This window comes from Artemia sp. Qi Xiang Cuo, chromosome 18 (assembly GCF_049724085.1).
Source record: "Artemia sp. Qi Xiang Cuo chromosome 18, ASM4972408v1, whole genome shotgun sequence".
In the NCBI taxonomy this organism is placed as follows: Eukaryota; Metazoa; Arthropoda; class Branchiopoda; order Anostraca; family Artemiidae; genus Artemia; species Artemia sp. Qi Xiang Cuo.
The window spans coordinates 32400668-32472756 of NC_142811.1; the positions used below are offsets into that span (position 1 = coordinate 32400668).

The 72089-nt window shown below is 35.3% G+C and overlaps 2 protein-coding genes across 2 annotated transcripts in view; both read left to right on the forward strand.

Moving 5' to 3' along the window:
* The window catches only part of LOC148941414 (uncharacterized), a 46726-nt gene extending 44134 nt beyond the window's left edge, over positions 1-2592 (forward strand). The window contains exon 4 of the mRNA XM_089104164.1: positions 1436-2592. Within this exon, the coding sequence (XP_088960290.1) occupies positions 1436-2047 (612 nt within the window). The 3' untranslated portion in view covers positions 2048-2592. The remainder of the gene's footprint in view (positions 1-1435) is intronic.
* Positions 2593-15016: 12424 nt separating this feature from the next.
* On the forward strand, positions 15017-40386 carry LOC148941415 (uncharacterized). Its single transcript, XM_089103819.1, has 2 exons — positions 15017-15092; positions 36404-40386. Exons 1-2 carry the CDS (start codon positions 15026-15028, stop codon positions 39148-39150), a joined length of 2814 nt encoding a protein of 937 aa, XP_088959945.1. The 5' UTR covers positions 15017-15025; the 3' UTR covers positions 39151-40386.
* The last annotated feature ends 31703 nt before the right edge of the window (positions 40387-72089 follow it).

Here is a 72089-nt window from a genome sequence, read left to right on the forward strand (position 1 = left end):
AATCCAAAATTTAGTTTATTATATCAGTAGCACTACAAAATATCGAGAATGTAAGACCAGTTTTAAATAGATATGTCTAAATATGTTAACGATTGATCATTTTCTTAAGAAAATACACTAAATTAGGAAAGAAAACCAAATGTTCCTTTATTATCTAAGTAGCACGACAAAAAATCAAGAGTTTATGTGCTGTTTTAACTAGCTAAGGCTAAATTTGTTAACAATTGATCATTTTCTTAAGAAAACACACTAAATTAGGAAAGAAAACGAAATGGTCGTTTATTATCTAAGTAACAAGACAAAACATCTATAATTTATGCTCAGTTTTAACTAGCTAATGCTAAATTTGTTAACAATGGATCATTTTCTTAAGAAAAAAAACTAAATTAGTACAGAAAACCAAATGTTAGTTTATTATATCATTAACACGACAAAAAATCAAGACAATATGCACAGTTTTAACTAGATAAGGCTAAATTTGTTAACGATAGATCATTTTCTTAAGAAAACACACTAAATTAGGAAAGAAAACCGAATGTTCCTTTATTATATAAGTAACACGACAAAAAATCAAGAGTTTATGTGCAGTTTTAACTAGCTAAGGCTAAATTTGTTAAAGATGGATCATTTTCTTAAGAAAACACACTAAATTAGGAAAGAAAAACCATATGTTCCTTTATTATCTAATTAACAAGACAAAAAATCACTATTTTAACACTAAATTAGGAAAGAAAACCAAATGTTCCTTTATTATCTAAGTAACATGACAAAAAATCAAGAGTTTATGTACAGTTTTAACTAGCTAAGGCTAAATTTGTTAACGATGGATCATTTTCCTAAGAAAACACACTAAATTAGGAAAGAAAACCAAATGTTCCTTTATTATCTAAGTAGCACGACAAGAAATCAAGAATTTACGCAAATGGAATACCTTTTTTGCAAATTGAGTTAGTTTTATGCGAATGATAAAAGTTTTGGCGAATCGAGATAGCTTTACGCAAATGAAATACCATTGATACCACTAATAATACATGCGATACTGAACGAGTTATCAGATATCTATAACTTACAGGTTGTTAACACGTTTGACCAGTTTTGATTGGAATTTGTATTTTTTTTGTCAGAAGAAAGATCATGGATACGTGTTTATTTATTTTTTTTTAAATGGTATTTTTTCAAGGAATCCCATAACACTTTGCAGAAACCCGTCTAGTACAGTTTCAATCTCTGAATCTCTTTGAAAAGGTGTAGAGCTTCTATAGAAGTATTACCTAGATGCGAGGGGCTACTCACACTCTTTGAAAAGGTGTAGAGCTTCTATAGAAGTATTACCTAGATGCGAGGGGCTACTCACACTCTTTGAAAAGGTGTAGAGCTTCTATAGAAATGTTTTCCTATAGCTTCTATAGAAATGGTACGTACTACTCTACTTCAGTCAGAAATTGCAACAAAAAATCTGTCAGGAATCCCTTCCCTTTTGGGTTCAAACAGTGGCATCCATAAAATTTCTTTTAAGAATATTCCAAGCATGACACGTATTACGAAATCTGAATACCATTCAAATTCAAATTTGGAGCAATCTATTATGACAAAGCTTATCAACGTCCCAGAAATAGGAACACTTCAAGTTCAAATTGGTATAGTTCATGGACCTAAGATTAACAATTCAGCCGAGTATGGGGCAGCTACCGTCATAACTAAAAACAAAAAACATCACAATGCATCAAAAGTAAAAATTCAAACAAAACCGCATGGGGCTGCCACGCCTACCAGTGAATTAAGCCAGCCTTTGCGCAAAATTTTTATGAAACCCAGATACAGACCATCAACAATTAATTACAGTCAAAAGACAAAGAAAGAAAAAAAGAAAAAGGAACAGATAGCAGTATATTACCAAGAAGCGGAAAAATTTATGAAAAGCATAGACAGAGAGCCAGAATCCGCACCACTATTGTCTATTCCTGGGATACGGTTGATGGATCCCTCTGTACCAGTTCGATTAGTTGAAACGAAGCCTAAGCATTCTGGGTCGATGTTTTTCTTATAAAACTGGATATATAACTTATTAACTTCGCCCGACCCGCTATTTGCGGAAGCAGGATAGGTGATTTTCCCAAAATGTTCTTATATGTGCAGCGTAATTTACCTATTTTGGTTATTTTTTATATCTCTAGCCCCCTCTAAATCTGTCCCAGATAACCCGGGACCCAGGCTAAGTTCTGTTTTTTTTTCTTTTTTTTAGCCTAAAAAATTCTTGGACTTCTAAACACACCATTTTTTAGTTAAAATTTAAATGAAAAGTCCACTGAAATCAAAATAGGAAATAACATCCCTGAGTAAGTAAATTATAAAATTGGACCCTTAGTCTTGTTCTGAAAAAACGAATTAACAATAGAAATAAAATTTGATCAATAGATGGATAGTGTTCAAGATAAGCATGAAAGATAGTAGACCTAAACCTAATATTTTCCTATATTCATCAACTAGCTTTTACATTTTGTGTAGCTTTTAGAGCGATCTTAAATTCCTTGTTATAAATTTACTTTTAGCTAAAAATGTAAAAAGCAAAGATTAAAAGCCTACTTGAACGTGTTTTGGCTCCTTGTTTTCAGCTTTTACCAAAGATCTATCATAAGGAACACAGTGACACCAATTCAAGGAAATCTAGGGGAGAGGATAAGGACTTTTTAGATTGTTTAAGCGAAAATAAATTTTAAGAAGAAAATTTAAGAAAAAGAAGCTTTTCAAAGAAATTAAAAAAAAACATATCAAACCTATGACAAGCAGAAATTAATTCCAATAATAATTCAAACTCGAAACGACGTGACATTAATAATGAAGAATAAATGAAACCCCAAACGAACAGAAATTAAAGTAAACAATTATACAAAAAACATACAACAAGTACTAATACAAACAAATTGGACTGAATAATTGTTATATTACAATTTCTATTTGTTTTGGGCTTTATTTATTCTTTAATAGTATTTTCTGGTCGATTTGAGTTTGAATTGTTTTAAGAATTTATTTCTGCTCGTATTAAGTTTAATATGGCTCTAATTTCCATTGAAAAACTTCTTTTCCGGAAAGTGTTTTAATTAATTTCTGTCAAAGTTTCATCAAAGTATCAAAACATGAAAGTCATGGGTTTTTCAAAATAGAAGTTTCAAAGTTCAACATTCCTTTCAATATTCCTTAAAAGTAGTCAAAAGCAGATGTAAAAGAAGTAGCCAGCAATTATAGTCACAGCTGCGAGTTGTCGCAGTTGGAAGTAGTCACATTTGCAGTCACAAGCAGTTTCATTTGCAGCCACAAGAGTATTAGTAGTGGTAGTAGCCCTAAAGTTGTCAAGTTAATACCCTTACCAGTTCCTAAGATATTGCCGATACGCCCTTTTGATAACTGAAATACAGATAGTTTCATTTCATACTTTATTCTGATATTTCCCTTCAAAAATGGACAAATTGTATAATTGACATTCCGTGCCCCAGGTTTTTGGGGGCCAGGCATCCCCCGAAACATAGCTATTAGACTATTAAATAAAATAGCCTTTTAAGATCTCCATAAATGCTAAAAGAAGCATCTAAAAGGGCAAAAGGGGATGGGGAGGGAGGAAGGTTGCCCTTCTTTCCTTTTTCAACATCCCTCTTAATATGCCTTTAAAGTTTTAATTTAATAACTTTAATCGTCCCTTCGATACTTCTTTCTTATCCTTTTTACAACTCTCCAGCAAATAGTGTACTTGATTTTGTTTCACATCCCCCTCAACATTTTCTAAAAATTTTACCTTAAAGTTTCTATCATTTTTTGATACTCAGGATCAAATATACTCCCTTTTTCTAATAACCAACCTTTTATATAAACGATTGACAACTTATATAATTTACAACACTTGCCTCAGGGCCAATAGGGGTTACGTAATACCCGGATGTATGGTTATTCGACTATTCTGCACGAGACGATTATTCCCAAATTTCGATCAGATATATTTGGAGGTAGGGCAGCTAAAAAGGGAATAGGAGGGGGCTGTTTTCCCACCTACCACTTTTTAACATCCTCCTCAGCTTGCACTAAAAGTTTTTGTTTTATATCCACCGCTGTTCTTGTGATATTGCATATACCTCTTTTTGATAAACAGGATGCATATAGTATCTTTAAATTTAGTTTGACATGCCCCTCAAAATTCCCTGAAGCTTCACCTTAATATCCTTAACGTTCTGAACTCAATTAGAATATACATCTCCCGTTTTCCTAATAATAAATTCTGCATGTAAAAAAGAGCAAATTGCAATCCTTGCCTTAAGGGCTGTGAAGGCATTATATCCCAAAAGTCATAATCACTAGAGCCATTAACTGTTTTAATTAGTGATGAGTGAAGGAAGAATTTAAAAATGGCAATAAGACGATGGTTCCCCTCCAATAGCTCTTCAACATCCCTCTTAACAGTCTTAACATCTCCAGATGTTATCAGCTTAATATCCTCAGTCGTTCCTCAGATATTGATGATGCGTCCTTCTGACAACCTGCACGCACAGTGTCTATTTCAAAATTTTAATCAAATTTCATAAGAGGGAGGGCAACTAAAAAGGGCATGGGAAGCGGCTAACGGCCTTTTAACCACTTTTTAACCTTACCCTTAACATATCTTGAAAGTATTAACTTAATACCGTTAGCCGATCTTAAAATATTGCAGGTTTTCCTTTTAGAAAACTAGGTGCACATAGTACCTTTTGATTTAGTGAGACGTACCCCACAATATTCTCCAAAGTTTCACCTTAATGCCCTTAGCCTTTTCAGATGCAGCCAGAATCAAAAATTTTCTCTTTTCTTAATGATAAATCCTGTATATAAGCAATGGGCAATTGAGTAATTTACAATCCTAGCTCCAGGGATATAGGGATATGGCAACCCTGGAAGTAGAGATATTAGGTCTTTGACTAGTTTGAACAAAATGACAATTTCAAAATTTTAACCGTGTTTAGCAGAAGGGGTACCTAAAATGGGTAAAGAGGTGAGGGGGCTGGTGACTCTTCAATGTCTCTTCCATATCAAACCTTGAAAGTTTCAACTTAATATCTTCCGTCGTTCTTTAAATATTGCTGAAATTTCCTTTTTCACAACCTGCAAGCACATAGTGTGTTGGATTGTGTTCGGAATCCCTCTCAATTATCATTTTAATTTGAATAAAAACAATTTTTTTCAACTTGAATGAATTGGCAAACCAAACTACGTAAATGATTTTTTTGTAACCACACTGTTGAGATTTTAGCTACTACGGACCGTGGTATGCTCTTTATTAGGCTACAGTCACATCTACAACCATGATTCTAAATATATATTTTTTTTCAATTACAAATTAGTGTTGATTTAAGCCCGAATAAAAAATTACCGTATGTGAATCAATGTCAATTACGGACCTTTTTCAGTAGAAGCTTTCTTTGGAAATACGGTTTTGCAAACTTTAGCAACTACACACTATGGTTCACTTTTTTTCTGTTTAATATATATACAAGATAAAAATTTCAGTGAAGGACAAGTTTTAACATCTATTACGTAAAAGAGAGAACTAACATATCATCGACTTTACCTTAAACATCAGTAGCGTAGACGTAAAGGCACCTAAATGTTGATAAGTTCTGTATTGTATTCAAAAATTCTTCGGCACCTCTTAAATTTTTATATCAGTCCTCAAACTTGTTCCTTGTTTAACTTCAAATTGAAGATTTAATTCATATTAAGGGACAATAATTTTTGGCTAGTTGTTCAAAATTTTGTTCAAACAAAAAACACATAATGACAACATGTTGTAGAATGAATTTCCACAATCGACCAAGTGTTACAAATATGCGGAAATAACTGAGGGGATGAAGGGAAAGTACAAGCCATGGCAATGAATTGTCCAGTCTCTTATTAAAATGAAGGTTCTCTTACAAAAAAAATGAGCTTTTTTCTGTGATTTTTGAACATAACGGAAGGGCTATAGCCCAATCATCTAAATCACCACTGCCTTCCACCCAATATTCTTATTAACTGCTCAATAACTATAGCCTTCTGATAATTTTTCTGAAATTTTTTTTTTCTAATGATACTCAATTTTTACTTTCTGCTGGATAATTTGAGTACAGAAAGACGAATCAATGCTTACTCAACAACACATCTATATAGTTAAATGTGTGTTACCTTTTTTCAAAATCATTACCTCACAATACACTTTCGTAGACACTGACAAAATTCTATCAATTTTGCTACTAAGAAGTTTGTCGCTGCACCGATCAACCTGACGTCAACACAGCTCCACATACTCTTCCTCTAGTCCAATCTGTTCAAAGCTTCACTCTTTGCTCTCTCCTACAATACTCTAATCTTCTTTAAAACCTTCCTTAAGGACTATTCCTACTCCTTTTACAGGAAGTTCTGCTTCCCGTTTGGCCCCGGATTGATGGCTGAAAAGTACAATTTTGGACAGCCTATTTTCCTTCATGTATAAAGTGTGTCCTAACTGTCTTGAACCCTCTTCCACTACAGCTAGAGAAATGCATCTAACCACATTTTTCTCACAGCTGATTGTTTGACGTTGAATTAGTCTCAGACTTAGGTTTATTCAGAAATACACACTATCATAACGCTAATTTATGTAGTCTTTAATTAAAAACAAAACAAAAATGGACAAATGACATATATTAAATCACTGCGAATTATTAAACACTTCCACAAAATATACGGTCATTTAAACAAGTGTCTGCAATTAGTTTCAAGGGCAAGCAGAAAATAAATAGTCTTATATTTGCCACATTGTGACGAAAACTACTGATTTTATTAAATCCCTATGGGTTTCATGAGAAAACGGTGAACGAGATAACGGTTGAAAGTGGTGACTCAATTTGTATGTCACGGAAACAATCTAGCAGTCTAAACAAATCCAGTTTATAGTCTAATTGTGACTAATTAATGTTCTCTATCTCTAAGAATGTAATTCAAGCTATGTTTTTGTGTTTTGCAGACATATTTTCTTTTTTTTTAAATGGAAATTTATATAGAGACTATGATAGCACTATCAACACTGTGTTTGAAAGATGACAAGACTATAAAATGCCTTACGGATCTGTTAGAGGATCGAGGAAACAATTTGGTCATTTAGCCAGTTTTTCTTTTACCTGCCTTTGGCTCATGACCTTGAAAATTTAATGAAATCACTAACTATGTCAAAAACATTTGCCCCAATAGTTGGGCTAAATAATACTTGTCATTCTTCGGCTACGTAGCTTAAAGCGCTATCTAAAAATTTGGTATATGGAAAGAAAAATAAAGGTAGCAGTAAATCCCATGTCTTTTGATGAATGCCTTATATATTAGGCTTACATAAATTTTAGGAACTATTAGTTTATGTGCCAGACTATTCTATAACATCAAAACTCTTGGACTTTTGGCGTGATTTTATAGTTTTTTCGATAGAAAATTTATGGTGAGATAACATCTTTCCTTATTTCTGATGGGGCCTTCCAAGAAAAGGACTACTGCAAGAGCGGGCAATTCTATAAGACATGTTGATGGGTGCAGTCTAACTAAACTGTGCTATAGTTTTTTTTATCATACGTTTTGCATCTGAGCTATATCCGGTGACGGATCCAGTGGGGGGTGAGGGGGGCGCACGCCCCCCTTAGCGTAGTCTAAAGTAGTGTAATTTACTTAATTAACTCAAGTGTGCGTTAATTAAACTTACTCTTCGCGCAAGTTTATCGGATCAACCTATTTTGCCCCCACCCCCCTAAAAAATCCTGGATCCGCCCCTGGCTGTATTCGCTTTTTAATGAGAAGCATCTGAACCAAGAAAAGGGGATTTATCTTAGATATTGCAAGTTTACACTATGTTTGCTGTTTGTTGTGGAAAATACGCACGTTTTGTGTGTTTATGGCACAATGGCAATTTCTCGTCACTTGAAATTGTGCAAGCAAAGATAGTTTAGATCACAGTCTTATCCTATTGTTTTATTAGGGAATTTTTTGTTGTTATTAGATTTTTTTCTTTTTTTATGTTATCCTACAATTTACATTTATTACACAGTGGGATAAACATGAATTACTATCATCATTGTCATGACAGGCCAGATTTTAATCACTAGTATGCCTTAGAACTTGAAGATAATCGTGAACCGCCTTATATTGGCTTTTTAATTTTCAGAAATCCTTTCAGCTTTGAGATTTTTATTTATACCAAACCCACATACAACGACTGGTATTTGCTTTTTTCTTCGAACAAACCTTTTTGTTTAAAAATGGAACGACAGTATTCATAGTTGATTCGGTTCTGCAAGTATGTTCTCTCCTGACATAGTTCCAGAGCATAAATATGTCATGGATATTTTATTTTACAATAGATATTACTGGAATATATTTTTGATATTAGAATTCAAAGCGCAGAAAAGACGTGCTAACACCATTAGAAGACCCCCAATGGTGTTAATACACTATTGTGTTAACTTCAGCTGGATACCATGATATCCAGCAGACAGTATCCCTTGGGATCCCATATGAAAAGGAAAAAACTATCGCTAGTATGTGCGTAGTGCATGGTTACCGCTAGGAAAACGGTCTAACTGTTCACGGATTTAGGCATCCGTAAATAAGTTCTAAGGCGAGAGAGGAATTTGGGACAATTTTGGAGGCACCCACCCGCCCAGAGTCTCGGTCAAGTGACCCAAAAATTTGAAAAAACTGTGAAAAATTGAAATTTGCTCAGAATGCGGGGCTGAGCTTAGGCAATGAATAGGTACTATTTGGAAGATGAAAATGGTTTTAAACGATTGTTTGCCTGTTAATTCAAACAAATTAATGGTCCTGTGTCAATTCTAAATTCTTGGTCAACCTTCCTAAGACCATAGGCGGGCGTGCCTTGTTTGCCTCTCCTTCCAGGCAATCTAACAGTCCTATGTAAATTTTGAATTCTTTGTCAGCCTGCCTAAGACTCTAGGCAGGCGTGCCTTTCCAAAAACTAACACACAAGTATTTGTCCAATAAGAGAGTCTATATTCCAAAATTCAGCACAAACATTAGAAAATTTGGTAAAATAGGCTTGATGTCACTTTTAACAACTTTAATAAAATACAAAGTTTTCCAACCAGCTAAGGATAAAACCAGTCCCATTCTTGATGTAACGTTTGTATTCCATTGTTCTTGCAGTTACATTCGTAAGGACCAACTAACAATCAGGAAGACAGGCTATCTGGACAAAAAAGTCCAATTGATCCATGAGATTAGGGCAAAGTTTCAAGCCAAATTCGTGACGATGCTTTGTAAGGAATTCTGATATAAAGACGTCTTAGCCAGCTTGTTTATGCTTATGCAAGAAAAATTTGGGACAATTTATTTACTAGCAAATCCCATGGATACTGGGATAACTTTTTCATTATCGGTATGTCCGATAGTTTTGACTATACCTGTATCCAATAAGTCTTTAACAAAGACCACTTCTTATTCATTAAATTAAAAAATCAAGTTTTTCAACTGAAAGTAATGCGCAACATTAAAGCTGAAAACGAACAAACATGATTCCGTATTTGAGAAGGACTGCCCCTCCCTCAACCCTCGCTCCTTACGCTAAAATCTTAAAGTTCTTTAAAAATATTTACCATTCAAATTCAATAGCCCTTGGGTTTGAGCACCCTTCACAAAAAATTGTGTCAAAGAGTCAAGCTTTAGTGTAGAGAGTGAGTGGTGAGGATGGGGCGTCCTTCCTTATATAAAGAATAATTCCTCTTCCTTTTAAGTTTTAATATTGCTCCTCACTTTCAGCTGAAAAACTTTTTTTTCAAGAGCAAGGGCTGAGGAAGGGGCAGTCTACCCTATATACAGAATAATTTTTCTTTCTTTTAAGTTTTAATATTGCTCCGTACTTTCAGCTGAAATAGAATTGTCTTTTTTTATTTAGTTTCTAAACGTTTTTCAAATCATTCCAGGACTTCCACCCCTCTCCCCCCCCCCCTGTGTTATGTTTCTACAATTGTTGGGAAATTCCCAACAAAAGCTTTACTCCCCACGGAGAATCCCCCCGCGGAAAGTCCCTCCCGCAGAAAATACCTCCCCCGCCCAAAAAAAAGAACAAAATCCGTATGCTTCCTAACAATGAATACTATATGTGAAATTTGGGTAAATTACATAATTTACAGCCATTTCCCCGGAGACTAAGAGGGCCATGTCATTCCAAGGCTATTGAACCGTCATTGAACCGTTCAGCAATTTTGAATCAAATGATACTCTCAAAATTTTGGTCATATATCTTTGGGAAAAAAGGGGGGTGGGAAGCAGCCTAGTTGCCCTCCAGTCTTTTATGTCACTTAAAAGGGGGTCTAGAACTTTTAATTTCCCATCAAATGAGCCGTCCCTCGATCGCCCCTGGAAAAAATATAAATAAACACGCATACGTGATCTTTCTTCTAGAAAAAAATTGCAAAATTCAACATATTTGTATATAAGAGCTTGAAACTTCTACAGTAGGGTTCTCTGATGCGCAGAATGTGATTTTGTAGCTTTCAATAAGATCACTTGACTTTATGGGGGTGTTTATTCTCTTTTTGGGAAATTGGGTGAATTCCACTTAGCATCAGGTTTTTCATTCAGTTACGTTTTCATTGTTGCTTCAGGTAAAGGTTCGTCTCTTTTATTTTTCTAAGGTTCTCTTTTACATTGTTCAGCGGACTTTTGTTTTACTTTTTATTCTTTTTATTTGCACCGAGCTCATCTGAGTGGATTGTTCAGTCAAAATATTTGCATTTTTCTTTCTTTTTTTTTTACTGGCTTTCAGGCCACCTTTTTTTCGCTGTTCTGCATTTTGCCATGATTAGCCAGTGTGGTCTCAGAAATTACCTATGCCCTATAGAAAACCAATTCATCAACCCTGAATTAAGGACGAAATTGCAATCAAAAAATAATTTCATAAAATTACAGCTAGTCAAATTTTTTATTTACTGTTCAATATTACCTAAAAACTAAATTACAATCCAATATTTTAGTTCTAAAGCAAAAAAGCTGGAAAAAAACTTTACAAATAATCCTACAATTAACCAAAATGAAACTATCGTTTGCTGAGAGTGGTTTTGCCAAATCAGTTTTTCCAAAATTCCGAGAAAAACGAGTTTGAAAATTTTGATATTTGTATCTCAAATCGGCACTAGCTAGAACACTGATTTTTGTCTTAAAATTAAGAGGAAAAATGTCATATATTGTTGTGCTTACTTTTATCGGCCTGAGATGAGCCGTTCTTGCGATAAAACAGAATGAATATCAGCTTCGACAAAACCGTCTGAAAATTTATGAACATAGGTAAGATATGGCACAACGGATTTGGCTCAACGTGAATTAGAAATACGACTTTCGAAAAAACTTATTTCATCTGATAGACAAATTTTAATATCAATAATTAACTTGCAGTTTTACAATAAAATACAGCAAAAGATCCACGGGAGGTTTCACTTAGCGAGAAGCTCCTTGGAATTTCAAGTTTCAACATTTGAAGGCAGAGACTGCTTCGGGACAATCTATGATTTTAGCTGAAGTACTAGGTACCTAAGCTCGGATACAAATTCTAATAAGATTTTTCACCTATACCACATATACTGTTGGCATGAAACGGTAAAGTGATGCTACGTCTTTTGTTTTTGCTGTTGGCTTTTGAACTACTGTGCTAGAAGGTACAGGAGGCAACAACCTTTCCACAACACTCACTGCTGACACATTTGGCAATGACCTCTTTTGGCTAGCCTCTAGTGCAATCAGCGCTACATAAGAAGTAGTTTCTGTAAAGGAAGTTTTATAAAACACACTTTTGAGCAGTCCTTGCTTAAACTTTAGTAACTTTACCTTTGAAACTGGCACTAAGCTATACTTATAGTACTTGGACATTTTAGCGTAATCAAAAACTTCTGCTCATTTGAATAAAGACAAACGGGTCATGGGGCTGAACAATCTAAAGCTTTTTGTCAAGAAGTAGCGAAAAGACATCCTTGTGGCTCAAAGATCTTTCAATGACGCTGTTAACAGCAGCGACTTCCTGAATTGTGCCGCGGCCAGGCTCAGAATACTTTATTGTTATGCTCATTACGTGCCAATGCTTCCTCAGGATGTCTTTCATCATGTAGTTCATTACTTGATTTCGATTTTGAGGCACACATGAACCTGACAATGTAACATTTCAATTGTAACATTTCAGGCAAATACTAATTAATACTGCTGTACATACCTCTGCCTCAGAATACCTAATTCTTACCTGTCTGTTTCAAAAATATCTTAGAAAATTGAGATTTTCATTCTCTTGGGCCTCATGACTAAATAAATACCTTGATCACCAAGATAAGAAAGATCGGCTTTTTATTCTCCAAGGTCACGTTCAGCAAATCAGCAACCTTTGGCAAAACTGAACATGTGAATGCGATTCGGCAAAACCGCTTTAAACAATATGCGATTTGGCATAGAAGAATTGCAAAATGCAGACAGCTAGAGAAGACTAACATCCATATCAATCAGACCATTCGAAAGATTTTTTTTTTACACAAGATAGTGTTTGTAACTCAGTTTGTAACTTGTAACTCAGACAAAAACTGTTATAATCGATAAAATCACTCTCAGCAGAAGCAATGTCTATTAGAAAATGAATATAAATTTACAGAAAGTTTTTCTAAGAAACTGTTTTAAAAAAAAGTAAAAAGTGATATTAAACCCAAAACAGGCAGAAATAAAGTCATATAGTAAGTCAAACGAACAAAAACCATTATGAGTGAATAAACAAAACGTAAAACAAACTGAAATTGACAAGAATAAGCAAGTCAAAATCAGAACGAGAAGAAATTATAACGAGTTGGAATACCGTGCTTTTAAACCCTTTGAAGGTTAGATTGTCCTTTGCACCTAATCTTACGACTATATCTGGCAGTAAGAAAAATAAACACAGCAGCCATAACAAAAAAGAAGAAAGTAGCCACCAAGTATCATAAGTGCCAAATGCTACACTGAACAATGAAGTAGCTTACACCAATTGGTGAAGAGCTCACAGTCTGAAAGAAATATCATAAATCTTCAAGAAACAAAAAAAAGTAATACAGCATCTTCAGGATTATCACAAATAAGCTAATAAAATGATCAAATTTAATAAGACAGTATTATAAAGAGAATTTCAAATTCAACTAAATTACGCCACTGCGACAAGTTTTTCCACTAACCTTGCACTTTTTTATTTGACAGGTGGAGAAACATTAAATAAATAATAGCCAAATGTTTTTTTAGTTGTTTTCTATCGTGGAAGAAGTTTGTGTAGGTAAATTTGATTTAACTTTATTTTGATTTTTTTTCTTTTGCTTCTTGCCCGATCTGCTGTTGATATTTATGAGTCAAAATAACACTTCCGTTTTCAGTTGTAATTGGATGCAGTTGTATTTGGAATAGGCTACATGTTTTGTTCCCTAACTTAGTTATAACTATCTGAAAATATTGCAAGACCTTTTTTGGACGAAAAATTTAGATTCTTCCCCTTCTCTAATCTTCACGAAAATATTATCAAAATACCCCTAAAATGAAAAACACTTAATAATTTTTTTAATTGCTTTACAAGCGATATGTCATAAAACTATATCAGTTAAAATAAAAACTTAAAGGGAAGCAACAGAAATTACTTTGAAAAACGACAATTCTCCAAATAGTCTTACTTTTAAAAGTTTGGAGTAATATTAAAACCTACACCAGCAAAAATAAATTCATTTTATTTTCAAATACAATTTTAACACAGTTTACTGCAAATGAATTCATAAACATTAAAAGAACAGAAATTGAAATGAACAATCAATTAAAAGTACAACAGAACAAAAACCATCATGAACAAATAAATGGACTTTGAATCGAATTGAAATTAAAATTAATATAGAAATAAACTACCAGAGATAAGAACATGAATACTTTTTCTTCTGACACTCTATATTACAATCAATGTATTGTCATTAGATCAATTATCAGTAACGTTGCATCAATATTTAAATCCATAAGAATTACCAACTAAAATTTTGAAAGTGTTTTTAAGGCTCTAATTTTTGAACTTTTGGATGAATTTGTGTTTTTTTTATGTTTGACATGCAATATAACATAATTGCTGCTCATTTAAGACGTTAATTACCCCTCGTTAATTTTCTTTGAAAAATGTTTGTTTAACTTAATTTAGAAACAACGATTGGCTGAATAATAATTTCAAAATACCAACTTATTTAGTGTTAAACAAAATGATACCAACTATTGGGGGGAATTAGAGGGGTAGAAACACTAAACTTATTTCTAGCACTTTCCGATTCAGTTAGGCTTGGTCTCATTTTTAATTGTAATTTATTTTCATTTTGAGCTATATTTTTCGTTCCTAGTAAATTCTGATCTTTTCTAGCTTGACATCTTCTATAATATGTTTTTACTTTTGTCTTCAATTTTTTATTATTATTTTTTTGTATTGTTTTTGGAAAAACTGCATGGGCATTTTAGTTTGATTTTTTTGTTTTCAATAAACCATAAATTGCCTTGAGACTTCTTACAAATCTTAGTGGAGACTAAAAAATTGTGAGGAAAATTATCGGAAATATTGAATAGACTGCAAGTGCATGACACTTAATTTAAAAAAAAATAAACATAATACTTGCAAATTCTTTAATTGCAGCATAGTTCTTTTTTTTAAGATAGCTGTTAGTAAATATGCCTCAAAAACTGGGACATTAATTTGTCAACATTTTTCGCATCTCCGTAAAATTATCAGATTCTACATGCACCTTTGAATCTAGGGGTTCATTTATGCATTTCAATCAAATTTCCACATAAAGCTAGTACCAAATATATTTTTCACAGAACTTAAAACACAGTTTTGATAAGATTCGGGCATAGAAAATTGCATCAGATACTTTATTATTATCACTTTTTTTACATATTATTATATTTTCATTGTTATTTGGATTCTTAGATGACTATTTTCAATGCAGTCCCCTTACAAGAATTTATTTTAGGTATTCTAATGAGAGGGACAAAGTATTGGCTTGTCATTTTTCTACCATACCTATGTAGTTCTTCTCCCAACACCAGTGAGTAGTCTAATTTACTTTTCATTGTATTTAGTTGAAACGACGCCTTCCAATAATATACTTACTTTGAAAGGCTATCCATAGAATAGAATGTTCTCTTGAGCTTTATCAACCGGTGTACATAAGTTTAATTCCAGAAAGAACTGTGAGCCACAACCGAATTACTGTACTCAACTTTCGTGAGAGTATTAACAAATACTTATTCAAGCAAGAGTTGATTGAATTCGGTGATGCTCATGCGCAAGTGTTTATTTTGGTGGGCCTGATTTATCACAGAAGAGGGAGGATCACGATATTGTACAGCATCATATGTAAAGTATAAGATATTATAGAGATTATGACATGTGGTAAGCCTTGTTATTTCAGGGGGTAGATTCGTTCAGGTATCTAATTTGTTATCAGGAGTTTCGAAAATTCAAGAGGGTGTCCAAGAAGTTTTTCTTTAATTTAGACAACGAACCAAATTAAAACTCAAATCGAACATAAATTATCATATATAATAGGGGGGCTAATCCCTCACCCCATAACTCTGTAAGCTATAGTTCGACATGTGCTTTACTGCAAAAATGTATTGTTCAATATGTATCGCAAACTGGTACTTACAAGTGTTTTATTTAGTGACAGCCTTCATAAACATTTGAAATAAAAATTTACTGTCAAAAACAAAAGGGAATAAACAAGTTCTTTTGCTCTCAGAGCAGTGCTAAGATACTTTTGATTTTTAAGGTTTTATCACATTACTCTGGTGTTGCATACTTTTAATGCTAGTAAAAAAGTCACATGTACGCTGCGCGTGAGAGGCTAAGTAGGTAGTAGGCCACCTCTTTTAGCAAACAGTTCGACAAACTCTAAGCAAGGAGTGACGTGGCTCAATAGTAACCGCGACTTTAAATAACAGAGTCTTTATAACAACAGATACGTCAAAATAATTGAATTTTGATGCCGATTCGAAATATATAAAAATTTTTAAGTTTAATGTTACCCATCAATAGTTATGAGCCTGAAAATATTTGCTCTATTTTTGAAAAAGGGGAGAAACATACCAAAAACATCAAGTGACCTTAATGAAAATCATACCATCACATTCAGTATACTCAAGAACCCTACTGAAGAGGTTTCAAGCTTCAAATGCAAAATTCCACACAAAACTGGAGTTTTGCATTTTGTCAGAAGAAAGATTATTGATACGTTTTTATTTGTTTTCCCAAGGATAATCTTATCAAGCCATCGATCCTAGAATACTGGTATTCAAATACTGGTGATTGGAAATCATAAGTACTAGTGCCGTTTTTAATTGACCAAAAATATTGGCCCCTCCGGGTATATTGCTTCTATGTTGTTCTGACGACCTGGGTGCACTTAAACTCTTCTGATTTATTTTAATAGTAGTAGTAGAAGTAGTAGTAGTAGTAGGAGTAGTAGTAGTAGTAGTAGTAGTAGCAGTAGTATTAATAGTAATACTAGTAGTAGTAGTAGAAATATTAGTAATAATAGTTGCCCTGGGAGCTTCATCTTAATACCATAAATTGTTGCTGAGGTATTGCTGATACGCCCTTCATAAAAGCCTGCATGCCGATAGTGTTTTGATTTACTCAGAAGTCCCTCTCAGCATTCCCTGAAAGTTTCACCTTAGTACTCTTGGCCTTTTTGATTACCCTAGATCAAGCATACCCTCCTTTCCAAATAACAAAAGGCATATGCAAACAATGGGCAACTTGCCTAGCTTAAACCCCTTGTCCCAAGGACTGTAGGGGGTATGTCATTTCCGGGGCCATAATTTTTGGACCTTTTCACACTTTGCAAAAAAATGCCAGTCTGAAAGTTCTGATCAGATCTGTTTGGGGAAAGAGTAGCTGAGAGGGCGTAGTAGGGGTGGTTAGTTGTCCTCTAATCACTATGGACTCTTATAAAGGGCAATAGAACTTTCAGTTTCCAATCCCATGAGTCCCTTTCGAAGTTTCTACGGTCATTGGATCGATACGATCACGCTTTAGGAAAATAAACAAAAAAAACAATAATACATAAGGCTCACTTCACTTTTCACTTTGACAGCGCTAATGACGTTGCCTATGATCTGAACTCAGGGCAGTATCATGCTAATTTGGCTATGCAAGGGCATCTGAATTTTAGATAGCTGCTTGCTAATTCCATAATCCCTTGAAATTAATAAGTAAAATAGACAGCCCAATTGTTAATCCCTGTACATTAGGTAGAGTAGACATTGATAATTTCCAGCAAAACTAAATTATCAATTTTATAAGTTCGTATTTTTGATTCTATGGGGCAGTTGGGTTATAGAAGTAATGGAACAAGAGTGATTTGTATCCTATTTCGTTTTAAAAATGCCATAAACTTCTGTTTTCCAATGTTACGGTCCTAGCAAGTAATGCCCATTGATTCCCTTCATACATGGAAGAACTGTTATGTCCTTTTTATTCGTTATCCCGAGAATCACAACTAATTATCGTGAACCTGATTTTTATTTTCCTTTAAATTTCTTGGGTATCGAAATTAGCCGGCTGCAAACCTGACCTTAGTTCTAAAGGAGCCCAACCTGGATTTCAGACTACCTGTGCGCTATAGTAAAACTATTATTAGAAATATATAGAATACAACTACTGATGATCGAAAACTTTTAATGAATATTCAAGTTTTGTTCAGATTTTAAATTGCTATAAATCATTTTGGCTTTTGGGAAAAAGAAACTGAAAAATGAATCACAAATACTCCTAGTTTCACCGTTTGTTAGGGTCCTTGGCCTTGGTTACCACATAAATATATTTTCTGTTTCTTCTTTTGCTAAACTGAATTATTCCTAATTGTGGGACTCTTTGTTTCATCCCAGTTTTACTTTTACTTGGTAGTCTTTAATTTTCCCTTATAGAGTAGCATTCTTTCTCGGAGACAACCTGTACGGCAACTGTCAATGCACCTTTAGATTAGAAATTATAGATGCCGCCGGCAAATATTTATAAGATAACAACTCAATAGAGAATAAGAGATAGCCCTAAAACTAAAAAATCAATCTGCAACAGAACTTATTTAATATTAAATTAAAATTATACCTTCTTGATGACCACTACAACTTATTTCTGGTGATTTTAAACAAGTAAAAAACTTTCATTTTTCTTGGAGTTTTCACAATATAGATGTCACTCCCTTTTAAATTTGAACTATTATTATAATAGGAATTAATTTCTGCTGGTCTTGAGCTTAATATGGTTCTTTACCTTTTATCGAAAAACTTCTTTTCATGCAAAGTGTTTTTAAATTAATTTCTGTCGATTTTCATTACTAACGTTTTTTATTGGTTTATAAAACGAACATTTCTATAGTTTTTCACGCCTTAGAGATAAGAACTAAAATATGAGATTATAATTATTAATTACCTCTCAAATTGTTTATATAATCATAGAATTTTATTTCTGCTGGTCGTAAATTTAATATACCTCTCAACTTTTGTTTTACAAACTTCTATTCTAGGAAAATTATTTTTAATTAACTTTTCTTTGAGAAAGTTATTTATCGAAAGTTTTTTTTCAGCTAATTTAAGTTTTTTTTTATTACCAAAGTTTTTTAATGGTTTATAAAATGATTATTTCTACAGTTTTTCACGTCTTAGACTAAAACAACACTTGTAAGACTTGTAGCTTATAGACTTATATCTTACAGCTATTAGTAGCTGGGCTCCGGGGATTATTTCAACCCCAAAGGCAGTTTATATGATCTTTAGACAATTTTGAATAAAATGGCTATCTCAAAATTTCAATCGGATGTATTTCGGGGAAAAGATGGCGTTGGGTCTACTTGTGGTTTGATCATTTCTAACTCTGAAAGAGAAATGGAACTTTCCATTTCTAATCAAATGGGCCTCCTCCAAAGTTTTTACGGCACCTCCTTCCATAGGGACCTTACATACCCCCGGGGTATAACTTACAAACCTCGTCTCAAGGCTCTGGGGGGCTGTGTCAACCCCAGAGGCATTGTTATATGACATTTGGACTTGTTTGAACAAAATGGCCGGCTCAAATTTCGATTGGATGTACTTGCAGAAAAAAGGACATGGTAGATAGCCCTCCAATCACTTTTGACTCTCAAAAGGAAAATGGAAATTTCAATTTCTAATCAAATGAACATCCTCCAAATTTATATGTCCTTCTCTCCCATAAGAACATTATATTCTCTCGGGGCAAAACTTACAAATAAAAACAGGTTATAACAAATTTGTTTGAGTCTAATTTTCTTTTACTCTAGGTTTTGAACATAATGAATTGAGACTAAATACAAAATGATACGAAATACCTAAATGCATAATAGATTAAAGGGATCAATCCCTTTGCCAGGAATTCTTGAAAATTAAATTGAATTTCTTTCTAAAAGTATTAAAAAAGAAATTTATTCCTACGGGAATATGTCCTTATTGGAGTGTAAGTACCGCTGGCACCACTTATTGGAGGATGTACAGGGGTCACCCCTTTTTGAGGCAAAAATGACGCAAAGAGGTTGTTATGCCACTTACTCGACGGGGAGAACCCCTTCTCGGCCCAAAGTAGTGGGATTCCCGCGGTTACTCCAACGGTTCCGTGTCTACTAGCGTAATCGAATAGTCCCAGGGCCACTTTTAAGGCCAAGGGTTACCGGTCAGACTTCTAAATATCTCTTTAGACTTGACCTTGGCTTAAAATTTAAGAGAGTACATATTATAAAAAATCTTACTGTATTCAAAAAAAGATACAAAAGGAAATCTAAACGGAACTGCAGACAAAAATTTTACATTTCACGAATACACTTTAAGACGCGCGCGGGCGCGCGCACCTCTGACCCAAGGCGATGAATGGCTGAATCAAATCAGACTCCCAGCATCGTTTGAAGCTTTTCAAACTCTAAATTTAAGCTGTATGAGTCATCGCTACACTGGATTTTTAGGACGCTCACTGATTAATGGATTCTTCAAACGTATCTTAATAAAAGTTTTTCCGTGATTTAGATATTCAATATAATTGCAGTTAAATTTATAAAAAGGACAGTTTTCTGAAACAAAAGGGGCTAGAGGTCCCAACAAATACCTCCTAAGAAACATGACAGCAACCACGGCATGGGTTAGAGCACAAAAAAACATAAATTAAATAACACCAACTTCAAAATTCCCAAACTTGCTTCTTCTCTCTTTCCCCTGTGTCTGTACTTCCATTACTTCAGGATTCATCGTCATCCCCACGTCTCTACTGTAGAACCCCAATGGCCTGGATCATATGGAGTTTATATTGGGTCATGAAAACCCACGTCCACACTAGTCAAACAGGTCCATTGCGCAAGGCGCAATCAAAAACAAAAATGTTCTTGCTCACATAAATTTGAATTTGAGATGGGCAACGAATAAATTTCTGGCACTTTCGATGATGCCAGTCTTAGTAACAAATTTGGCTGCACTTGACTTTTAATATCCATCTGTGGAAACAACCCCACATCTCAACCAAAAAGTAAATTGCCCATTGTTATAATTTCAAATAGTCTAGGGCTAAAGATGCACAGGCCTTTGAAAACAATAGGAGTTCAGGAAAATGAAGTAAGAATCTGAGCGAACCTTGAATCGCTTTTTTCTGGGTCTTGTCCCCTAAAATAGTTGAGTGAATAATGCTCGGCGATGAGGGATGAAAATAATATTGAAGACTAGAAAAACAATGCTTCAGTAAAGGGATCACAACTTGTCCGCCAGTTGTGCATCGAGGAAAAGGGTAATCTTTCACGTCTTCCCACTGGGGATCTTCCCCAAGGGATTCCTCTCCCTCATAAAGGAACAAAACCTCTTTTAAGCTGATCAAACCAATATCAAATTCCTTCCCAAATTTCTTTAATCCAACCCAAAATTCAGTACCATTCAATCTTTCCGTAACCTTATGTTGACAAGTTAATTCTATGTCAGGATTATCTGTAGTTTCTCTTAATTTGTCATGGGTCTTCTCCTCCCTCCTAAGTTTTTCCGTTTTATTGTAATTTTGCAAATTTCCCTGTGGGTCTTGGACCTCTTTGTCCCCCCTATTATTTATTTTAGCTAGGAGCAGCCCAGATAATTTTTTATTTTTCGCCACTGCAGGCTGAATCTCAAATTTTTTCACTTTTTTGCATTCATTTGTTCTTTTTCACTTTTCTCAATTTTTTCCATCGCGCAAAATAAATCATTATTAAATTTGAATTGGTCTCTAGTGTCCACCATCTTTAACTGCTTTTCTTCATTGTAGCTCTGTTTAATATCTCTTTTCTCCCTCTTAGTTTTCTTTTCTTTTGTTGTAGCATTAAATAAATCGTCATGAAATCTCAATTGGACTCCGGTGTACATCATCTTTGACTGCCTTTCTTTATTGTAGTTCCGCTTTGCATCCTTTTTGTCTCTTTTAGTTCTCTTTATTTTTACAACAGAAAAAAATATTTTGTTATCAAATGGGAACTGAATTCTGACAATTGGTTTTTCATATTGTACTAAATTTCTCGAACTTTTCGAGGAAAAGTGCGTACAATAAATTTCGCCTCATTTTTTTTTGTACAAGCTGTGTTTCATTTTGGCCTGTACTTGTTAGCGTCTCATATTCATTAAAAGTGTTTTCAAGTTTTCTATTTGCTGGAAATTTTCCCGACAAATCATTCTCGCGTGTCTTATTTTCAATATTTTTTGATCTCTTTACTTCCGCATCCCCTTTTTGTGGATTATCAACATTTTGAACACGCGTATCAAGTATTTCGTTTTTCCGAAAGGGTGGCACAGCCTCCCAATTTGTTTAATGGGCCGGTCCACCTTTCCCCGTTGGCAACAAGGTATCATGTTTTCCCGTAAAAGTGTTTAATGTCTGGTAATTTTCTTTTTCTCGCGATTGATTCTTAGACAAATTATTATGGCTATCTGACAGCCTAGAAGTTAGATGTGATAAAATCTCACTTTCTGGAATTCCCCACCGGGCTTCGATTAGGCCTATCATGGTTCTTTTACACTCTTCCTTTTTTTTCTCTAGCTATTCTTCCTTCATCCTTGAACTTTAATATTCGTTATGCCATATCTATTTGAGTGCCTTTTCGCGAGCTCCTTCTGGATCTCGATTCAACACTGTTCCTTCTTCTCGGACTACTTTGAATCTGTCTGTCATTATTTCTTCTTAATTCATTTTCTGAATCTGTTCGTTCTCTATCCGTATTGTCTCTTTCTTTATAGGCTACTCTAATCCTTTCGTCCTGTTTTCTATTCTTTCTAATTTCATCATTTCTCAGCCTGCATTTTTTCCTTATATTCTTGGTGCTCTCTATCAAAGGCCTCAATATTTGCCTTTCTTTCCATTTTCGTACTTTTTCTATGGGCTTCACTTGCCCTTCTCGTTCTTGAGTTCATCTTATCTCTGTCCGACATTATTTCAAAATTCCATGTGTCATTATTTCTTCTTAATTCATTTTCTGAATTCATTTGTTCCATATCTGTACTATCTCTATCCCGCAACTCCCCTTCATTTGGCACAGACTCTGAGGGATGAGTTCTTCTTGTTTTTTAACATATTATTTCTTCCTTGTTTATTTTGTAACCCCTCATTTTACTGCATATACTTCTTTCCGATTATATTATCTCTTATTCAATCAGTAAATCTTAGTAAATTCAAAAACTGTCACGCAGAAATTATGGTACGCAATAACTATTGTCAATTATAAGCTCCGTGTAATAATATTCAACAAATTTTCAAATAACCGAAATATCTTGACTTCATTAGTGATTAACGACTTCTTTTACAGCAATCAGTTTTACGCGAGTGAATTATAGCTCCGAAAAACGAATTAACAGGGGTTGAACGAGAAAATAAACTGAAAAACCACGCAAATATTCCACTAGTGGATTAGCTGGACTAAATTCAGACAGGGCAACTACCCTGTAAAACAAATCAAGTGTCCTCCCTGGATACTTGTATTCCAAGTACAATCTCCTCCTGGGCAGATTACTCAATAGGACAGGTGCCTCCCACCTTCCTTGTCCAATATGCGCACAAACTGACAAATTCTCCTAATTTACCGTCCTCAATACTCTTATAACCTTCGTCACTGATGATTATATCTAAGTCCGCTAATTCACTCAAATAATAACCCAACTTTCAACGTTTTCTTATCTGTCCTTAAACCCTGTAATACTTTTAAATACGGAGATTCCCCCACAGTAAACTCAACTAATCAGTTTCCCGTTATTCTTTTTGATATTTGTCTAATATGGCAAAGAGCCCATTATAGACCTTTTTAATTCTATTAGTTGATATCGTATTTTTACATTTTTATATGTAATCGCAATAGGCTACTTTCTAGGCCAAATTAACCCGTCTCTTCACAAACGCAGAATTCTTTTACTACCAGTGTTGTTGATAGGCCGTTTTCTTGCTGCCACCACTTATTGGAGTGTAAGTACCGCTGGCACCACTTATACTTTGAAGGCTATCCATAGAATAGAATGTTCTCTTGAGCTTAATCAACCGGTGTACATAAGTTTAATTCCAGAAAGAACTGTGAGCCACAACCGAATTACTGTACTCAACTTTCGTGAGAGTATTAACAAATACTTATTCAAGCAAGAGTTGATTGAATTCGGCGATGCTCATGCGCAAGTGTTTATTTTGGTGGGCCTGATTTATCACAGAAGAGGGAGGATCACGATATTGTACAGCATCATATGTAAAGTATAAGATATTATAGAGATTATGACATGTGGTAAGCCTTGTTATTTCAGGGGGTAGATTCGTTCAGGTATCTAATTTGTTATCAGGAGTTTCGAAAATTCAAGAGGGTGTCCAAGAAGTTTTTCTTTAATTTAGACAACGAACCAAATTAAAACTCAAATCGAACATAAATTATCATACATAATAGGGGGGCTAATCCCTCACCCCACAACTCTGTAAGCTATAGTTCGACATGTGCTTTACTGCAAAAACGTATTGTTCAATATGTATCGAAAACTGGTACTTACAAGTGTTTTATTTAGTGACAGCCTTCATAAACATTTGAAATAAAAATTTACTGTCTAAAACAAAAGGGAATAAACAAGTTCTTTTGCTCTCAGAGCAGTGCAATGATACTTTTGATTTTTAAGGTTTTATCACATTACTCTGGTGTTGCATACTTTTAATGCTAGTAAAAAAGTCACATGTACGCTGCGCGTGAGAGGCTAAGTAGGTAGTAGGCCACCTCTTTTAGCAAACAGTTCGACAAACTCTAAGCAAGGAGTGACGTGGCTCAATAGTAACCGAGACTTTAAATAACAGAGTCTTTATAACAACAGATACGTCAAAATAATTGAATTTTGATGCCGATTCGAAATATATAAAAAATTTTAAGTTTAATGTTACCCATCAATAGTTATGAGCCTGAAAATATTTGCTCTATTTTTGAAAAAGGGGAGAAACATACCAAAAACATCAAGTGACCTTAATGAAAATCATACCATCACATTCAGTATACTCAAGAACCCTACTGAAGAGGTTTCAAGCTTCAAATGCAAAATTCCACACAAAACTGGAGTTTTGCATTTTGTCAGAAGAAAGATTATTGATACGTTTTTATTTGTTTTCCCAAGGATAATCTTATCAAGCCATCGATCCTAGAATACTGGTATTCAAATACTGGTGATTGGAAATCATAAGTACTAGTGCCGTTTTTAATTGACCAAAAATATTGGCCACTCCTGGTATATTGCTTCTATGTTGTTCTGACGACCTGGGTGCACTTAAACTCTTCTGATTTATTTGAATAGTAGTAGTAGTAGTATCAGTAGTAGTAGGAGGTGTAGTAGTATTAGTAGTAGTAGTAGTAGTAGTATTAGCAGTAGTAGTAGTAGCAGTAGTAGTAGTAGTAGAAATATTAGTAATAATAGTTGCCCTGGGAGCTTCATCTTAATACCATAAATTGTTGCTGAGGTATTGCTGATACGCCCTTCATAAAAGCCTGCATGCCGATAGTGTTTTGATTTACTCAGAAGTCCCTCTCAGCATTCCCTGAAAGTTTCACCTTAGTACTCTTGGCCTTTTTGATTACCCTAGATCAAGCATACCCTCCTTTCCAAATAACAAAAGGCATATGCAAACAATGGGCAACTTGCCTAGCTTAAACCCCTTGTCCCAAGGAATGTAGGGGGTATGTCATTTCCGGGGCCATAATTTTTGGACCTTTTCACACTTTGCAAAAAAATGCCAGTCTGAAAGTTCTGATCAGATCTGTTTGGGGAAAGAGTAGAGGGCGTAGTAGGGGTGGTTAGTTGTCCTCTAATCACTATGGACTCTTATAAAGGGCAATAGAACTTTCAGTTTCCAATCCCATGAGTCCCTTTCGAAGTTTCTACGGTCATTGGATCGATACGATCACGCTTTAGGAAAATAAACAAAAAAAACAATAATACATAAGGCTCACTTCACTTTTCACTTTGACAGCGCTAATGACGTTGCCTATGATCTGAACTCAGGGCAGTATCATGCTAATTTGGCTATGCGAGGGCATCTGAATTTTAGATAGCTGCTTGCTAATTCCATAATCCCTTGAAATTAATAAGTAAAATAGACAGCCCAATTGTTAATCCCTGTACATTAGGTAGAGTAGACATTGATAATTTCCAGCAAAACTAAATTATCAATTTTATGAGTTCGTATTTTTGATTCTATGGGGCAGTTGGGTTTTGGAAGTAATGGAACAAGAGTGATTTGTATCCTATTTCGTTTTAAAAATACCATAAACTTCTGTTTTCCAATGTTACGGTCCTAGCAAGTAATGCCCATTGATTCCCTTCATACATGGAGGAACTGTTATGTCCTTTTTATTCGTTATCCCGAGAATCACAACTTATTATCGTGAACCTGATTTTTATTTTCCTTTAAATTTCTCGGGTATCGAAATTAGCCGGCTGCAAACCTGACCTTAGTTCTAAAGGAGCCCAACCTGGATTTCAGACTACCTGTGCGCTATAGTAAAACTATTATTAGAAATATATAGAATACAACTACTGATGATCGAAAACTTTTAATGAATATTCAAGTTTTGTTCAGATTTTAAATTGCTATAAATCATTTTGGCTTTTGGGAAAAAGAAACTGAAAAATGAATCACAAATACTCCTAGTTTCACCGTTTGTTAGGGTCCTTGGCCTTGGTTACCACATAAATATATTTTCTGTTTCTTCTTTTGCTAAACTGAATTATTCCTAATTGTGGGACTCTTTGTTTCATCCCAGTTTTACTTTTACTTGGTAGTCTTTAATTTTCCCTTATAGAGTAGCATTCTTTCTCGGAGACAACCTGTACGGCAACTGTCAATGCACCTTTAGATTAGAAATTATAGATGCCGCCGGCAAATATTTATAAGATAACAACTCAATAGAGAATACGAGATAGCCCTAAAACTAAAAAATCAATCTGCAACAGAACTTATTTAATATTAAATTAAAATTATACCTTCTTGATGACCACTACAACTTATTTCTGGTGATTTTAAACAAGTAAAAAACTTTCATCTTTCTTGGAGTTTTCACAATATAGATGTCACTCCCTTTTAAATTTGAACTATTATTATAATAGGAATTAATTTCTGCTGGTTTTGAGCTTAATATGGTTCTATACTTTTTATCGAAAAACTTCTTTTCATGCAAAGTGTTTTTAAATTAATTTCTGTCGATTTTAATTACTAACATTTTTTATTGGTTTATAAAACGAACATTTCTATAGTTTTTCACGCCTTAGAGATAAGAACTAAAATATGAGATTATAATTATTAATTACCTCTCAAATTGTTTATATAATCATAGAATTTTATTTCTGCTGGTCGTAAATTTAATATACCTCCCAACTTTTGTTTTACAAACTTCTTTTCTAGGAAAATTATTTTTAATTAACTTTTCTTTGAGAAAGTTATTTATCGAAAGTTTTTTTTCAGCTAATTTAAGTTTTTTTTATTACCAAAGTTTTTTAATGGTTTATAAAATGATTATTTCTACAGTTTTTCACGTCTTAGACTAAAACAACACTTGTAAGACTTGTAGCTTATAGACTTATATCTTACAGCTATTAGTAGCTGGGCTCCGGGGATTATTTCAACCCCAAAGGCAGTTTATATGATCTTTAGACAATTTTGAATAAAATGGCTATCTCGAATTGTCGATCGGATGTATTTCGGGGAAAAGATGGCGTTGGGTCTACTTGTGGTTTGATCATTTCTAACTCTGAAAGAGAAATGGAACTTTCCATTTCTAATCAAATGGGCCTCCTCCAAAGTTTTTACGGCACCTCCTTCCATAGGGACCTTACATACCCCCGGGGTATAACTTACAAACCTCGTCTCAAGGCTCTGGGGGGCTGTGTCAACCCCAGAGGCATTGTTATATGACATTTGGACTTGTTTGAACAAAATGGCCGGCTCAAATTTCGATTGGATGTACTTGCAGAAAAAAGGACATGGTAGATAGCCCTCCAATCACTTTTGACTCTCAAAAGGAAAAAGGAAATTTCAATTTCTAATCAAATGAACATCCTCCAAATTTATATGTCCTTCTCTCCCATAAGAACATTATATTCTCTCGGGGCAAAACTTACAAATAAAAACAGGTTATAACAAATTTGTTTGAGTCTAATTTTCTTTTACTCTAGGTTTTGAACATAATGAATTGAGACTAAATACAAAATGATACGTAATACCTAAATGCATAATAGATTAAAGGGATCAATCCCTTTGCCAGGAATTCTTGAAAATTAAATTGAATTTCTTTCTAAAAGTATTAAAAAAGAAATTTATTCCTACGGGAATATGTCCTTATTGGAGTGTAAGTACCGCTGGCACCACATATTGGAGGATGTACAGGGGTCACCCCTTTTTGAGGCAAAAATGGCGCAAAGAGGTTGCTATGCCACTTACTCGACGGGGAGAACCCCTTCTCGGCCCAAAGTAGTGGGATTCCCGCGGTTACTCCAACGGTTCCGTGTCTACTAGCGTGATCGAATAGTCCCAGGGACCACTTTTAAGGCCAAGGATTACCGGTAATATTTCTAACTATCTCTCTAGACCCGACCTAGGCTGAAAAGTCAAAGATTATATAGTATTAAAAAATCTTAGTCTAATCAGACACGCTACAAAAGAACTCAAAACGGAATTAAAGACAAAACTCTTACAATTAACGAGTACACCTTAAGACGTGCGCGGGCGTGCGTACCTCTGACCAAAGGTGGTAACTGGGTGAATAAAATTAGACTCAGCATTCTTTGAAACTTTTCAAGCTGTAAATTTAAGCTGTATGAGTCATCGCTCAACTGGCTTTTTAAGACACTCGCTAATTAGTGGATTGTTTAGACATCGTAATAAAAGCTTTCCCGGGGTTTAGATATTTAACATAAATGAAGTTAAATTTATAAAAAGGATTTTTTTCTGAAACAAAAGGGGCCAAAGGTCCGAACACATCCCCCCTAAGAAAAATAACCGCCATCAAGGCATGGGTCAGAGCACAAAAAAACACATAAAATAAATAACACAAACTTCAAAATCACCAAACTTGCCTCTTCTCTCTTTCCCCAGTGTCTGTACTTGCATCACTTCAGGATTCGTCGTCATCCCCACGTCTCTACCGTAGAACCACCATGGTCTAGATCTTCTAACATCCACATTTGGTTTTCAAAATTGAAGTCCCCAGGATTCGTAGAAATTCATTGTGCACAGCACAATCAAAAACAAAAATTTTCTTGCTCTCACGAATTTACATTTGAGAGGAGCACAGAATCAGTTCCTGGACTTTCGATGATGCCAGCCATCATGAAAAATTGGCTGCACTAGCCTCTTAATTTCCATCTGTGGAAACAACCCCAAATCTCAATAGAAAAGTAAATTGCCCCTTGGCATAATTTCAAATAGTCTAAGGCCGAAAATACGCAGGCCTTTGAAAACGATAGGAGTTCAGGAAAATGAAGTAAGAATCTGAGCGAACCTTCAATCGCTTTTTTCTGGGTCTTGTCCCCTAAAATAATTGAATGAATAATGCTCGGCGATGAGGGATGAAGATAATATTGAAGACTAGAAAGACAAGGCCTCAGTAAAGGGATCACAACTTGTCTGCCAGTTGTGCATTGAGGAAAAGGGCAATCTTTCACGTCTTCCCGCAGGGGATCTTCCCCAAGGGATTCCTTCCCCTCAAAAAGGAACAAACCCTCTTTTGAGTTGATCAAACCAATATCAGATTCCTTCCCAAATTTCTTCAATCTAACCCAAAATCCAGTACCATTCAATCTTTCCGTAACCCTTTGTTGACAAGTTAATTCTATGTCATGATTATCTGTAGTTTCTCTTAATTTGTCATGGGTCTTCTCCTCCCTCCTAAGTTTTTCAGTTTTATTGTAATTTTGCAAATTTCATTGTGGGTCTTGGACCTCTTTGTCCCCCCTATTATTTATTTTAGCTAGGCACAGCCCAGATAATTTTTTATTTTTCGCCACTGCAGGCTGAATCTCAAATATTTTTCTCTTTTTTGCATTTATTTGTTCTTTTTCACTTTTCTCAATTTTTTCCATCGCAAAAAATAAATAATTATTAAATTTGAATTGGACTCTCGTGTCCACCATCTTTGACTGCTTTTCTTCATTGTAGCTCTGTTTAATATCTCTTTTCTCACTCTTAGTTTTCTTTTCTTTTGTAGTGGCATTAAATAAATCGTCATGAAATCTGAATTGGACTCCAGTGTACATCTTTGACTGCATTTCTTTATTGTAGTTCCGCTTTGCATCTTTTTTCTCTCTTTTAGTTCTCTTTATTTTTACCGCAGAAACAAATATTTCGTTATCAAATGGGAACTGAACTCCGACAATTGGTTTTTCATATTCTACTAAAATTTCCCGAACTTTTCGAGGAAAAGCGCGTACAATAAATTTCGTCTCATTTTTCTTTTGTACAATCTGTGTTTCATTTTGGCCTGTATTTGTTAGCGTCTCATATTCATTAAAAGTGTTTTCAAGTTTTCTATTTGCTGGAAATTTTCCCGACAAATCATTCTCGCGTGTCTTATTTTCAATATTTTTTGATCTCTTTACTTCCGCATCCCATTTTTGTGGATTATCAACATTTTGAACACGCGTATCAAGTATTTCATTTTTCTGACAAGGTGGCACAGCCTCCCAATTTGTTTAATGGGCCGGTCCACCTTCCCCCGCAGTCAATAAAGTATCATGTTTCCCTGTAAAATTGTTTAATGTCTGGTAATTTTCTTTTTCTCGCGATAGATTCTTAGACAAATTATTATGGCTATTTGACAGCCTGGGAGTTAGATGTGATAAAATCTCACTTTCTGGAATTCCCCAACGGGGTTCGATTAGGCCTATCATGGTTCTTTTAAACCCTTCCTTTTTTTCTCTAGCTATTCTTCCGTCATTCGTGAACTTTAATATCCATTGTGCCATGTCTATTTGAGTGCTTTTTTGCGAGCTCCTGCTGGATCTCGATTCAATACTGTTCCTTCTACTTGGACTAATTTGATTCTGCCTGTCATTATTTCTTCTTAATTCCTTTTCTGAATCTGTTCGTTCTCTATCCGTATTGTCTCTTTCTTTATAGGCTACTCTAGCCCTTTCGTCCTGTTTTCTATTCTTTCTAATTTCATCTTTCTCAGCCTGCATTTTTTCCTTATATTCTCGTTGCTCTCTCTCAAAGGCCTCAAAATCTGCCTTTCTTTCCATTTTCCTACTTTTTCTATGGGCTTCACTTGCCCTTTTCGTTCTTGAGTTCATCTTATCTCTGTCCGACATTCTTTCCAAATTCCGTGTGTCATTATTTCTTCTTAATTCCTTTTCTGAATTCATTTGTTCTATATCTGTACTATCTCTATCCCGCAAGTTCCCTTTATTTGGCACAGACTCTGAGGGAAGACTTCTTTATGTTTTTCAACATATTATTTCTTTCTTGTTTATTTCGTAACCCCTCATTTTACTGCATATACTTCTTTCCGATTATATTATCTCTTATTCAATCAGTAAATCTTAGTAAATTCAAAAACTGTCACGCAGAAATTATGGTACGCAATAACTATTGTCAATTATAAGCTCCGTGTAATAATATTCAACAAATTTTCAAATAACCGAAATATCTTGACTTCATTAGTGATTAACGACTTCTTTTACAGCAACTAGTTTTACGCGAGTGAATTATAGCTCCGAAAAACGAATTAACAGGGGTTGAACGAGAAAATAAACTGAAAAACCACGCAAATATTCCACTAGTGGATTAGCTGGACTAAATTCAGACAGGGCAACTACCCTGTAAAACAAATCAAGTGTCCTCCCTGGATACTCGTATTCCAAGTACAATCTCCCCCTGGGCAGATTACTCAATAGGACAGGTGCCTCCCATCTTCCTTGTCCAATGTGCACACAAACTGACAAATTCTCCTAATTTACCGTCCTCAATACTCTTATAACCTTCGTCACTGATGATTATATCTAAGTCCGCTAATTCACTCAAATAATAACCCAACTTTCAACGTTTTCTTATCTATCCTTTAATCCTGTAATATTTTTAAACACGAAGAGTTCCCAACTGTTAACTCAACTACTTCGTTTCACGTTATCCTTTTTTATTTTTGTCTAATATGGTACAAAACCTATGAGAGACGTTCATCATTCTCTTAATTGATTCCTGGTTTCTACATTTATATGTGTCATCGCAATAGTCTACTTTCTAGACAAAACTAGCCCATCTGTTCAAAAATGCAGAATTCTTTTACTACCAGTGTTATTGATAGGTCTTTATCTTGCTGCCACCACATATTGGAGTTTATGTACCGCTGGCACCACTTATTGGAGGATATACGGGGGTGACCCCTTTTTGAGGCAAAAATGGCGCAAAGAAGATGCTATGCCACTTACTCGACGGGGAGAACCCCTTGTCGGCCCAAAGTATTAGGATTTCCACGGTTACTCCAACGGTTCCGTGTCTACTAGCGTAATCGAATAGTCCCAGGGGCCACTTTTAAGGCTAAGGATTACCGGTAATATTTCTAACTATCTCTTTAGAATCGACCTAGGCTGAAAAGTTAAAAGAGTATATAGTATAAAAATTCTTACTGTATTCAAGACACACTACAAAAGAACTCAAAAACGGAACTAAAGACAAAAATCTTACACTTTACGAATACACTTTAAGACACGCGCTTGCGCGCGCACCTCTGACCAAAGGCGATGAATGGCCGAATCAAATCAGACTCCCACCATCCTTTGAAGCTTTTCAAACTCTAAATTTAAGCTTTATGAGTCATCGCTCAACTGGCTTTTTCTTACACTCACTAATTAGTGGATTATTCAGACATCGTAATAAAAGCTTTCCCGGGGTATAGATATTTAACATAAATGAAGTTAAATTTATAAAAAGGACATTTTTCTGAAACAAAAGGGTTCAAAGGTCCCAACAGTCCTAAATTATTTTTCCCTGCCCTCGCCACTCTTGCTATTCTTAAGTCTGCCCTCGATAAGTCTGCCTTCTAAAGGAATTCAGGATAATTTCAATTTTCCCAGTAACTTTCCGTTCCACGGAAAACTCTTCCCGTGGAAAATCTCATCCCCTCTGGAAAAATCCCACCCTAAGAAAATGTCCGAATATCTACCAATAAAAAATACTAGGCTATATGCGATCTTTAGGCAAATTTAATAGCTCACAACCCTTTCTTCGAAGACTATGGGAACCAAAAGAAACAATGAATTGACAAACTCGAATAGTTACGTTTAATCTTTTTCCGAAATACTAAAAGAAAATGTAATTAGGTAAAGGAATTATTTTTGAACGCAAAGCCAATCTTTTTTATCCAGAAATTATCAGAAAATAAAAATCAAAATCAGTGAAATTTTGGCTGTTAGTCGTGTTTTTTTGGCATAGTAGGAAAACAGCATTGATTAAGGATTATAGTAATCAGCCTTAATAAAGACAGGGTTCTCCACATAATCAGATAGAAAGCACAAAACTATGATTTAAAAAAATGTCTAATTCAGTTACCAGTCCTGATAACTGAATTTAATTTTAATTTATTGGCTCTTTTAGCACTATAATGGCATAACTTACAGCCCATTACCCCAGGAAATATGGAGGGTCATGTAATCATCAAAAGCATTGTTGTTGGACCTTTGAAGTAGGCTGGAAAAATGGCGATCTCAAAGTTTTGATCGGCCGACTATAGGGGAAGATGGCCCTAGAGTGGGGGAGCTAGCTACCATTAAACATCTCTATGATGTTTTGGTAACCCGCTAGCCCTGGTAGAAAAAAAAGGAGACACATTAGTGCTACCCATGTAAAGAAAGGTGATTTCGCTTGTTGCTCAAGATAGGGGACTGTAATTACAACCTTCTTGGGATACCATTAATACGCCTTTTGACAACCTGATTGTGCAGTGTTTTTTTTTATTTAATTCAACGTCCTCCTAAGCCTTCTGTGAAATATTCAACTTCCTACCCTAAGCCTCAGTAGTAGTAGTCGTAGTGATAATAGTAATAGTAGGAGAGGTAGAAGCAGTAGTAGTAGCAGTAGCATGGACAACGTGACTATGATTTAGTTAAACGTCCTTCTCAAAACTCCCTGAAATTTTTAACTTCAAACACCAAGCTGTTCATAAAATATTGCTGATACACCCTTTTGACAACCTGCATGCTGACGGCTTGTTGTGATTCAGTTCAACTTCCACTCTCTAATCTATTCCTAAAAAAGTTGCTCATGTACCCTTTTGGCAATCTTAATACACAAAATGATTTTTTATTTACTTCGACAGCTAGTTTTCTATAATAATTCCTGAAAGTTTCACCTTAATACCCTTTACCTCAGTAGAATTAGTAGTCGTAGATGTCGTAATAGTAGCAATAATAGTAACATGGTTTTTTCGGTTAGTTCAATATTCCCCTAAAAATAACCTTATTTATCCCCTTCATTTTACCTAAAAGTTACAGTTTCAAAGTTCCAGCCTTAAAGTGTTCAGTCGTTTCCAAATTTTGGTTTTTGACCACTTGTGCGCATATAATTAACAAAAAAACTCGTATAAATAAACAAAGTTCAAATTGCAAAACTTACAGCCCTTGTTCCGAGGGCTATTGAGTGTTGACATCCCAAACATCCCCAGAGACGTAGTTACTAGACCTTTTAATTATGTTAAACATAACGGCTATCTAAAGTTACCCTGAAAGTTCCGACTTAATAATTCATAATACATCCTTATGTGAATCAACATACGCAAGTTTTGCTTTAATTTAGTTCGAAATCCGCCTAATCATTCATTGAAAGCTTCACCTTAATGCCCTTAGCTTCAATAGTAGCAATATATGTAGTACTATTAGCAGCATCAGTAGCATTCTGCACATAGCACCATTGTTTTTTCTTCAATTTTCCCCTCAACAGACGCTGAAACTTTCAATTTAATACCATAAACCATTCTTGAGGCATTGCTGATACGTCCTCTTGACAACCTGTATGTACATAGTGTGTTTCGATTCAGTTCAACACTGTTTCAACATTCCCCAAAAGCTTCGCCTCAATATCCTCAGATTTTATAGGTGCAGTAGTAGTAGTAGCACCAGCAGTAGTACCAGTAGTAATAGTAGTAGCAATGAAATTAGTAATAAATGCCTTACCTTAGTAGCAGCGGCAATAGTAGCAGTAGTAATAATAGTAGCAGTAGTAGTAGTAGTAGCCAAGAGCAGTAGTAAAAACAGTAAGAGTAGTAATAGTATAATACTCATGTTGCCTTATGGTTAGTTCAACATCCCCAACAACAAACCCTGTAAGTTTCAACTGCCCACACCAAACTGTTCCTAAGATATGGCTGGTACATCCTTTTGACAACCTGCATGCCAACGGCGTGTCAATTCAACTTCTACCCTCAACATTCCTTGAAATTTTCACCCTCATACCCTTATCCCTAGTTGTAATGGTAATCACGGTAGTAGTATTAGGAGTAGTAGCAGTACTAGTTGTACGACTAGTAGTAGTTTTGACAGCAATTGCCCTAGTATCAGTAGCAGCAGTAGCATTAAAATAATGCTTTCTGGTCAGTTGAACATCCCCCTCATCAAGAACATCCCCCGCGTCATTATCATAGCCGTCACTATAATAATGACGATATGCCCTTTTGCTAACCTGCAAATTCATAGTTTGTTTTATTAAACTTACCACTCAATATTTCCTGAAAATTGCATCTTAATGCTTTTAACGTTGATAGCAGTTGCAACAGAAGTAGTAGTATAAGCTGAAAAGGTAGTAGTATTAGTAGTACTACTACTCCCTGTGGTAGTACTACTAACAGTACCACACGATAGTATAATGCATCAAATCCATTCTTGAGATGCACCTTTTTGTCAATCTGAATGCGCATAGTGTTTTGATTTAGCTTAAATATCGCCTTGATATTCTCTCAAATTTTCATCTGTTTATCCTTAGCCTCCATAGTACTAGTATTATGGAATTGTGGTAGTAGTAGGAGGAGTAGTTGCAGTATTAGTGTTTTATTAGTAGTAGTAATAGAAGTAGTAGTAGCAGCAGCATTAATAGCAATTGTAGCATGTTCATGTTGCATTTCCGTCAGTTAATATCCTTGTTATGATCCCCAGCAGTTTCATGTCGATGCAAATATTGCCTTTCTGGTCAAATGATCATCTTCCACATTATGTTCTAAAAGTTCTAAATTAAAATGCTCGGTCATTCCTGAGTTAAGCCCTTTTGAAAACCCGTATGCACAAATAGTGCTCGGATTTAGTTCAACACTCCCCTCAGCATTCTCTAAAAGACGCACCTGCATGCCCTTCGTTTTTTGGACACTGAAGGGGAAATATACCCAAACTTCTGAATAACAAACATCATATGTAAAGAATGAGGGAATTATATAACTTACCGCTCTTGTTCCGAAGGCTGTGTGTTTGTTTGTGTGTGAGGGGGGGAGGGGGTGACATCCGCAAAGACACACTTACCTCACCTTTCAACTGTGCTGAACAAAATGGATATCTCAAAATTTTGATTGGATGTGTTTGGGGAATTTATGGAGTGATAGGGGGGCTAGGTGCCCTCCATTCCTTTTTTAATTTTAAAAAGAGCATTAGAACTTTCAGTTTCCAATAGAATAAGCTCCTTTCAAGTTTTCTACGACAACTCCATCTATACAAAGTGCCTTGGTGAAAAGAAAAATATTATACATTGTACCCACCTCGCTGTTTTTGCTTAGGAAGCGCTATTACACTGCCTATAGCATAATCTAGCAGATAAGTCAAAACAAATCTCAAGAATACTGATTCATTTGCAATAACCAAACTATTTTTCTTTTTTAAGGATATGCGAAGTCAAGTTGGTCAAGCATTAGTCCTGACGCTGAAAAGCTGCAGAATATCGTTGAAGAAAATCTTAATAAAATAGGAGAACGCAGCTTTTTAGAAGAAGAATTGGCACAAAACAAAGAATCGACATTTCCACATAATTCAAACACTGGTACTACGTTCGCTAAGACTGCAACACATAATAACTTTAAAGGCTTTCTTCCAAAAACAATGGACAATAAAGATACTTCAATTGCCTCTGAGTTCGTTCCACAAGTAAAGGAAGTGGAAAACGGATCGATTAGAAAGAACTGGGTGAGCGAAAACGATGATTTTCCTGCGAATGAAGCGTTTAGAGTCCCATTGCAAAACGAATTAAAAAAGACTGCAGTTAGTAGAATCTCTCCATATGGAAAGAAGTTTGCAATAAAAGTAGAAGATGACACTATAACTAGAAAAGGATCAAACAATCTGGTTCCTGATAAACAGAAAGTGAATTCTAGCAAGACTTTAAAGCCTATGGAAACTTTACAGAACAGTACTGATATTTGGATAAATTCGACATTACATGGTCTTAATGATACTAAAGCACCCAAATTTTACCAAATGCCGAAGGTTGATAAATATTTTACTTTAATGAACACAAGAGAGCCTAAGATAACCTTTAAAAAACAAAAACACCTTCAGAACGAAATTAGCATTGATCATCAGTCAAATTTATTTGGAAGTGAAAAATCCAGTTTGATTGAAATGAAGTGTAGAAAAGACAAAATACCTAATGAAGAAGAAAAACATTATACAATGTTTGAAGGATTTGGAGAAGCAGAAAATGAAGGAAAAAATGATAGTGATTCACATGACTCTCAAAACAACAATGATGAGAACTTGCATTTAGAAACAGATTACGACACAAAAAGTGAAATGGGGGATAAAATTGAAAGGTATGAAGATGCTTTTGACCGAACTAATATTGAAAAATCCATGAAAATAGAAAGTTCAAAAGAATTTCAAAGCAATCCCTTTTATTTAAAGAGCAGTAGAATTCAAAGCACACCTCTTCACAAAGATGAAGTTACAAAAAGCAAAATAGAAGATAACGAAGAAAGACAAGAAGAAATGTTTGACGCAACGAATTTTGAAGAGCCAGAAGAAGTAGAAAACGAAATAGTTTCTGACAGTGAACAATTTGATGACATTTATCCTAATAACAATAAAAGCATCATAAGAAATAATTTTCAACAAGCGTCTGCTGAAAGTGACATTAGTAATATGAATGAGGGAAGGCTATCGCAGATGTATATTCAACACCCACTAATTCCTCGTAGCTTTAAAAATGGTTGGATGAAAAAAATCGCACAACTTAAGAAAAATAAAAATTTTGAAATAAATAGAAGTGAAGTACAAGATAAAGCAGACAGACAGAAAGAAATGTTCGAGGAAAATGAGCCTGAAGCTACTGAGGCAGCAGAAACTGTAATGCAAGCGAATGGTGACTCATTTGACTATGAAATTAATGAGAACCGACAAGAACACATCGAAAAGGACACAGGTGGTGACAATGAAACAGTCATTGAAAATGAATTATTTCTATTCCAGCTCAAAAAAAATGCCGCGGAAGGAGCCAGGAGAACTGGCGATCAAAATAATAGAATAAAAATCATGGTAGATAATGTAACTAATAGTAATGTTCACGATAATCAAGAATTAAACAATGTACCACAAATAAATGTTTTGAAAATACCTTCCGGTCATGACATTTTAACTGCTTTTATAGGTGTTCAGCTTCACCCTCAGCCTGTTTCAACAGACTCAGAGGTGACACTTGGGAAAATTTTAACAAAAGGAAAATCAGAATCACTACTATCAGCGACAAGCCATAACAGAAAAGAGCTGAAACAGCAAGATAATGTTAACGTTCCCATGTATTCATTCCCTTCAAATATTCCACAGCAGCAAGATATCAGCCAAATGTCTGGTCTTCTCAGTAAAGATGCCTTTCTCAGCAACTTTTCTGAAATGTCTCGACCAGTCAGACAGTTCTTTCACAACAGTGAAACCTATGAACCTTTTCCTATAGCTGAGAAAAACTATATGAAGCAAGTAAGGCTACAAGGTGAAGTATGTCATGATGGTAAACGAAAAGTTCCGTGTAGAGATCCAAGTAAAATACCTCCTAAGACTCATTTTACATATCCTAATCAACAACAGGAATCTCATTGGCGTAGAAATTTAAAATCTCCAGCAAGACGCAATTTTGTGACAAATCATTTCGGACAAGAAAAAAATAAGCAAAGAAGCTATAAACAAATAACAGCACCCTTAAAGATACCGCAACAAAGTCACATTAAATCTTCACAACAAAATGAAAAAGCTTCTTTTCCATATCAATCAATTCATCGCAACCAGTTCCAAAAGTCTTATCCTGATATAAATAAGATAGAGGAACCACAAATTGCCCCGAACAGAGTTTTTATAGAATCAACTCCCGATACTGTAGGAAAAGCACGTCACTCTCCTAAGTCTTATATAGACGAGTATTTTGATCGTCCTGCCAGGAGTCTAGTCAAGAATTATCTGGGATACTACAAACTATCGAGAAACCAGGTAAAGGAAATCTTTGATAGGCATTTAAAGCAATATAAAATGATGCCTATGGAACGCCAACTAAATTTTGAATCCAACCACGGAAACCCATACCCTGGTGAAAATTCAAATTTTCTTCAAAAGCATTTAAAATCAGCATTTAAAGATTATTTGAAATAAAACAGCCTAAATAAAAAGGCAAAATCAAACTATGAAAGTGTAGACAACTTACAATTATCTAAGCCAAAACATTTTAGCTTTAAGGGAAGAATGGTTCAAAGCCCAAAAGTCAACTTTATGCTGGAGAATCATGTTTCTCGATACGAAAACAATGATGCAGAAGATTTGAGTTATAAAACAAAAAAGGACATGGAAGATACAGCTAAAACAAGCTTTTTTGGTTTTGAAGACGATCTTGATGAGTCAGGAAGCACAGAAAGTTCTGAAGAAAACGAAGATTCTCAATTTCTGAAGAATCAACACTTTGACAGATTCAATACTCAACGCATTCAGCCTCATCAGAATATTCAAGTTCAAAAATATACCCTATCTTTTTCAAATAAACAGCCTTATGCCATTAAAAAAAAGTCAAAAATCCCGACAGACCCAATGCTGATATTTAGAAGACCTCCAAACAAACGTTTTCCAAAAAATCCAGTAGTTAAACATACCCCTATGAAGTTCCGAAGATTTCCTAAATTGCAAATAGGGAAACAAAGAAAACAACGAGGTGGAAACGAGAGCTTAAGGAAGGAGTCAACTGGGAAATATTTTCCCACAACAAATGGGGAAAACCATCGACTGCCAGAAATAAAAAAACGTGAAAAAAGTAGGTAGGAATGATAATTCAAGCCCTTTGACCGTAACTAGGTACCAAGAAACTAAAAATCTAAAAAGACTCCCTCAGATAGCAACAGGAAAAGCAGAAGAGCAACTAGGAAAAATCGAAAAAATTATCAACCATCCAGCTGCAAAGTACTTCCCAAGAAATTCACACAGACGTCGCAATTTACAAAGAAAAAACCTATCATTGCTACAAAATAAAACCAAGAATGTCAGAAAAGTAAAAACTATAAGCTTACAACCGCAATTACAAGTCAGTAGCTCAATAAAACAATTTCGTCAAAAAAAGAAGTTAAGGGATGATAAATATAGTGGATCCTTAGCTCTAATACGATTGGAAAAACCAGTAATACAGCAAAGTAAAAATGAAAGCTTAGAAACTAACAAAAGAAATGAAAATGATCCGATTTATCGAGTAGAAATATTGGAGATAAATAGAGGAACAAAGAATGGACAAGAAAAAAACTCAACAAGCCAGGATTCGTCTGAGTAAAAGGAAAATTCATATGATCATTAATTTGTGTTTACCATAATTATATAAGCCTTTAACAAATAAACACCTTGTAATATGAATTTAAACGTTAGGAACTTCTTTGTGGAATACATCAGCCCTCCCCCAAATTCTCAAGGTTTTTATTTTTGTTCCCGTATATTTTTTTATGTTTCACATGTAACTCGCCTGTTCTTTTCAAATTTCAATCCCCTTTCCCGTCCAAAACGATTTCCTTTTCAAGTGAATGATAATGTTCCCTCAGCTCAATAAAAATGGTTATAAACCCCAAAGAATTATCAATTTTAAAAACAAGACAAATATTCTCCTCTCCGACTAACTTTTAGGCAACAATTTTAACCGCTAATGATCTATACCGTAGTAGTGATTTCCTATTTTCGTTTTAGTTTTCTTCCTGTCGTAATACCTAGCTTGAGTGGATATCGTCGTCTGTATTATGTTCCTAGTTCCTTGGCACCTTACCTAGGCCTTTGTGAGGCAATGAATTCGTAATGTCTTCAATTATTTTTAGCACATACCTGGCATGTCAAGAGTGACTTTCCCATGGTATGGGCACTTCTAAAAAGTCAAGTTTGGTTAATGATAATGAAATAAAACAAAATAGGACGAAAATATAATAGTTTACAAACAAATTTGGGCTATATATTTGCACATTAGGGGGGGCGATAATAGCATATATTAAATACGTAGCCTAACCTAACCTAGGTACCTTCCCACCCTAAACCCCAAAAAACAACAGTTTAAATATAGTTCCCAGAGTGAGAAACCCCTGAATGCTTGTTTATACAACATCATATAGCGTCAATCTTTGCTTTTGTCGAGTGGATGCCACAGTTTTTCGTGACTGGTTTTTAAAAGTGCCCATATAATGAGAAAGTACCAACATTTTGTATATATTAGAAATGGAAGGACCAATCGGGATGAAATTTTCAGTTAAGCTAGCCCTTAAGACAAACACAGATTCCTGACCCACCATTTGATTATATCTTCGGATTTGAAAGACCTATTGGAATTTAACTATCAACAAAGTAAACTCTTGATGTAAATATAATTTATTTTCAATTATAAATAGGGTTTTCAGTTTTTGCAGTTTTTGATTTTTGCAGTTTTCGGTTTTTGTGGGGAAGGGAAATTTCCCCTCCCCGCCACCCAAGTAAAAACTAGTTATAAATGTTATGAAAGTCAGTAATAACAATCCAAGGATTGATTGGAGCTATGGAGTTAAAAATTTCAGAGAGATGATGAAGAATGAGTTTTGAAGTAAATCAATTGTTTTTTTTTTAGTTTGGGCCTTCAATGGAAACTAAAGGGCAGTATTTAAACCTAAACGAGTGCATAGCGAAAGCCTTCGAAACGTCTCAAGCCCTAGAGGTGAACCTCATTTATTTTTGATTGCGATCATTTTCAGTTTTCCCTCCAAAATTGACCCCCCCCCCCACAAACACAAAAATAACATTTAAAATGTTGTTTTTGGAGTTAAACCTTCTTATTTACATGTAAAACTATCAATTTTATTACTGTTTCTAACTTCAGGACTTAGATTTTTTCAGGATAGATTATTTTTCAGTACTTCTTAGTTTCAAGATTTGAATTTTTACAGAATTGAATTTTTTTCAAGATATATATATTTTTTTTTATAACATTTCGTTCTCAGCAAAAATAATGTCATTATGTTTGCATTTCACTTACCTACATTTTTTGTTTCATTGTTAGAAATAATTATGATCAAGTAACTGTTTTTCACAATCGATGGGTACATGTTTACATTATCATAAAAGATTTATTCTTTAAAAACGGTGAATAATACTGCACTTTCATGTCACTGCCATACATTTTTAATACATGGCTAGAAAAAATAATGATTAAGTAACCAGTTTCCATAATCAAAGCTTAATTGAGCACGATCAGACAATACAAATCATGATTAATTCTTGGGAACAGCAAAAAGGCAAAAGTAGATACATAAAATAGCCTACATCTAACAAAAAAAGAACTATTGTAATTTAACTATTAGCATCTTTAATGCGATTTTATATGAAACATGTAATGGCTTGACACTTTCTTTTGATACATTTCCATGTTTACATTTTCCAATAATCAAAATTCAGCAAGGCAGAGCTACAATAAAATCATTAACTAAATTCACAATATTGTTTAAGAAATTTAGTTCTCAACCCAGAGATTTACGTTAGATATATATCACAATAAAAATTACTTAGATAAACTTTTCTTCTTGAACATATTCATGTTTGTCCCACCATCTAAACAATTAAAAGAAACAAAGGCTCGGCGATATGTCCTCCATAATGACAATAGACAAGCCGAGGTAAAAGTTAAAGGTTAAAAAAAAAATTAATTTTACAAAGGCACCATTTCAAACACTTCGTGGTAACGAACTATAAGTAAGGAGCGACCCGGCTCAATGGTAACCAAAACTCTAAAAAACGGAATTTTAATACCAATAGATTCATCAAAAGAATCCGATTTTAATTCTGATTTCAAATATATAAGTTTCATCAAGTTTAATTTTACCTATCAAAAGTAACGCGCCTGAGAAAATTTGGCTGATTTTCGAAAAAAGGGGGAAAGACCCCCTAAAAGCTATAGAACCTTAATGAAAATCACACCATCATATTCAGCGTATCAGAGAACCCTATTGTAGAGGTTTCAAGCTCCTATCTACAAAAATGTGGAATTTTCCATTTCTGCCAGAAGAAAGATCACGGATGCGTGTTTATTTGTTTTATTGTTTGTTTTTTTTTTCCTAGGGGTGATCGTATCGACCCAGTGGTCGTATAATATTGTGAGAGGAGTCATTAGAACGAAAATTAAAAGTTCTAGTGGCCTTCTTAACTGACAAAAAAATGAAGGGCAATTAGGCCCCTTCCACTCTCATTTTTTCCCAAAGTCACCTGATCAAAATTTTGAGATAGCCACTTTGTTCAGCATAGTCGAAAATATAATAACTATGTCTTTTAGGATAACTTAATCCCTCGAAGCCCCCAGGGGGAGGGCTGAAAGTTATGAACTTTTCCCAGTGTTAACATATAGGTTATTGGGACCTGGCTCAATGGTAATCGAAACTCTAGAAAACGGTATTTTGATACAAATAGATACATAAAAAGAATCAGATTTGAATGCTGATTTCAAATATATAAGTTTGATCAAGTTTAATCTTACCTATCAAAAGTTACGCTCCTGAGAAAATTTTGCTGATTTTAGAAAAAAGGGGAAAATGACCCCCTAAAAGTTATAGAACCTTAATGAAAATCACACCATCATATTCCGCGTATCAGAGAACCCTACTGTCGAGGTTTCAAGCTCCTATCTACAAAAATGGGGAATTTTGCATTTTTTTGCCAGAAGAAAGATCACGGGTGCGTGTTTATTTGTTTTTGTTTTTTTCCCCAGGGGTGATCATATCGACCCAGTGGTCCTAGAATATCGCGGGAGGGCTCATTAGAAAGGAAATTAACAGTTCTAGTGCCCTTTTTAAGTGACCAAAAAAATGGAGGGCAACTAGGCCCCCTCCCACGCTCATTTTTTCCCAAAGTCACCTGATCAAAATTTTGAGATAGCCATTTTGTTTAGTATGTTCGAAAATATTATAAGTGTGTCTTTTAGGATGACCTAATTCCCCGAAAATCCCGGGGGGAGGGCTGAAAGTTATGAACTTTACCCAATTTTAACATATAGTATTGGTTATTGGGAAGTATACAGTACAGACGTTTTCAGGGGAGATTTTTCCTGGTAGTTTGGGGAGGGGTCGGGGGTTATTTAGGAGGATTTTTACATGAAGGAAGTTTTCATGGGGGAAGGGATATTGCTATGAAGGGGACGCCGGACTTCCTAGCATTATTTAAAAAAAGATCAGAAATTAAATATAAAAAAACAAGTTTTTCAACTGCAACAGCAGCAACATCAAAACTTTAAACGAACAGAAAATATTACATAAACGATTGGGTTCACCCCCTAGTCAATAGCTCACTCTTTAAGCCAGAGATGTTTTAGTACTTTCATAAGAGCTATTTATTCTAATTACCGGCCTTTGCGATTAAGCGGTCATTTTTAAAGAATTGGAACAAAATTCTAACTTTCGCTTAACGAGCAAGGTATTGACTAGGGGGCGAACCCCCTAATATGCGTATTAAAAATATATGAATATATAAGTTCGTTACGTAGGTTAATTCGTAAGTTACGTATATTTATTATTAATAAAAACGTTCGTAAATAAAATGAAACAAGTTTCGAGAAAGCCATTTAACCCAAGTAAATTAATGTGAAAATTTTGTTTTAATTATTCATGTACTTTGAGCCAAGATCAAAAGCTGCATTTATACAAAAACGTTCAAAAATTAAATAAAAAAACAAGTTTTTTTAACTGAAAGTAAGGAGCGACATTAAAACTTAAAACGAACAGAAATTATTCCGTATATGAAAGGGGTTTTAAAAGGGCAATAAATTGCGTAAAGAGCAAAAAACTGGTAATTGCAAAAATATTTGTGTATATTTTGACAAGGGATTACAACAATTCCATAACCTTAAAAAAAGAAAAACAAAAGTTTGAAGCTTAGTAGAAATCGTTGTTTTCGGGAAAATTGTCATCCTTGTATATTCTGGCTTAAAAAACGATTTAGATAGGTCAGAAGTTTGAGAAAATTTTTTAACACCTTAATTTCGAGAAAAAAATATTTATTTAAGTGACGTCAATTTTATAAACACTAGTGTTACTTTGACGTTGTCAACACTTGTCACACTTATGAGGGAAAATTGAAGATTTTCAGGTATGGAGAAGTATATTAAAGTGCTTAAAGAGCAAAAAAAAATGGTAATTGCAAAAATATTTGTATATATTTTAACAAAGGATTACAAAAATTCAAAAACCTTAAAAGAGAAAAACAAAAGTTTTAAGCTTAGTAGAAATCGTTGTTAGAAATCAGACTTGCTGTAATAATCAAATATCTTTTAATAGACTTTAGTATGAAAAGAGATTTAATGGCGTAAAGAGCAAAAAAACTGGCAATGTCAAAAATATTTGTGTATATTTTAACAATGGATTACAAGAATTCAAAAACCTTTAAAAATAAAACCAAAAGTTTGAAGCATAGTAGAAATCGTTGTTAGAAATCGAACAAGCTGTGATAATAAAATATCTTTGAATAGGTTTCAGTATGAAAAGACATTTAATTGAGAAAACAGCAAAAAACTGGTAAATGCAAAAATATTTGTACATATTTTAACAAGGGATTGTAACAATTCAAAAACCTTGAAAAATAAAAACAAAAGTTTGAAGCTTAGTGGAAATCGTTATTAGAAATGGACTTGCTTTAATAATCAAATATCTTTGAAAGGACTGCTTTATGAACAGACGAAAAATTGTCTGCGGTTAGAAGACAAGTGACAATGATAATCCATATAAAGGAGCGTTCCAAGTGCCGAGTGCACGCTGATCTCAAATATCATAGGCAGCGCGCCAGTGCTGCCTAAGTAAAGAACGATGTGGCCACAATGTGTTGTTTTTTTTTTTTTTTTTTTTTTTTTTTTTTTTTTTTTTTTTTCTCCATGCCCGGGCACTTCGTATTGAAGGAGTCGTCTTAGAAACTTCAAAAATGGCTGATTCGATTGCAAATTGAAGTGGCTAGTGCCCTTTTTAATAGTCGAAAGTGATTGAAGAGCAACTAGGCCCCCCCCCCAAGCCCAGCATTCCCCGAAACACATCCAATCAAAAGTTTGAGATAGCCATTTTGTTCAGCGTAGTTGATTTCCAGATATAAAATATCTTTTTGAGGAGGACACTACCCCACAGCCCTCTGGGCAAGGGCTTTAAGTTATGCCCTGGGGGTATATAAGGTTTTTATAGAAGGTGTTGTCGTAGAAACTTAAAAAAGGCTCATTCCATTGGAAATTCAAAGGGCTAGTACCATTTTTAATAGTCGACAGTGATCGGAGGGGAACTATCCCCCCCCACGCCCATCATTCCCCCAAACACCTCCGATCAAAATTAGGAGATAGCCATTTTGTTTAGCGTAGTTGATTTCCAGATAGAAAATATGTTTTTGAGCAGGACACTCCCCCACAACCCTCAGGGCAAGGGTTTTAAGTTATGCCCTGGGGGTATATAAGGTTTTTATAGAAGGCTTTGTCGTAGAAACATCAAAACAGGCTCATTCAATTGGAAATTCAAAATGCTAGTACCCTTTTTAATAGTCGAAAGTGATTGGAGGGCAACTAGCCCGCCCCCCCCCTTCGCCCATCATTCCCCCAAATACATCCAATTAAAATTTTGAGATAACCATTTTGTTGAGCGGAGTTGATTTCCAGATAGAAAATACATTTTTGAGGAGGACACTCCCCAACAACCCTCAGGGCAAGGATTTTAAGTTATATCCTCGGGTATATAATGTTTTTATAGAAGGTGTTGTCATAAAAACTTCAAAAGGGGCTCATGTGATTGGAAATTCAAAGAATAGTGCCCTTTTTAATAGTTTAAAGTGATTGGAGGGCAACTAGCCCCCCACGTCCATCATTCTCCCAAACACATCCAATCAAAATTTTGAGATAGCCATTTTGTTCTGCGTGGTTGATTTACAGATAGAAAATATGTTTTTGAGGAGGACACTCCCCCACAACTCTTAGGGCAAGGGTTTTAAGTCATGCCCAGGGGGCATATAATGTTTTTATAGAACGCGTTGTCGTAGAAACTTCAAAAAAGGCTTATTCTATTGGAAATTAAGATGGTTAGGGACCTTTATAATTGTCGAAAGTGATTGGAGGGCAAAGCGTCCCCCCCACGCCCATAATTCCCCACCAACACCTCCAACACACTGTGGTAAATAGCCATTGGGTTCAGCGTAGTAGACTTCCGGAGAGAAAATATGTTTTTGAGGAGGACACTCCCCCACAACCCTCAGGGCAAGGGTTATGCCCTTGGGCATAATTTATGCCCTGGGGGCATAAAAGGTTTTTCTAGAAGACGTTGTCGTAGAAACTTCCGAAAAGGGCTCATTCGATTTTAAATCCAAAGGGCTAGTGCCCTTTTTAATAGTCGAAAGTGATTAGTAATATTTTTTGTTGTTGTTGTTTAGACCAGGGCACTTCGTATCGAAGGAGCTGTCGTGGGAACTTCGAAAGGGGCTCATTCAATTGAAAATAGAAAGAGCTGATGTCCCTTTTAATAGTCGAAAGTGATTAGAGAGCAACTAATCCCCCTTCCACTCCCATCCTCCCATTTGCCCATTATGTTTAAAAACTAACTGTTGCCTCAAGACTAAATCAAAATGCACTGTGATAATGCTAATTCCCAATAGGGCATCTCAGCAGTATCCCAAGAACGACTGAGGGTATTATGTTCAAAATTTCGAGGCTACTTCTGCTCTTAAAATTTAACCAAATCAAAATAGTGTAAGTGTAACTATTGGGAGGTAATCTACGGGAGTCACCACTTATTGGTGCAAAAATGCCGCAAAAAGGTTGCTATTCCACTTAATCGATGGGGAGAACCCCTTGTCGGCCCAAATGTTAGTGGGATTCTCGCGCTTACTCCAACCGTTCCGTATCTATCGGGTATCAGTGCCCAATTTACAATATACCCTGCCTTAGGGTACGATAGCGTGATCAAATGGTCCCAGGGTTACCGGTAATATTTCTAACTATCTCTTTAGACTCGACCTGGCTATAAAGTCAAAGATTATATAGTATGAAAAATCTTACTGTAATCAGTCACGCTACAAAAAAGGACAATTTTCCCCAGCCCACTCAGCCAGCCGCGTGTCTGCGACGGGGTGATGGGGTGGTAATGAATTTTTCAGCCAATCCGAGGGCTTACTAAATTACTGGTCAAACATCCCCAACTGCGCACTTTAATACCTCGTGGTCTATGTAACCAACTACGCAATTAGGAGGACAGAAAATGGTGCCACCAAATTAAAGGAAAATTGATAATTATTACTAGGGGAAGGAAAATAATTAAAGGGGCCAAAAGAAAAGAATCTGGGAAGGACATTTATCTGAACAAACTGTGACCAAGGGTTCCAACACCTTCCTCCTAAGATAAATGGCCACTACTCCGGTGGATTGGCTGGAAACTCAGACATAAAATAAATAACATTAAACTCAAAATCATCAAACTTGTATCTTCTCTTCTTTCTTCCACCAATGCCTGTACTTCCACTGCTTGGCTCAGGATTCGTCGTCATCCCCATGTCTCGAATGTAGAACCACCATGGTCTAGATCGTATAGCATCTGCATTAAGTTTTGAAAGTTGAAGTCTCCAAGATTAGTAGAAATCAATGTGCGCAGCACAATCAAAAACAAAAAAAAATTCTCGCTCTCACGAATTTACATTTGAGAGGAGCAAAGAATCAGTTCCTAGCACTTTCGATGATGCCAGCCCTCATGAAAAATTTTGGCTGCAACAGCCTCTTAATTTCTATCTGTGGAGACAACCCCACATCTCAACGAAAAGTAAATTGCCGCTTGGAATAATTTCAAATAATCTAAGGCCGAAAATGCAAAGGCCTGTGAAAACGATAAGGGTACTGGTAATGAAGTAAAATTTTGAGCGAACCATGAATCGCCTTTTTTCTGGGTTTCCTCCCCTGGGATAATCAAATGAAGAATATGCGTTGATGCTAATTGAAGATGAAACTTCGATACTGAATATAGTTTTTCCGGAAATAATTGTCAATTCCCATGAAGAATAATAGCTATGAATAGGGTTTCTGGACAAAGCTTTGGGTGAAGTATGAAGTGAAAGGGAGAGAGTATCCCCCAAAGACTCCAGATCAGAGAGGCAAAATATCGGTAAAGGGATCACAACTTGTCCACCAGTTGTGCATTGAGGAAAAGGGCTATCTTTCGCGACTTCCCGCAGGGGATCTTCCCAAAGGGATTCCTCTCCCTCATAAAGGATCGACATATCTTTTGAGTTGATAATACCAATCTCAGATTCCTTTCCAAGTTTTTCCAATCCAACTCGACATTCAATATCTACCAACTTTCCTCCAACCCGTTTTAGGTCATTCATCTCTATTTTGTAACCATCTTTCTTTATTCCCCATGGGTCTTTGACCTCTTTTTCCCCCTATTATTTATGTTATCAAGGCACATCCCATCCAACATTTTTTTAAACTTATATTATTCTTTTCTCAAAATCGGGACATGCCGTCAGCATTTCCGTTATCTATCCCCGGTCTCAATTTTATTTCGAAATCATATTCTTGTAAGCACAGGGCCCACCGTGCTAATCGTCGGTTATCTGGCTTCATTATATTCAGCCATCTCAATGGGTTGTGATCCGTTATTATTTTAAATTTCCATCCATATAAATAATAGTCTAGTTTTTTGACTGCGTATATTAACGCAAGACATTCTTTTTCTATCGTGCTATAGTTTAATTCTGATTTTGATAATTTTCTGGATATAAATGTGATTGGATGTTCCCCATCCTTAAAATCTTGGGAAAAAACTGCCCCTAATCCGTAATCTGAACTGTCAATTTGTAGGACAAATGGTAAGGAAAAATCTGGATTTCTCAGTATTCTTTCGCTACAAAGAGCATTTTTCAGTGTATCAAATGCATCTTGTTCCATTTCTGGCCATTTAACCCTACAGAGGCAATTGTTGTAAAAAAACAACACTGTACTTTTCGAGCTTGGACTGCCATCTTCCTGTAAAAAAATACTGCTTTTACCAACATCTTTCGATGGGGCTGAAAGATGGCAGTCGATTGATACCTTCGGGGAGTTGCTGTGTGACATGTGGCCTAAACAGTGAGTCACAAAACCAAGGGATAAGAAAAACTAATGAAAAGGTTGGCAATTTCTAAGCTAAAAACTGGTAATAAAACGAAATGGTGGGAGGTTCCTTGCATGCCATTTGTGTATGAAACATATACCGCTTTTAATTACTGTAGCTGAAATTCATGAAATGTGCAAGAATTTGGATCAGTAGCAAGATAAACTTCCTCCTGTTGTAAAAATACAACATCGGACGATCGTGGCTCAAAATTATGAAACAAACAACTAAATAAGAAAATAAAAAGGGTGAATAAAACAATATAATTTTACATCAGCTATTATGTAGGAGGAGTCTCTCCTACACAGTAGCTCAAACCACCCCTCAGGAATGGTGGATCATTGAGTAGACAGGGTGTTTCATATGTCTAATTTTTGTTTTCTTTCTAGATGGTGGAATCTTACGACAGACTAAGAAAACGAGCCAAAAATCGCCGAATTGACGCAGAAGAGGCGGCCAAGTATATTTTTGACATTCGAGAAGATATGTTGTCTGATTTGTCCGACGATGATGATGACAATGATCCAGACTTCCTGTCTCCAGAAGATCTTATCGATGATCCTGATGCAGACTTGTTGCCTCTACTGGACAATCTCCACTTCTTCTTGGAACAGGATGACGTGGAGGCTAACACTGAACCCAGTGACGATGACTCGGGGGAAACTCCACCCTCCAGTCAGCAACAGCAACCGGTAACAACAAGTACTGGAAAATCAAAGAAGAAATCGAAAGTCCAAGAAAAATTCGACTGGAGAAAAGCAGAGATAGAAAAAGTTGATCTGTCTTGGAAAGGAGAGCCTCGCCAAGTTCCGGGCATCTTGGAATACTTGGAATCTTGGAATACTGAAATACTTCCAAAAATTCTTTGACGATGAACTTCTTGAGCTGATAGTTGAACAAAGTAACGTCTTTGCACTTCAAACTGAGGGATGCAACCTCTGCCTCACTGCCGAAGAGCTAAAAGTTTTCATGAGCATTATTCTATTATTTGGAGTGATTAAAGTTCCCTATTATCGAATGCACTGGGAAGCAGCCACCAGATACCCTCAAATTGCCGACAAGATGGGCCGACAAAGGTTTGACAAGATCAAACGTTTTCTTCATTTCAACGACAACAATAAAGCTAAGAAACCTGGAGAACAAGGATTTGACAAGCTATGCAAGATTCGACCCGTCCTGAGTCATATCCGTTCCAAGTTTCTTGAAGTCAGCCCCGAAGAACACCATTCAATTGACGAGCAAATGATTCCTTTCAAGGGGCGAAGCAACTTGAGACAATATCTACCAAAACAGCCGACGAAGTGGGGAATAAAAGTGTTCACAAGAGCCGGTGTGTCAGTTTTTGTATATGATTTTGAAGTTTACCAAGGGAAGGGCACTCTTGTTGAAGATGACATAGAGCCAGATCTTGGAGTCGGAGGCAACATAGTTTTACGTCTGATGAGTACCTTGCCAGAGAAAATGAACTACAAGATTTACTTTGACAACTGGTTTTCGAGCTTGAAACTAATGAATTTGCTCAAAATTAAAGGATTCCCTTGTATTGATGCGTTGAACAAAGCGCGATTGAAGGGCTGCCCGCTCCTCACAGATGGTGAAATGAAGAAACGAGAGAGAGGAACGTCAGATTACAGGACTGACGTTCATTCTGGTGTTATTGTAGTGAAATGGTTAGATAACAACACGGTTTGCTTGGCTTCGATGTATGCTGGAATAACGCCACAAGACACGTGCAGACGCTGGAACGTTAAGGATAAATCCAGGGTTGAAGTTTCAAGGCCAGCCATTGCTTATGAGTAGAACCGTCATATGTGTGACGTAGATTTAGCAGACATGCTGGCGGAGATGTGCCGAACTCATCTACGGACACGAAAATGGTATATGAAAATCTTCTGGTGGCTTATTGACACAGCAGTCTGCAATAGCTGGCTCCTTTTCAGGTCAGACGTCAAAGCGCTGACTTCAAGGACAGACAAACCGATGATCTTGAGAGCCTTCAGGTCTGAAGTTGCTGCAGGGTTGTATGCCTCGGCGTGTGTGATGCCCCAACGTAAACGTGCTAGACCATCTGCAGATGTTGAAGCAAGTCCCAGCCCCATTCGAAGTCGCAATCGAATCCAACCGCTCAAGCCGATGGACTTGCAGATCGAATCCGATCTGCTCAAGCCGATGGACTTGATCACTGGCCAAAAAAGACTGAAAAGCAGAGCCGCTGCAAAGAGTGCAAATCGGGATATACCACTTTTGAATGCGAAAAATGTGACCTTCCACTGTGCCTTACTGCCAAAAACAATTGTTTTAAAGCCTTCCACACAAAATGAAAATGCCCCATTTTTATATACTCGAGAGGCTAATGTCGTATTTTTACAACATGGTCTAAAATTGATAATTTTGAATAAATCATGCAAAAATAAAATTTTTTGTCAATAGTCTGACCTAGAGATTACATGGGAAGCGTTGTAGATTTTTCCTGGTATTCGTTCATATAGTGGCCTGTCCAGGGTTAATGGGGTCTACGGCCCCCTTCCTTGTTAACTCCGTCAAAGGTGTAGCAATCGTTGCAAAATTCGGTATGAATTTTTGGTAATATCCTGCCAACCCTAAAAATGACTGAACATTTTTCTTTGTGGTCGGAACTGCTGCGTTTCTAATTTTTTCTGTTTTTTACCTTAATGGGGCTATTATACCGTTTCCTATTTTGTTTCCCAGGTATTCTGTCTGTGACTGTACTAATTTACATTTTTCTACATTCAAGGTTAGTCCTGCTCTCCTCAGCCTGGTTAATATTTATTCCATATGGATTAGATGTTCATTGAACGAGTTCGAAATTACTATAATGTCATCCAAGTAGGCTCTTGTATATGGTAAGGAATTTAAAATATGGTCTACTACCCTTTGGAATGTTGCTGGTGCCCCTTTTAGTCCATATTTAATGTACCTAAATTGGTACAACCCAAAAGGAGTAATAAAGGCAGTTTTGGCTGAATCATTTGGGTGCATTTTTACTTTCCAATACCTCCTTCTCAAGTCCAAAATTGATATAAATTTTGCGGAACCTACTGACTCTAGAATTTCGTCCATTCTTGGTATCGGATACGCGTTTGATCCAGAAATATTATTTAGTTTTCTATAGTCTACGCAAAATCTAATGGAGCCATCCTTCTTCGGGACTAATACGACTGGTTCTGCATATTCTGAATTTGATGGTTCTATAACCCCTAAATCGAGTATTCGGTCTCTCTCTTTTTTCATCGCTTTCCTTTTAGCTTCTGGTATTCGGTACGGGTATTGTTTTATTGGTTTCTTGTCCTTTAATAGTTTTTATGTACTATAATTTCTGTTTCTCCGATTTGGTATGTTAATACGTCTGCAAATTCCGTGAATAACTTATTTAATTGGGATTTCTGAGCTTGGCTCAAATGTGTTTCTGCCGAAACTCTTTCAATGGCATTTATATGTGTTTCCGCCAGGTCTATTGTACCTATAGGGGCACTTTCCTCGTCATGTTCTGAGGTCGAAATCATGACACAGCGCTTCTGTGGATCCTTGTGGTTTTCTTTTTCATTCTGCTTGTTAAATTTCCTCAGTAAATTCACATGGTAAACTTCTTCCTTTTTTCTTGCTCCATCGAATTCTATCATATAACTTACATCATTCATTTTCTTTTTCACCTTAAATGGTCCTTTCCATCTTACTTCCAATTTATTATTTCCGTCCGGTAACAATATGTGGACTAGATCCCCTTCCGTGAATTCGCGCATTCGGGCGGATTTATCATACCATATTTTCTTATTTTCTGCATATTCCCCCTGTGCTTGCTTGGCAATTTTATGGTATTTATGCAGTTTTTCTCGTAGTGATAGCAAGTGAATTATCACTGTTTCTTCATTTTCCTCCTCACTCTCCCATGATTCCTTTAAAATGTCTAACACCCCCCTCGGGTTTGTCCCATATAGTCCCAAAAAGGACATAAGGAAGCATTTTGTCCCATTGGTTTACATCATCTCTTACAAAACATCCCAACATACTAATTAGGGTTCCGTTAAATCTTTCTGTCACTCCATTTGTCTGAGGATGGAATGGAGGAGTTAATACTTGTTTAATTCTGAGGAATTTTGTATAATTTTCGAATGTATATCGTTATAAAATTGGTTCCATGATCTGTTAAAATTTCTTTTGTGATTCCGTGACGTGAGACATGTTTCGCTAATTCGTCTGTGATTTTTGGTGATCTTAGTGTTCGCATTGGGATAGCTTCTGGGTATCTTGTAGCCAGATCATTAATAACAAAAATGAATCTGTTTCCTGCGCTAGATTTAGAAAGTTGACCTACAATTTCCATTGAAATTCTCTCAAATGGTTTACCGAAAATGGGCATTTTTTTCATTGAAACTTTTTCATTTGTTTTTTTGTATGCGACTAATTGACAATCTTTGCATCTTTTACAAAAGTTGATAATATCCCTTCTTAATGATTTCCACCAAAAACGCTGCAAGGCTCATTCTCTTGTTCTTTGGGATCCCATGTGTCCCCCCGTTGGGCTTGAGTGAGCCAACTTTATTACCGCTTTCCTTAATTCACGTGGTACCAAAAGTTGTAACTTTCTAGGGTTTTCCTCAGTCTCCATTATTTTGTAAAGTAGATTTCCATTACTGGAAAACTGTTTAGATTGCGGTTTTTTTTTTATTCGTTAGTGCTAGTTTTATTTTTCTGCACTCTCTATCATTTGTTTCTAATTATTCTAATTTTTCAGAGGTTACCCCGAGTATTTCGGGTAGTTCATCTTTGGTTTTTTCTGGTTCTTTTTCTACGGTTAATAATTTCTCTTGTTTTTTGTTATATTCCTTTTTATCCGCCCTTTTTTGGCTTTTCGGTTTTCTTAGTTTTGCATTTTTTATGAACATCTCGTCGTTAAATTGAAATGTTTTTTTTTTATATTTTGACTATCATTTTCATTAGTGGGCGGATCAGCCTCCCTTTTATTATTTTTCTTGACTTCGTGTTACCGCATTTACTTTTTTAATCATGGAGGTTGCTTTTAGTGTAAGAAAATTTTCAATATTGCCGAAATATCCCCCTAATAAAACGTCCACTGCAAGCGTAGGTACAACCCCTACTTTTAATTCCTTTTGAACCGTATTTCCCTCTTTATTGGCTATTTCGATTATGACCTGAGCTGTCGAACATTTATGTTCTGTTCCATAGTAGCATAGCGCTGCCACTTTATTTTTGTAATTTACGTCGGTTTTCTTTACCAATTCTTCCCGTACATAGGTTTGGTTGCTGCAGGAATCGATACCTATTTCTACCGATTTACCATTTAGTTCGCCACATACTTTGTGTGATTCTGCAAATGCGCAAGTTTTCATATTTTCCGGGCTTTTAATCCATGCGGTTTTCTTATACGTTTGAGATTTGTTTTTCATTCTCTCGGGATCGATCGTTTCTCGGATTGTCCTGTCTTCCGTTTGCTTCATCGTCCCTTGTTCTGTAATTATTGTCGTATTTTTTTTCGCGCTGCAGCAATCTGAGGCATAATGTCCTCGCTTATTACAGTTATAACAGGTAACGTCATACTGTTCCTGTTTTTGGCCGTATTTTCTACCGTCTTTATTTGGGTAATTGCTGCTATAGTGGCTGCCGGAGTTACAATGGTAGCACGTTGCTTCTGTTTGTCTTTGCCATAGCTGGCTAGCATTATTTTTATTCTCTGAGTAAGGGTATTCTTTCCTACCACTACCTCCTAACCTTGTTCTTGGTGGGAATGCCTCCCTCCTAATTTCAGTGTGCCTGTGTGCTAATTCAGACATTTCTTCAGTTGTTTGTGAGTTTTTCTCTTTTAAGTACATTCTCATATTTGGGTGAGTATTTTCTAAGAATTATTCCATCGCTGTTTTATCTACTATTTCCGTTATCTTATCTTTTGTTTCTTCCGGGTCTTCTAACATTCTATAGTTTTTCAACTCTTATCTTTAAACACGTATCTTTCAATTTGTACCCGTATTCCTTATAAGTTTCGTTGTCTCGTTTTCTTTCGCTTCTAAACTTTCTTTGAAAGTGCTCGGGGGAGAGTTTAAACTTTTCAAAAATGGCTTGTTTTAGTCTTTCAAAATCTTTTGAGTATTCCATTGGTAATGCTTTATATGCAATTTGTGCTTTGTAGTTAAGGAGCGGCTGTATTCTTGTCACCCAATTTTCTCTCGGTAAACCGCTTAATTCCGCCGTTTTTTCAAATTTTATATGTATAAATGTACATCTTCATTTTCTTTCATTGGTTGAAGGTTTACTGCATGCATTTCCTCTATTGTAGACAATTTCTGCGGCTCTTGGGAATTTCTCCCTGCAATCATTTCCATTATGTATTTTCTTTCCTCTCTGTCTGCCTCCTCTTTTTTTTCTCTAGCTATCATATCAGCCTCTTCCTTTTTTTCTCTGGCTATCCTGTCAGCCTCTTCCTTTTTTTCTCTGGCTATTCTATCAGCCTCTTCCTTTCGTTCTTTATCTATTCTAATATTCTCTTCTCTCTGCTCTCTAGCTATCCTCTCTTTCTCTCTTTCTTGTCTATCTTTCTCTCTTCTTTTTCCATGAAATTTAATATTTATTGTGTCATATCTATTTGGGTACTTTTTCGAGAGCTCCTGCTGGAAATTGAGCTTCTACTACTCCTGTTACTTGGCCTACTATGATTATTACTGTCTTTGTATTCTCTTAATTCGTTTTCTGAGTCTGCTCGTTGTATAATATTTTCTTTTCCCCCCAACTCCCCTACTTTTTGTACCTCCTCTGAAGGGTGAGTTTGTTTTGTTTTACCCGTACTTTCATGTAATGATTTTTCCTCATGTATTATCGCCACTGTTTCTTTTGTTCGGGTTTCTCTATCTGAAAATAATTCTTTCTTAATTTTCTTTAGACTTTTTCTTCTTCCCTGGTTTTTACCGGAGATCGCTCTATTACTGATTTTATTTTGAAGATTTCCTCTTCACCCGTCCCAGAAATGTCTATTTCCCCTGTTGAGTGATACATGGTTTTATCTGATGGTGTTTTTCTTAGGGTATTTCCAGTGGGAGTCACATACAATTGTGTGTCTGAATCCGATTTTTGTTTCACCGCGGTAGATCTTGTTTGAATTATCCGTTTGTGCAACAGTATTTCAAGGTTTACTTAACGTCTTTCGTCGAAATGAAAATCCTTTTATCAATGCAACTTCCGGTCAATCGCGAAAAATTGCTGCGTGTCAATTATTCTTATATTTTTGCACACTAATTAGTGGCGCGATATTTTGATTCTTAAATTGTATTACCTATCTATTCACCAGAGGCACAGCCCAGATAAAAAAGAATTTTATTTGTGATTTTTTTATTTTTATCTATGTAACCACAATAGGCTGCTCTTGTAGGCTAAATTACTTGTCTTTTCGAAAGCGCAGAATTCTTTTACTATCAGGTTTACTGATAGGACCTTTAATTGTTGCCACCACTTATTGGGAGGTAAGGTACGGGGGTCACCTCTTATTGGTGCAAAAATGGCGCAAAAAGGTTGCTATGCCACTTACTCGAGGTTAAAACTTTTAACTTTTAAGTTATGTTCGTTCATGTTAGGTTAGCGTGGCCGACCATGCTAACCTAACCTGAACGAACCTAACTTAAAAGTAGTTAACTTAATATTACCTAACCTATCAAGTTATGCTGCCAGCATAAATATAATGGAATGGATGGCAACAGTTGGGTTGTAAATCATACTGATGTGTCTCTGACATTGAAATAAGAATCCAAGGTGGAGTTAAATGTTGGCTGCAGGTAACCGGGGTTAGGTTAGATTGTCCAGTATTTACATGTCATGATGGCGTAGTCTGGCATGATTTTTTTGGTTCCGAGAGGACTTTATAATCCAGCAAAAAGAGGTTTTGAAGGTCAACGACATGTGAATTGATAGATCTCACTTGCTTCAGTATTGTAAATGAGTTCGGTGTATCAACATTGATTTGTTTTAAGAGTTATTATAATGTTTTGTGTAATTGACTCAGAGTATATTGTATTGGAAAATTCTTCATATTCTGTCATTTTTTAAGCGGCATTCCTGTTGCTAGATGAAAATGTCGTGAAGTTTATAGTTATAAATAGAATCTCAAATACAATATGTTCAAGTAAAATGAAAAAGAAGGTGTGCAAAATTCAATTTTATAAACCGAAGCGGGTTTAATGATAAAATCGTAAGACTGTGGAATGAAAATGGTTATGAAATAAAATAAGCACAGGAGGAAATTCAAGAAATACGCAGTTTTTTTCGGTGTGCAAGCTACTTATGTTAAGGGAAACGTGCCAACTGATAAGCTCTTAACAGCAGAATGAAATAAAAACGTTCCATTATTCAACTTTGAAGACTTTAATAGTAAGAAAAACTTGCATTCAGTTCATGACCCAGAAGACAAGGTTCAGTATTTCGCTCAATGGGTACCCGAGAAGATACCTAATATGGGAAAATACATCAGATTATCGAAGACCTAAACTCCTGCTCCTTCTATTGAAAGGACTGAAAAAAGGTGATAATGGCTGAAGTGAATCTAACCATGAGTATTAGACAAAAATTACCCAAGGAGTCCTTATAAGGGCTAAAAATTTAGTGATACTCACTAATTATTTTGTTTTGCAGGAATTATTTTGGGTTGTGTTTGAACTTTTTTGTATTCTATAAGAAATATTTAGGGTAGTCCTAGAATTTTTGTGTTTTGTGGAAAGTATTTCGTGTTCTACACTTAATATTTTTCTTTCTGTTAGAACTATTTTAGAATTTTGCTGAGGATTTTTTGTATTTTGTAAGAAATATTTCTGTTTTGTGCGAATTATTTGGGATTATATTTGGAGTTTTTTGTATTCCATAAAAAGTATAAAGTGTTGTTAGAATTTTGTGTTTTGTAGCATGCATTTTGTGTTCTAAAACAAGTATTTTGCATTCTGTTAGAAATGTTTTTGAATTGTGCAACGTATTTTTGTATTTTATAAGTGTTATTTATGTTTTTGCAGGAATTATTTGGATTATGTTTGAACTTTTTAGTATTCCACAAGACATATATGGGGTCTTGATTAAATTTTTGTGTTTTGTAGCAAGTATTTTATGTTCATTACCAACAATTGTTCATTCTGTTAGAACTATTTTAGAATTGTGCAAATTATTTTTGTATTTTGTATGAATAATTTTTTGTTTTGTAGGAATTATTGGATTATGTTTGAATTTTCTCGTATTCTATGAGAAGTATTTGGGGTGTTGTTAGAATTCCTGTGTTTTGTAGCAAGTATTTTTTGTTCTGCAGCAAGTATTTCTCGTTCTGTTAGAACTACTTTTAGAGTTGTGTAAATAACTTTTGTATTTTGTAAGAATCATTTTTGCTTTGTAAAAATGATCTTGAATTATGTTTGAACTGTTCTAGAGCAAGTATGTGGGATGATCTTAGTTTTTCTGTATTTTATAGCAGGTACTTAGTATTCTGCACCAAGTATTTTTCATTCTGTTAGAACGGTTTTAGAATTGTGCAACGAATTTTTGTATTTTGTAAGGATTATTTCACTTTTGTAGGAATTATTTGGATTATGTTTAAACCTTTTGTATTCCATAAGAAGTTCTTGGAGTGATGGTAAAATTTCTGTGTTTTGTAGCAAGTATTTTGTGTTCAATACCAATTATTTTCCATTTTGTTAGAAGTATTTCAGAATTGCGTAAAGTATTTTGTCTTTTTTAAGAATTATTTTCTGTTTTTTAGTAATTATTTGGATTATGTTTGAACTTTTTTGCATTCTATAAGAAATATTTGGAGTGATTTTAGAATTTCTGTGTCTTGAGTAAGTATTTTTTGTTCTGCAGCAACTATTTTTGGTTCTATTATAACTATTTTAAGATTCTGTAAAGTTTTTTTTTGTATTTTGTAAGAGTTATTTCTGTTTTGTAGGAATTATTTTGGAATATTTTTAAGATTTTTTTACATACATCTTAAAGATGACATATTTACAATAGGTTTAAGATTTTGTGTTCTGTACCAAGTATTCTTCATTCTGTTAGAACTATTTTATAATTCTGCAACCTATTTTTGGTATTTTGTAAGAGTTATTTCTGTTTCATAGGAATTATTTGGATTATGTTTGGACTCTTTTGCATTCATAAGAAGTATTTGGAGTGATGTTAGTATTTCTGTGTTTTTAGCAAGTATTCTGTGTTCAGTACCAGCTTTTTTTCATTCTGTTAGAAGTATTTTAAGATTGTATGAAGTATTTTTCTATTTTGTAAGGATAATTTTCTGTTTTGTAGGAATTATTTGGATTATGTTTGAAACTTTTTTCGTAGTCCATAAGAATTATTTGGAGGGGTGTTAGAATTTTGCGCTATCTAGCAAGTATTTTTGTTCTGCAGGAACTATTTCTCGTTCTGCTAGAACTATTTTAAGATTGTGACTGTATTTTTGTATTTTATAAGAGTTATTTCTGTTTTGTAAGAATTATTTGGATTATGTATGAAGTTTTTGTATGCTATAAGAAGTGTTTGGGGTGTTGTTAGAATTTGTGTTTTGTAGTATTTTTTTTGTTCTGTACCTAGTATTATACATTCTTTTAGAACCATTTTAAGATTGTGTAAAGCATTCTTGTATTTTGTAAGAAATAGTTTTGTTTTGTAAGAATCATTGTGGATTATGTTTGAAGTTTTTGTATTCTAGAAGAAGTATTTGAGGTGTTACTATAATTTACAGTCTTTAACTTGCACAACATATACCCTATGCAATTTACACGGATTTCATAATCTACACTTTTCATTATAGTCATCAGCAAAGGTACAATTCTCACAAGATGACCAGCTGCCCAATGTAATCAAGCATAATGTACATGTCTAAAACATTTTTTCGATATTCACTGTCTCACCGCCAAAAAGGTAAATAAGATAAATGTACTCTAGAAGGAGCGACCTCACAAAACATGCTTTGACAAGATTTCTTGTTGTCTTACAAAATGACCGTCTAAGTAGTGGTTAAAAGCAAAACCACAATGTCATTTCGTCTTGTCTCAATTAATATAGCAATAAATTGAGTAACTGCAGCTGTGCTACAATGTCAAAGTTTCATGCAATAGTCCAAAGATGGGAAATCAGTTCCCATTACATCGTTAAGCATTTCTTGAGACAATATTTGTCTTCGAAGAGATAACTTTAGAAAATCATCATCTAAACTTAACCACTTTTCCAATTTTACTAGATTCCGTAAAATTTTTTGGTTCTCAAATCCAGCCATTTTTAACATCTTCATTACCAATTATAGACTCAAAATTACGCTAGTAACAAAATTGCTTCTTTCTTCTAGATTTTACACTTCAACATATCTTGCTAACGCATTTAATCCGTGTCCCATTCTAGGGTTAATCGGCAACCCCTTGTAATTTTTACTGCTGCTTTAGGCGCTCTAAGCTCCATCTCGCTGTTGCAAAAGCTTTCAATATCAAATAGTGTAGAAGCATCCATTACTATATCCTCGATGTTGAAACACTGAATTCTTTTATAATACTAAAAAAAGATTGCGTCATAATACCTGGTCACGGAAACAGGGCATGCACTTGAATTGCACAGGCACGATGTATTGAGGGACTAGAAGCTCTAATAGTTTACCCCCTATCTGGCCGTTTATAATCCCATTCTAATTCCTTATCTGACTTCTGGAATGTATTGAAGGGATACTACTGATGTCTCAGGAATGACTAAGGTATTGTATAGAAACTTTCAGTGAATTTTAAGGGAAATTCAAATAAATTAAAATGACAGTGAAATGAATCAAATGCCACTATCTTCATCCATTTTGTCGAAAGGATTTATCTGCAATCGGAACGACTAAGGGAAAAATGTTGAAATTTTATTGTCTAAGTAGAAGGTACTATACTGGATATCTGAAATATCAAAAGAAAAGAAATGAATCAAGGATTTGCGGTGCTATCAAAATTCCTGGTGGCTATTTAAGAGTGAAAAGTGATGGTGGAAGTCATCCCCTTCATATGCTCTTTTTTCCTACACAGCTACCGCAGCCCAAAAAAAACTTGATCAGAACTTTTAAATTATCATTTTGTTCGTAATAATTGGAAGGTTCAAGAATTGTTTCAAGGAATGACATGATTTCCACAATAACTGGAACAATGATTGTGCCAAGGATTTGACCTTTGCTTTCCAATTAGCTCAATACTTTTCGAGACCATTATAAATTTTCTTGGGAGTAGGGAAGGGGTTTCAAAATTGGCCACAAGACTCTTCGTTCCTAATTAGCTGTGTTTCGTTCCTAAAAAGCAGGAAAGGCATAGCTCAAACTCTAAAGAAGTATTTGAGGCTCAATTAAATTTATAATATTGATAGGCTGTAGGGGGAGTGGTAAATAGAAAAGATAATGGTAAGCCAAGGGAAAATCAGAATTTAGCCTCAGGGAAGGGGAAAGGGCTAATCAGCTTTTGTTTCAAATTCACCCATAAATAACATTTTAGCGGCGTAAGCTCGAATGAGCTAATAATTTGTACACAATTAACAAACTAAAGGCAGACCAAGAGGCACTGAGTGTTGTCAAGATGTCAATACTCTTTATTTTTATTATCTCAAGAACAGCTTAGCGTATTAAATTGAAATTAATGTTTTGGGGTAAGTGGGCAATCTGACGTCGAATTATGGTTTGAGCGAAAGGGTAGAGCTAAATTGAAGGACAATATACGTACCCAGGTCATGAAAGTACAATATCTGCATAATCTTGGGAACGGACATTAGCGGCCTAGGGGTGCAACTTTGAAGATATGCTTGATGGGGGGGGGTGGGGACCAAGAGCTTTTTAATTTTGCCTCAAGAGGGCCAAGGGACCTAATCAAGGACATTACCTTCTTTAAAAAAGCTGGTTCTATTGACTCATGTCGCAAAATATTCTAATTTCGAAGACCACACTGCCTTTCCATGATGTACAAAAAAAAGTTCAATAGGAATAATCCTGTTATTAGACAGTAAAAATAATTACAAAATCTTTGGTTATTTCGGTTAAATACACATTGACCGTCATCAGCAGATAAACTCTGGAGATTATCTGTAAACTTCAAAATGTCCGGATATTTTGTCATTATTTTCACTGTTTAAATAAGGATTATCCTTAATGAACTGTTATTTGTAAGAAACATTCTATTTTTTTGTGCTGATTTACTTGAAAATTTTAGTTTTTCTTACGAGAAAAATGGAAACGTCAACAGAAATCCAGAAGCAAGGTAACCTCAGTCAGGAAGCAAATCTGGTCCAATTGATTCCTGACGTCCTATTTGATTTTTAAAAACAAAAAAGAACTTTCTTAATCAATGATGTAAAAATAAATTGATTTTAAGCAAACAATACCTTAAAAAAATATAACACTATAAGATTTTTATCAAAGGAGTGGTCTATCAGTATTTTTTTTACATTCAAGGAGGTCAGAATGAATTCTGCAATATAGAAGGCAGAAGTGGTCAATAGATTGGTCCAGAAGTCACACTCGTAAAGTCATGCCTGAGGATCTAAAGATTGCCTATACTAAAGTAGAGCACTGACCTACTTGCATTATTTACTTTATTGGATCATTATCATAATCCAGCCGGCATATAATTTGCATCATGTTCCTGTCTGGACATGATTAATGAGAAGAAATGAAATATGTGTTTTGACCATTTAATTATATAAATAAATATTTCTATTTGGATTAAACGAAATTGGTCTTATCCCACCATTGGGTATAGTAAACCGCCGAAGCTATGTTCCCCTATGAATCACTTGATCTGTCTGTTTTAGAGATAATGTACTGTCAGGGTCGTCGTTTCGGGGTGGGATGGTGGGGTAGTTGCCCCCCCAATTATGTGGAGAAAAAAATATTATACATCCGATGCCCTTTGACTATCCAGATACGGAACCCTCTTTCCCCGCCCCCCCCCCCCAATAAAAATTATGGAGATTTGCCCCTGCTTACGGTCATCCATGTTCCATTTCAAAGAGACCCCAATACCCCTCTCCCCGAACTTTTTATCCCCCCTATTTCGAACTTAGAATTTTTTGAACTTTGAATTTTTTTTTTTTGAATTTTTTTAACTTTTCTTTCTTGGGGTCTTAGAGGTTTTTATCAACTTTTTTAATTTCTTCAAATTACATGTAATATGGTGAACATGGTTTCTGTATTTTTTTTTATTCGAACATATCCCCCCCCCCCCCGTAGTACTCTGTAGTTCGTTATCGAGAGTAGATGGTTTATTATTGGTTTTAATCAATATTGATTGTACAATGGAAGAATAACGGTTGCATAACATTTAAAAAAATGTGAAGATGAAATATCCCAAGTAAGTATATAAATGTCCCAACATTATGCACATGATAATGCTTTTGTTGTGAAGAATGCTGACAAAGACAAATATTTGAACTGAGACAAGCAATAACGAAGATCATAGCGGAAATGTATGCCTGCGTTGTCATGTCAGTTAAATATTAGATTTCTATGGAGTACCGAAAAGATTCCACTTTTATAATGGTTGATATGCGGCAGAAACATTTCCAGAGAAATTAGTGCTCAAGGATAATGCAAGTCTGGAACTATTAATGATGACAAAGGTCAGCTCGTTTCTACTGTTGGTGGTAACATGTTATCCGTTGACAGATCCCATCACAATCTTTCCGGTGTTAGCATTCAAATGAAAGTAAAGGGAAAAAGAAAGGCTTACTGCTGCACTAATGTCATAATGCATATCTTGCCTATGTGAAAAAACTGCAAACTATGTAAAGACAATATTTAATAGACAGTGAAATCAAAAGCAGAATAAAAAGGACATTAGCAGACTATTAACCAACGAGATGTAAAGATGAATTGATGAAAAACAAAGCAAACGTGAACGCCATTACTACCATTGATCGTATTCCAACAGATATAGTTAATGAACCCAATAATACCCTTGATGAAGTGTGTGATGCGATTGTAGCTGAAACCATGTTAAGACACGTATATGACCACGAAATGGAAGAAGCGCCATTCCAAGAGAAAACATAATGAACTATTTTATGGAACGTTAACAGTGAGAATTTGTCAACATGCAGTCAAACACAGACACCACTACCGGCTCACAAGTGGTGTAATAGAGTCTGAAATAGGCGTATTAGGTTTTGAGAGACAGTTAGGTAGTAAGAGACACATTAAGTGGGAATTTATCAAGATTTAGTCAGACACACACTAATATCAGCTCACAAGTGGTATACTAGAGTTTAAAATATGAGACTTAGATTTCTACCAAAGTCTGAGACAGATGAATCGGATTATGTTTAGAGTTAAAATCATATGAAGTAAGAATTTATCAAGATTCATTCAAACACAGAAACTGCTACCAGCTTACAAGTGGTGGACTAAAGTCTGACATAGGCGTATTAGGTCTTTACCAAAGGCTGAGAGAGATGAAGTCGATTCTTTTTAGAGTTAGAGACACATGAAGTGAGAATTTATCGAGATTCGGTCAGACAAAGACACTACTACCAGCTTAAAAATGGTATACTAGAGTCTGAAATAGGTGAATTAGCTTTTTACCAAACTCTGAGAGAGAAGAGTTGGATTTTTTTAAGAGTTAGAGATATATGAAGTTGGAACTAATCAAGATTCAGTCGGAAATAGACACTGTTATCAGCTCAAAAATGATATACTAGATTCTGAAATAGGTGAATTAGGTTTTTACCAAAGTTTGAGAGAGATGGATTAGATTCTTTTTAGAGATAGAGACATAATACGAAGCAGAAATTTATCAAGATTAAGTCAGACACAGACACTGCTACCAGTGGACAAGACACTACTACCAAGAGACAAGTGATATACTTGAGTCTGAAATCAGGTTTTTAACAAAGTCTTAGACAAATGATCGGATTCTTTTTGGAGTTAGAAACGCATAAAGTGGGAATTTATCAAGCTTCAGTCAACGACAGAAACTATTATGAGCTCACAATTGGTATACTAGAGTATGAGATAGTTGAATTGGGTTTTTACCAAAGTCTAAGAGAGATAAATTGGATTCTTTTAGGAGATAGATACACATAAGAGGAGAATTTATCAAGATTGAATCATACATAGACACTACTACTAGCTCACAAGTGTTTTACTAGAGTCCGAAATGGATAAATTAGGTTTTTACGAAAGTCTGAGATAGATAATTCGAATTCTTTTTAGAGTTAGAGACATATGAAGTGGGAATTTATCCAGATTCAGTGAAACACAGAAACTACTACCACTTCAAAAGTGTTAAACTACAGTCTGAAATAGGTGAATAAGGTTTTTACCAAAGTCTGAGAGAGATAAATTGGATTCTTTTAGGAGTTAGAGACACATGAGAAGAGCATTTATCAGGATTCAATCAGATATAGACACTACTGCCAGCTCACAAGTGTCTTGCTAGAGTCCGAAATAGATGAATTAGGTTTTCATGAAATTCCGAGAGAGATGAATCAGATTCCTTTTTAGAGCTAGAGACATATTAAGCGGGAGTTTATCATGGTTCAGTCAAACACAGACACTGTTATCAGCTCACAAGCGATATACCAGAATCTGAAGAAGGTGATTTATATTTTTACCAAAGCCTGATAGAGATGAATCAGATTCTTTCGGAGTTAAAGACATATGAAGTGAGAATTCATCAAGATTCATTCAGACACAGACATTACTACCAGCTCACAAGTGATATACTAGAGTCTAGAATAGATGAATTATGCTTATACCATTTCACAATTCACAAGTGGTATACAGACACTATTAATAGCTCACAAGTGATATATTGGAGTCCTAAATAGGTGAATTGGGTTTTTACGAAAGTCTGATAGAAGTGAGTCAGTTTGCTTTTGGAGGTAGAGACATATGAACCGAAAATTTATCAATATGCAGTCAGACACAGACAGTAGACTATCTGCTCAAAAGTGATATACTAGAGTCTGAAATAGGTGAGTTATATTTTTACCATACTCTAAGAGAGATGAATTGGATTATTTTCAGAGTTAAAAGCATATGAATTTGGAACACAACTGAGGGCAGCACCACTGATTTGGTAGATACCCCTCGTGAGCTGGTAGTATTGTATGTGATAACTTCCCACTTCATAAATATTTAATTCAAAAAAATAATCCAATTCATCTCTCTCAGACTTTGGTAAAAACCTAATTCACATATTTCAGTCTCCAGTTTACGACTTTTGAGCTGGTAGTAGTGTCTTTGTCTGACTGAATCTTAATAAATTCCCACTTCATATGTCTGTAACTCTAAAAAGGATCCGATTCGTCTCTCTCAGACTTTGGTAAAAACCTAATTCACCAATTTCAGACTCTAATATACCCCTTGTGAGCTGTAGTAGTCTCTGAGTCTGACTGAATCTTGGTAAATTCCCACTTCGTATGTCTCTAACTCAAAAAAGAATCCGATTCATCTCTCTCAGGCTCTGGTAAAACGCTAATTCACCTATTTTAGAATCTAGCATACCACTTTTCACCTGATAGTAGTGTGTGTTTCTGACTGATTCTTAAAAAATTCTTACTTCTTATGTCTTTAACTCTAAAAACAATCCGATTCGTCGCTCTAAGACTTTGGTAAAAACCTAGTTCACCTATTTCAGATAGTGTACCACTTGTGAGCTGGTAGTAGTGTCTGTATTTGACTGAATCGTGATAAATTCCCACTTCATATGTCTCTAACTCTAAAAATAATCCGATTAATCTCTCTCAGACTTTGGTAGAAAACCTAATTCATCTGTTTCAGACTCAAGTATGTCACTTTTGAGCTGGTAGTATCATTTGTGTCTGGCCGAATCTTTTGATAAATTCTCACTTCATATGTCCCTGACTCTAAAAATAATCCGATGAATTCCCACTTAATATGTTTCTTACTCTAAAATGAATCCGTTTCTTCTCTCTCAGAATTTGTTAAAAATCGAATTCATCTATTTTAGACTCTAGTACACCACTTGTGAGCTGGTAACAGTGTTTGTGTCTGACAAAATCTTGATAAATTATCACTTCATATGTTTCTAACTCTAAAAAGAATCCGAACGATTCTCTCGGACTTTGGTAAAAACATAAATCACCTGTTCCAGACTCTAGTTTATCCTCTGTAAGCTGATAGTAGTGTCTTTGTTTGACTGAATCTTGATAAATTCCCGCTTCATTTTTCTCAACACCTCCGCCTTAATTTTAAGCTATTGAACATGTCAGTCCAAGCGAATCGCGCGATCGTGTCAAACTATTACTGCCCCATGACAGCTCCTTGATACATATTATCATTTCTAAGACATTCTCAAGATATTTTCTTGTTAAAGATCACGCATTAAATTCATTGACCCATATTTTTCACAACCTAACCCTCCGTGATACACCATGTCAATTCCCAACCTGTGCCACACTATAACTCGTCCTCTGCCACCCTCTAGCACGCATTCAGCATCTCTAAGACATTTTCAGACATTTCTCGTTAAAAATCCATGCATTAAATCCATTGGTTCATGTTTTCGCAAGTCAACCCTCCATGATACATCACCTCAATTCACACGACCTTATCACACAATTACTTATCCACTGCCACCTTCTACCATACCCTCATCACCCCAAGATATTTTACTGATGTTTTCTTGTTAAAAATTATGACTTCAATCCATTGATTCATGTTTTCGCAACCAACCCTTTCATGATGCCCCGAAAACATCCCACACCTCGACGGCATCTCGTTTCTACCCCCTACCATCAACATGGCAAACATCATTACCCCCTAGGTTATTTTCAAACTTTTTACCAGAAAAACAAGCTTACAAATCTAAAATTAAAAACTGTTTTTATTTGAACAGCGGGGCTTGGCATTGCGTTGTTTGAATGTGACAGTGCAAGGCAATTCATGCAACTTAGAATTTAAATCATTTCTTGAATGATTCTTCTAATTTCCACTGGTTTTATGAAAATCGCCTGCATGGTTCCCCCTATCATTTAAGCGTTTTTTATCGCTCGAATACACTAAAGGATATATTTTTATTTTTGTTGCTATTATTTTCCGGTAATTCCCAACATGTGCCACAGTATTACTGGTCCAAAACATCATCTTACTCTTTCCAAGACATTTTCAGACATTCCTTGCTAAAAATCATGCATTCAGTTTATTGGTTCATGTTTTCGCATTCCAACCCTCCCATGACACACCAGGTCAAATCACACCATCGTGCCACATTACTACTTACCCACTGGCAGCCTCTGCACCCCCCCCCCCCCAAGAGATTTACTTAATATTTTCTTGTTAAAAATTGTGCATTCAATTGTTGGATTCAAGTTTTTTGCAAGCCAACCCTCCATGATATACCAAGTCAATTTACGCATTCATGTCACATTAAGACTGGCCCTCTGGCACCTGTAATCATTTTTAAACCATTTCATATATTTTCTTGTTAGAAATTATGCTTTATTACCAATGGTTCATGTTCTATCGTCGTATTGACTGCTGACAATGAGAAATACTTGAATTATAAAACAAGTGCTATGACGATCTTATTGGAAATGTATGCGTGCGTTGTAACAAAACTAAGGAGTTAAATTCCCTTGGAATACCGAAAAAGTGCATATTACTGATGGTGGATACACTAGAATAAAATTTCCAGAGATAGTGCCCAAAGAGAATACTAGTCTAAAACTTTTAGTTGACGATGAGGGTGAAGATGGTGGGTTTAGTCTGAAAATATCTCAGGAATTCTGAATGGGTGCTAGAGGATGCCAGAGGACAAGTAATAGTGTGGCATAGAATGGGAATTGACAGGGTGTATCACAGGGGGTTAGGTTGCGAAAAACATAAATCAATGGATTTAAAGCAGGATTTTTAACAAGAAAATATCTGGAAAAGGTCTTAGGACTGATAATACGTATCAAGGAGTTTTCACGGGGCAGTAATAGGGTGAAACGATGGTGCAAATTGCTTGGACTAACATGTTCAATAGCTTAAAGTTAAGGTGGAGGTGTGAAGGGATTCTTTCGGTAGAGGGGGACGTCAGTCAAAGAAACGATGCATTTTCATTAAAACTCCTTCAGGTATACCTCATAACTTAGCTTAAATTTTTCTTTTGCGAGATTATGTGAAATTTGAATAGAAAATATTATTTAAATGTGCGCTTGTCAACTGATGGTGCATAGTCTTGCCCCAAAGAAACGCGGTATTTTCGTTAAAAGCTCTTAATAGGGCTTAAATTAACCTCTAACAAGATTATGCGTAATTTGAAGAGAAAATTATAATTGAAATGAGCACTTATCAACTGGAGGGGGGCTGTGTGGCCTTGGCTCAAAGAAACGTTGTTTTTTCATTAAAATCTCTCAGAAATTCGTCAATAGGTTTTAAATTAGCTCTAATAACAACCTTGACCCTCTGGAATTGTCTGTTTGGAGTCCCATCTTTCTTTAATTCACGCATGTTTTGCTTATATTTTATCCTATGTCAGGTTTTTTCATGTTTCATTTTTTCCATTTGTTTAGTTTTAAGTGCCTTTTCTTTTACTTCATAGTTTTATTGCATTTTTTATCAATAAATTTTCCATATACACAGCCCTATGTTTTTTAAGTTCCTTGTTCCCCGATCAATCTTCAACGCGTAATCATTTACGGAATTTAAGCATCTTTTAGTCCCTCTCGCCCTTATTACTAATAAGTAAGCAAAAAGCAGCCCGCAATATTATCTGGTAACAGAGTCTAAAAGCATTACTTAACGAGCAGGTGATATCAAATTTAAGCAATTTCTATTAATCAATTTTCCCCCTCTGCTTGTCAATTCTTGCAGCCATAGGAAACACGCAATCCTCATTCTAGTATGCGCAAAAAGGGGGCTCTCCTTGCGTGCAAAGGTTATTTCATAAAATGTTTTAGCCGAAACATAATATTAGAAAGTCGTTTATAGTCCAGATGATTAACACTCGGTTCTATTGGATGGAAATGACCTTTCCGGTCCTAATTGGGGCGAAAAATCATTAGAAAACAAAGGACCCCTAATAAAAATAAGCGAGAGTCCTCCCACAGGCTTTGAAGAAACAGGTCATGTTAGAAAGCGTGATCCGTAAATATTCACCATTACGTAAGAACTAAGGAACTATTAAAAACGACTTGGAAAAACAAGTCTGAAAATGTCTTGAAAAAAATGTCTAGAAGAAAAGTGTCTTAAAAACGTCTTGAAACGTCTTGAAATTTCTTGAAGAAAACGTCTTAATAAAATCCCCCTGCTTGACTATTAGACTCTAACATATCATATGACGTAACATTTGGGTTTTCAATAAAAACGTCTTGAAGATAAATGTCTTAAGAAACGTTCTTAAAGTGTCTTGAAACGTCTTGAAGAAAAATTTCTTAATAAAATTCCCCTGCCTGACTAGTGGACTCTAACATGTCTTATTACGTAGTATTTGTATAACTAAACATTCCCTATGACGTAACATTTGCATATCATAGGCATTGCAATGGAGCTGCCTAAGTAAAAACGATATTGGCACAACGTATTCTTTTTTTTCAGACCAGGGTACTTCGTATTCAAGGAGTTGTCGTAGAAACCTCGAAAAAGGCTCATTCGATTCGAAATTGGAATGGCTAGTGCCCTTTTTAATAGTCGAAAGTGATTGGAAGGCAACTAGCATCCCTTCGACACCCACCATTTCCCCAAACGCATCCAATCAAAACTTGAGATATCCATTTTGTTCAAGGTAGTTGATTTCCAGATAGAAACTATATTTCCGAGGAGGACACTCCCCCCCCCACACCCCTTAGGGCAAGGGTCGTAAATTTTGCCCTGGGGCATATAAGGTTTTTATACAAAGCGTTGTCGTAGAAACTTCAAAAATGATTTATTCGATTGGAAATAGAAATGGCTAGTCCCCTTTTCAATAGTCAAAAGTGATTGAAAGGCAACTAACACCCCTTCCACGCCCACCATTTCCCCAAACACATCCA

Bases quoted from the DNA above. Each gene is read 5' to 3' on its own strand.
- LOC148941415 (XM_089103819.1), top strand. From the start codon at position 15,026: ATGAGAGGGACAAAGTATTGGCTTGTCATTTTTCTACCATACCTATGT. The intron at 15,093-36,403 runs GTGAGTAGTCTA...TTCTTTTTTAAG, and splicing joins TAGTTCTTCTCCCAACACCA to GATATGCGAAGTCAAGTTGG.